The 72,089-nt window shown below is 35.6% G+C and overlaps 3 protein-coding genes and 1 long non-coding RNA gene across 5 annotated transcripts; 3 read left to right on the forward strand and 1 right to left on the reverse strand.

Annotated features, from left to right (window-relative positions):
- The first annotated feature begins 5,713 nt into the window (after positions 1 to 5,713).
- Positions 5,714 to 20,257, forward strand: LOC121420466. 2 transcript variants are annotated; one of them, XM_041615111.1, is made up of 5 exons: positions 5,714 to 5,972; positions 12,204 to 12,314; positions 13,483 to 13,544; positions 18,397 to 18,543; positions 18,978 to 20,257. In XM_041615111.1, exons 1-5 carry the CDS (start codon positions 5,918 to 5,920, stop codon positions 19,482 to 19,484), a joined length of 882 nt encoding a protein of 293 aa, XP_041471045.1. In that variant the 5' UTR covers positions 5,714 to 5,917; the 3' UTR covers positions 19,485 to 20,257. The 2 variants fall into 2 exon arrangements, with proteins under 2 accessions (XP_041471045.1, XP_041471046.1); XM_041615112.1 differs by having other exon boundaries at positions 18,981 to 20,257.
- Positions 20,258 to 22,903: 2,646 nt separating this feature from the next.
- Positions 22,904 to 36,175, forward strand: LOC121420858. The gene is made up of 4 exons (XM_041615477.1): positions 22,904 to 23,039; positions 29,210 to 29,423; positions 34,101 to 34,178; positions 35,807 to 36,175. Exons 2-4 carry the CDS (start codon positions 29,216 to 29,218, stop codon positions 35,824 to 35,826), a joined length of 306 nt encoding a protein of 101 aa, XP_041471411.1. The 5' UTR covers positions 22,904 to 23,039; positions 29,210 to 29,215; the 3' UTR covers positions 35,827 to 36,175.
- A 4,583-nt stretch (positions 36,176 to 40,758) lies between these two features.
- On the forward strand, positions 40,759 to 42,536 carry LOC121420859. The gene is made up of 3 exons (XR_005970857.1): positions 40,759 to 40,966; positions 41,846 to 41,911; positions 42,522 to 42,536. It is a non-coding gene; the product is annotated as an uncharacterized LOC121420859 (long non-coding RNA).
- Positions 42,537 to 47,414: 4,878 nt separating this feature from the next.
- LOC121420860 (brain-specific homeobox protein-like) lies at positions 47,415 to 62,545 on the reverse strand. Its single transcript, XM_041615478.1, has 4 exons — positions 61,826 to 62,545; positions 50,228 to 50,543; positions 49,093 to 49,213; positions 47,415 to 48,605 (listed from the first exon to the last, which is right to left on the reverse strand). Exons 1-4 carry the CDS (start codon positions 62,385 to 62,387, stop codon positions 48,324 to 48,326), a joined length of 1,281 nt encoding a protein of 426 aa, XP_041471412.1. The 5' UTR covers positions 62,388 to 62,545; the 3' UTR covers positions 47,415 to 48,323.
- Between the last annotated feature and the right edge of the window lie 9,544 nt (positions 62,546 to 72,089).

A 72,089-nucleotide genomic window follows, 5' to 3' on the forward strand; every position in this document is an offset into this window, starting at 1 on the left:
AAATAGACGAGTAAAAAAAAAAAAAAAAACATCCCAAAGAATCACCCATCCCAAAGGAAAACTTCATTTTCCCTCCCCCCAAATCACACATACACCCACCCTCACATACACACATACACCCTCACACACACCTACACAGTCACTTTCTCCCAAATCACACCTGGATATCGCCCTCAGTCCTGCCATTTCGGTACATTCTCTCCCATTTTAATAAATGCTTGTCTAACTTGTTCCTTTTAATAGCTATTGCTTTTTCTTCATTTCGATATTCTACGACTCTCTGAATACTCTCGTCTTGAGTAGGAACTCTACCTTCTGACCTTGATCTAAAAATGATATATTTCATTAAAAAGATTACCGTGTTACAAAATTTCACTTCAAGATCGGATCCATTAATTCCCACATGTATATCTTTCCACTCTGCATTTTGAAGCTTTATCAAACTAAGTTTTTCAATGACCCTCTGCCATAAAGTTTTAACATCATTACAAAGCCAGAATAAATGTTCATAAGATTCCGGGTTATGTTTACAGAATGAACAGATATTAGTATCCATAAAACCAAATTTGAACAAATGTTCGTTGGTGTATATTGCACCATGAAGTAATTTATATTGAAATTCTCTTACTTTTGGTAAGATTACTGGGATTCTAGGTCTTATAAATATTCCTGAGATTTCTTTTTTTGAGACATCAAAATTATTGTGGCCATCCCTTATTTGTAAAGTATAGAGATGTTGTAAATTTATTACAAAATTTTCATAAACCTGTCTAGAAGGTACATCTTTCAGTAAAATTATCTTTCCAAACATCTTCAAAGAGATATTGTACTTGTGTCCGTCATTCGAGCATAAATGGTGGAAATTCCCATTATATTTTCCGCTTTTCAAAATTACATCAGTTAACTTCCAAATTTCCATGATATTTTCAGCACTCAAACCTAAATTATGAAAATAATCGATTGTTCTCACCTGCTCTTCCTCGAAAATGTGACCTACTAGATAAATATTTTTCTTAAACAAGTCTTCATCAAAAATCATTTTACCTCTCAAAATATAATCTTTATTATTGAAAAAAATTGGATTAGCTTTTCCTGCACGAAAATTCCGATTTTCCTCCATATCTTGCCAAGCCCTTAACATCTCAAAATAAAACACTGGTGCTTTTAAATTTAATAATTTAACATCGTAATTACAGAGTGAAATAAACCTACCTCCCACTTTTCTAAAGCTATAGTCAAAATAACGCTTCCAGCCCATATTTCTTTCCCCATAAAGCAACCGTTTTAACCACATTACTCTTTGAGATTTCACAAATAAATCAAAATCTATCATCCTTAAGCCGCCATTTCCGTTGTCCTGGTAACAAATGTCTCTTTTAATTCTGTCTTTTCCTTTCCATATAAATTCAAAACAAATTTTCTCGATCTCTGTTACTACCCGCTTTGGAACAACTAATAATGACGAAACATAATTCAGTTTTGACAAGGCATATGTTTTAAGCAAATGTACTTTCCCCATTATTGTCACGTCTCTCTGTTTCCACCATCCCAGAATCCTTTTTATTTTACTCAAAATCTCCTTATAATTCAGGTTTTCCATCCTCTTTACATCCAAGGAAAAATATACGCCTAAAATTTTCATTTCCGTTACAATATTGCCAAATGGTAGTGTTCCCAGGTCATTCCTGTTTTTTCCTATCCTCATTATATTAGTTTTTTCTATGTTAACCTTTAAACCGCTTAAGTCATGGAAAGCTTGGAATATGTCCTGTATTCTTTTAATTGATGTTTCATCCCTAACAAACAAAGTCATGTCATCGGCATATAAAATTTGTCGAACTTCAGAATCACCAAATTCCACTCCTTTAATAACACTGTCATTCCTAAGTGCGTGAGCCATGGTTTCTATAACTACCAAAAAACAGATACGGTGAAAGTGGGTCACCCTGCCTTAACCTTTTTTTATTATCAAAATAACCAGTGGAGAGACCTCCATTCATAATACAACTACTGCATGTGTGACATGGTCATATCTATCTAACCGTCATCAAGTAGTTACCATGCAGACGGTTCTTTCTGATTCATTGCCTATTAAATGCGGAGTCCCTCAAGGAAGCATTTTAGGCCCCATTCTTTTTATGTCTTACATCAATGATATGTGTACTTGTATTAACGAATCTAAATTAATTTTATATGCTGATGATAGTGTTTTGCTATATTTGGATACAAATCCCAAGATATTTGATAAAAAACTTAGTGCATATTTGGCAAATTGCATTGAATGGATGTCTGACAACAAGCTTAGTTTACACGTTGGGAAAACAGAAAGCATTTTTTTTTTCGAAACGAAAGTTAAGTTATACACACGACTTTAAGGTTTCATATAATAATCAGGTAATTGACAGAAAAGATTCAGTGAAATATCTCGGAATTAATTTAACAAGTAACCTATCATGGACGGGTTTGGTAGACTCAATCGTCAAAAAGGCAAATTCGCGCTTGAAATTTTTGTATAGATATCAAACCTGTTTGAATATGAAGTCTAGACGTATTTTATGCTTTGCTTTGATACAATGTCTATTTGACTATGCTAATGCGGCTTGGTACGGTAGCCTGGGTATTACGGATAAGAAAAAGCTTAGAATAATCCAAAATAAAATTGTGAGATACATAAATGTTTTAGGACCAAGAGCACATGTCGGATGTAATGAACTTGAAAGGGCAGGATTACTTCATGTAGATCACAGATCACAACAATTAGTATTACACCATGTGCATAAAATATTCTATTCGGATACATTAGATCATTATATAGCAAATAATTTCACCCGTGTATCAAACATCCATAGGTACGGTACTCGAAATAGTAATTTCAATTTTATATTGCCAAAACGTGAAGGACATATAGGGAACACTTTTTATTTTAATGGCATCCAATCTTGGAATGCTCTTCCCGATAACGTAAAAGTAGTTAAAATATTTTCTCAGTTTAAGAGTGCATTAAAGAAGCACCTAAAACTGGAAGCTACTCGGGAGCAATATTACCATTAAAAATCACACATTTTGTACTGTTGGTTTCTACTATTTTAGATAATGTATACATTAGGGCATGTTAAAATATAATCTTGTTTCACATATTAGGAGGATTGTTGTTTGCTTCAGATGTTTTCATATTATTTGACTAATGTATTACATGTATGTATTTTATTATCTTTTTTACATATTCCAGTTTTGTTACAATATTTTAATGTTTTATACTAACTATAGGACCCCATTGGAAATAAGCCTTTCGGCTTTCATGGGCTATCCTGTCAAGGTATTCTTCAATTTCATTGTAATCTCTTGTGATATTCTTGACGAATAAAATCAATCAATCAATCAATCACTAATTCCGTTATACATGGTTTTAACCCAAGAACAAAAATACTGTCCAAACCCAAATATTTCTAATACTTTAAAAAGAAAGTTATGTGAGACAGAGTCAAAAGCCTTTTGGAAATCGACTGCTATAAGGAAAATCTCTTCCTCACAGTAATTGTTACAGTGAAAAATTACATCATCTATCAAACGTATAGCTTCACCAATGTGTCTGTCATTTATATAGCCAACTTGATCAGGAGAAATAATGTCATTCAAAACGTCCTTTATTCGTTTTGCCATTATCTTTGCGATTATCTTATAGTCAGTGTTTAACAATGTAATTGGTCTATAGTTTGTAGCATATAAAGGATTTTTGCCATCTTTTTCAATTAATGTTATAACACCTTGTTTTTGAGAGGTTGATAAACAACCCTTTTCAAATGCTTCATCTACCAGTAACCCTCCTAAAAGCGGCCAAAATGTAGGATAAAATTCTACAGTAAACCCGTCGTTTCCAGGAGATTTGTTAAGTTTCATACTTTGTAGCGCTTTATAACATTCTTCTTTGGTAATTTTTCCGTCACAAGTATTTATACTTTCAACACTTAGGTGCGGTAAGTCTTTACAAAATACATTGTTAGCTTTTAAGTCAGCCTCTATATTTAAATTTCCTGAATACAACTTTCCGTAAAACTCTCTAAGAATTGACTGTATTTCTTTCATTTCTTTCACTACTTCCCCAGTGTCATTGATCAATTCCCTTATTACAGTTTTCTTTTTATTGGAGCGAAGTAACTGTTCAAAGTATTCTTTATTATGTTCACCCTCTTCATACCAAACCGCTCTAGACCTTACCTTGAGCCCATCTACTGACTCATCATATAATTTCTTTAACTGACCTTTTTTAGTTTCTATATTTTTGATAACTGAAGGACTATTAGGAGATTGCCCTAGATCTTCCTCGAGTGATGTAATTTCTTTTTCAAGTTTTTGTATATTGAGTCTCCTCTCTTTCGATTTCTTTTTAGAAAAATTCGATGCATAATTTCTCATTTTCATTTTAAGAAAGTCCCAAAAGGAAGATTTGGTATTAAATTCCTTCAACCAATCCGTTTTTATCACTCTGATTTCCTCACACATACCTTGTACAAAAGCTTTATCTAAACATAAACTATTGTTAAATTTCCAATAAGATTTACCATACCTTTCATTAAATCGAAAAGGTTTCAGTTCTAAAAGAATTGCTGAATGATCAGGAGCTATTGAAGTAATAATGTCACATGCACTTATCTTACCCTCTAAAGTTTTTGAAATAAACCAGTAGTCAAGACGACTTTGCACAAGAGGAGTATTCTGTCTAAAGGTAAATTTCTTTGTTGTTGGATTCTGTTTCCTCCATATATCAATTAATTCAAGTTTACTTATAAAAATCTCTAGCTGTTTCACGAAGTATGTTTTAACATTCACACTAGTCCCCATGTAATCTAGGTCTTTATTAAATATTACGTTAAAATCTCCCCCTAAAATAAGCGAATAATTTTGAGAGTATAAGTTTGAGAGACACTTGTCCAAATTCTCCAAAAAATCAATTTGTTGATGTATTTTATCTCTAGTTGGAAGATAAACATTTCCTAACACCAATTTGTACCCTAATAAATCCCCTTTCAAAAGGACGAAACGTCCATCATCATCTTTGACTACCTGATCAATTTTAAAATTTATTCCTGGTTTAAAAAGAATAAGAACGCCTTTGCTATGAATTGACCCATGGCTAAAAATCATCTGCCCTTCCCATTCCCTTCGCCACTCCCTCTCAACGTCGTAGGTACTGTACGTACGCACCTTGGCATCCACCACTCACACACACGCGCGCACACACACACACGCACACAAATGGAGATGTGACATCATCAGCCCACCTAATGAATATTCATGACGACTGTTTTTATAAAATATTACTAAATTTAAAAGTCAATAACTTGTTGTTTGTTATCAAATTTTGATGAATTTTTTTGGGGCCTTTTGCTCAGTGAAGTCTACTTCATTTATTGAGCTATAAATACTTTCAGCCCGGACCATCCCTTTAATGTGATGGTTGGGAATATGTTCACAACCTAGTGTTACATCATCTGTAATTTTTGTGACAGCGTATGCTATGTTATGCACAAAAAAACATTGATAGATTATAACTGATTAATATTGTTTGGAGTTTGACATACCACAAGCGGTGCGTGATATGTGGACTTATAAAATTCACTTGAAAATGAATTTCCTCATTTTATGATCGAAAGCAAATCAACTTTTGATAACTGCCTCTTCGATGTAATTCCGAAAGTGATATGAAAATGATAAATGATAGAGTGAGTGTCAGACAGGCAGGAAACTCATCTCTCTTTTTTGCAATATCGAACGGCTTGTTACTGAACATGCTAAATGAAATCTTGATTGTGTTGAATGTGCTTCGCTCTGGAAAAAGCGAATAGGTTTCGCTAATCTTGTCTAATTCTAAAGAACATTGGAAATTTCATCATATTATGTTCCAAGAAAAATAAAAATCATGGCTATTCATGACATGCCAAGATTTGCGCTATGGCTGGCATTCCTGTTCTTTGGTAAGTCAATTCATTATTGATTTGAAGCTGATTTTTTCATTGATTCTGTGATGATAAAAATTATTGATACTTTTTTTATAATGTTTTTTCGTTGCCACACTATTTAAACACGACAGTAAGGAGCTACCGATCTAGTCCTTTGGGACACATATAATATACACTATAAATTACAGGGATTTAAAATAAGTCCAGATGGACTGTAGATAGGGAGCAATCGATTTCTGGATTGAGTTTTAATCCTAAAGACTTAAATCTAAATCTCAAATGATTTAAATTTAAATCTTTCGAGATTTAAAAATGAATCTTAAGGATTCAAACTAAATCCCGAATTAAGTCCGGAATTTGATTGGTCACTAATTACAGTCTATGTGGACTTATTTTAAATCCCTGTAATTTAGAGTGTAGACCCAAATGGACCCTCTTTGTGTAATTACTGACTAGCCCTGCCATGCCTGCATCTGGTCAGTAATTTCAACATGTTTACATCAATGTGATTTCCGTCTTTTAGTTAATTCACTGTAAAAAAAATATTGGGTGAAATTTAACCAGCAAGAGAATAATTATGTGTCCAACCAATTTGGGGCAGAATTTTATCCAATGTGGGAAGCATATTGTCCAGTAAGGGTTAAAAATACGCAGCAATCATCTTCACACTGTTAAATTAGAGCGTTTTAACATTGTGAATCACATCTTCACAGAGTCGACTATGTGAACACACTGTGGGACACTGTGTTCTTTCCAGCAGCAATATTACTTTAGAATGGGCGAAATTTCATCACACTGGATTCATTTGACACATAATTTCCCTCATAGAGCATTTTATCCAAAAGTTTTTAGAGTGTTCTCTCTTTCGTTTCCTGTATACGCATATTTTGATAAAGTCGATAATTTACGATTTTTTTCATTTCCAAGGGGGATCCACACATATTACAAGCATTGCTTTAAGTGGACCCCCTCATTTCAGTTGATGCTCAATTTTATACTTCTTTCCTTTTTATGAGATAGGAATGTTTATCTGTAAAATTGCATCCGTTTAATAGTACTTGTTCGAAAGGACATGAAATAAAAATTGAACTGAATTGAACTGGAAATGAAAATTGAAATTGGATATGATATGACCCCAAACTGACTGATTTCAGGGTCAAATCTGACCCGATTTTTTCCCCTCTCTTTTAGAGTAAAGACTTCGTGTAGGCCTAAAAAGTAAAATAAAAACCGACAATCTCACAAAAGTATGGCATTTTGTCTTTGACATTGAATTCGATTGATTTTCTTTATATCGCACACATATATGATACCGGGATTTTATTCTGTTTATTGAGGACATAAGCAAACAATACAACCGATACCGATTCAGGACTATCTTGATAAAAATTAAATTTTCTATCTTCTGTACGCAGATGAAAGTATATAAGAAAATGTCATGCACTAAGATGAAATGAACATTCATATTAACAGCATAATCATATGGAGTCGGGTTTAACTTAAATTCAGGTTTAAAGTCGTGGTTTAAGTATGGGAAGCCAAAAGTATCAAACATTTTATTAAGTTGTATGATTCTTATGTTTACTGTGCTCTTTCCTGATTCATCGATGGTGAAGACAATCATCTATTTATTCTTCCTACACAATTACGAATGATTTGAGAGTCGAATGAGCTGAAAGTAGATATCTCTACTGTTAACAATTGGCTATCCATACATATACCACAACTTTAAACCTGACTTCAGAATACGTGCCATAGAATTTCCCCTCAACTGACCTGTATCATATCGGTCTTGTGAGTATTTTCTGCTAAAAACCCCCACTACATTTAAGTTTTATTATTATTACTTTAGTTAAAGAAGGAATCATGTTCTTGCAGATTGAAGATCTGAAGATTAAAACTATTGAAGGAAAATACACTGTAGAAAATATTGGGTAAAATTTTAGCACGAGGGTAATTATATATGTCCAGCCAAATTCGGGCAGTATTTTACCCAATGCGGGAAGCATATTGTCCAGTAAAGTTTAAAATAAGCAGCAATTACTTTAGAATGGGCAAAATTTTCATCACACGGGATGTATGAAAATGCCTAAAAGAAATGCCCAATATTGGTTGGACACATAATTACCCTCATGGAGCATTTTTGCACAATATTTTATAAAGTGTACTTTCACAGTAAAAAGGAAGTTTGAAAATTCATACAGCGCCGTTTATTGTATTTTTTTGGTATGTTTTAACGTCCATGCTGAATTCAAATATTGAAAATTGAATTGTTATTTGATTTAAGACTTGATACACTTGCTTAAACTACACACTTAAAATTTTGGGCAACATACTGTCCACTGTTTTGGGTAATGTTGGCAATATATACATGTATATACACACACACACACACACACACACACATATATATATATATATACTAGTATATATATATGTGTGTGTGTGTGTGGGTGTGTGTGACCTGCCACCCGAAAACCAACAATAAGTCGACCAAAATGAATATTGAGACATTTTATTGAGCTTCAAAATTCATTTCCTAAGCTTTAAAATTATATAACATGATAGACTGACCAACAATAACCATTACAAGTATACTTGATTGAATTGAGGAAATTCAGCAAGAGCTTAAAACTTTAACAATAAGGAGAAAACAAGGCTTGAGGTTCAGGGTTCATTCAAGCATGAGATGTGCATACTGTGTAATCTCAGTGAAACTTCCAGGCAGTCTGAAAAAGTAGCGTCCAAGAAACTCTTGTATCTTTATTTTTATTCAACTTCACGACTTCAAAATTTCACAGTATGAAGAAGAATAATTGCTCTCTCAGATAACCATTTTCTCTTTTTTGTGGTGTTTGGAGACTGAATTACTATTTTGCCTATTTATGGAGAACCTTACCTATTGGTGTATGGTTTTGGGGTGGTAGTTCACATTCATTCTATGCAAATTATTATCAAATTGAGCAATTTTATTACCCAAATATTCATTTTTATAACCCAATTTAGGCAGATTTTAACCGATAGTTGTGTGGAGAGTACGTTGCCCAGGGTTGGTTTAAAGGTGGGCATTTTTTTTCCCAACTATTTTAAGAGTGTACTGTAAGGTACATCGAGTAAATAGTGTTAATTTCTAAAGAGCTTTTCAAAGTTGTAAGTCAAAATATATGGCCCTTATGAGAGACGACATTGCTTTCATTAATAGTAATATAAAAAATATATATATTATTTCGTAGATTGATTTGAGTTATTCATCGTATTTGCTCCGCTCGAGGTACATTCAAAGTCAACATACATTACACGGAAAATCGTAAAATGTTGCAAACATTATTGATCAAAATCTGGAAATCATTTGTACGTTTGTACGTTTGTAATAAGGAAATGGTCATGTATGCATCTCATTTCCTCTTAATCAATAATTCCATTAATTTCTTTTTATTTATCTGCAACATTAATACAACTTTAACAAGATGATTACACATTTATGTTGTTTACTCATTAATCAGTAATGAATCTTTCAATGCTTGGTCTATTATATTTTTGCTGACCTCCTGAATATGATTTCCTTCTGTTTTACCATTTTTTTTGTTTCGCTTTCTTCTGTCTATCTATGCAATATGTGGTTCTATGCGATTTATAATTTAACTTACACTTAGAACTCATTTATGTAATTAGATCCATCTTAATGAAAATATTTGTGTAATTTAATCTATTATATATTGAATGATTTTTTTTTTATTATGTACTTTTTGTAAAATATCTTTGTATGTTCTCATATTTTGTAAACATGTATATTTCAGCCACTGGCTGCCAAGCGTGTGTATTGACAATAAACCATTACAATACTATACTATACTATACAATACTATACTATACTATACTATACAATACTATACTATACTATAATATACTATACTATACAATACTATACTATACTATACAATACTATACTATACTATACTATACTAAAAGGTTACGAAGTTTTGAACTAGAAAGTCAAAGTCTAATAAATAATAATAATAATAGTACATTTCTTAAATACGCATAACACCTACAGGTCTCTATGCGCGAGTGACTAAATCAAACATTCTGAAAAAGGTGGGTTTTTAATTGAACTTTGAATTTCTCAAGCTGGGTAATATTTCTTAATGTCGATGGAAGAGAATTCCATTGTGCTGGTGCAGCTTTCTGGAAAGCCCGATCCCCATATGATTTGGTCTTGACAGTAATTTCAGAGAGAAGATTTTGTGAGCCAGAACGGAGATTACGCTTAGGTTTATGAATCTGTACAAGTTCTTGAAGATAAGCAGGTCTACTGCTGCCACCTTGGCAAAAGATAGATCGTCAGACTGAGAGTTATTTTTTCATAATTACGTTATAAAAAGGCACATATGATTCATCCGAGAGATATTCGTTATTTTCACTTTCACAGAGAGTTGTAATATGATCTTAATGATTACAAAGGAAGGACAATTTTTGTGAGAAGAGTAATCTTTTCATGAGAATGTACCACCAGCGCGTTGGCGTACTGGTTAATCATGTTAAAGGGGAATGAAACCTTTGGAACAAAGAGGCTTGTGTAGAAACAGAAAAATCAAAGAATAAGAATAAAGAAAGTTTGAGAAAAATCGGACAAATAATGAGAAAGTTATTTTGGTGGACTATAAAATACCCTCAAAATGTCTCTTTTTACTTTTTCGTATGATGATACAAACTCTTTATCCAAGATTTATTCTTAAGAAATATGTATTACATGCCCCCATGTAGAAAGAACACATGATCTATGGATAGATGTGATAAAAGAAGCAATTCAAGTGAAATATATACTAAAGTAATGGGGAGAGTTGTTCACAAATGACATCACACATCTTTGTCGCATTGCCAATTTGCTATCTCCATAGCATTAGTGATCGAAATATTAAAATGCTCATAACTTTCTCATTATTAGTCCGATTTTTCTTAAACTTTTGTTGATCTGTTTCTTTGATTTTTCTATTTTCACACAAGCTATCTTGTTCCAATGGTTTCATTCTCCTTTAATGGTGGATGCACTGTAAAAAATATTAGGTACAATATTTTACCAACACGAGGGAAATTATGTGTCCAGCCAATTTTGGGCAGTATTTTACCCAATGCGGGAAGCATATTGTGCATTAAGCTTGAAAATAAATAGCAATTACATTAGAATGGGCAAAATTTTCATCACACTAGCTGGATAGATAAAAAATGTCCCAAAGAAATGCCCAATGTCGGTTGGACAATTATTAACTACACGGAGCAATTGTACCCAATATTTTTAGAGTGTGGGGAGGGGTGCTTCTCTAAATCATTAAAAAATGTTACATTTTGGGTTGAATCATTGTATTATATTTTTGACATCAATACATTGTCATCAAATTTACATTTATTACTGACCGATTTGAATGTATCTAACCTAGCATTAATTGATAACAACACGGAGCGATTTGTTCCAGTGGATTAGTCTCCGAGCTTCGAAACAAACGGTTGTTGGTTCGAATCTCATCCATGACTTAAGGTGCAAGGTGGACTCAACCCGGGTTACGTAAATTGGTACCGGACAAACAAATTTTTCCTTGAATTAATGTGCTTGAAAGCTACGTCACATGCAGAACTTAAACGCAGAAACTTTTGAAATTATTATTTTGTTGTTGTTTTGTTTTAGATTTTGCATTCAGGAATTTCTTTAAGAGATCAAAAAGCTCGTGACGTAATTAATTACAAACCTGCGTTTGCTTCTTAGTCAAGGAAATCAGTTTTTCTTTTCAACAGATCATTGCATTATTAGAGTGACCATGCATTCGAAAATTATACGGATCGAAGAAATGAAAATAAAAAAGTAACTTAAAACATGTAAAAAATGAAATAAATAATGCTTCAGTCTCAACAATACTCTAAAAAACATCTTTACCCAATATTGGGTAAAATGGGAACATATATATTTGTTGGGTAAAAAGATAACAAATATTTTGTAAATTTTACGCAATGTTGCGTTGAAATGTATCCTTCAAACATACATTTTGCCCAATATTGGAGGGAAAATTACCCGCAAACATGCACGTTTCCTTTCTTCGCAGTATTGGGTATATTTTTACTTTCTGTTTTTCGAGTGAATGAAACCGACTAGCATGACTAGTGTCATGTCCAATTTGTATGGACGTAATAGTTTTCGTCGTCCTTGAGTCGCTTTCACGATAATGAATTATAAAAATGTTTTCTCTTTACTTGCAGAACATGTCTTGCAGTCCAAGGAATTTGCCATACTAATGGCTGTTTTTATCTTTTTGAGTGTAGTCATCTTTGTAGCCTTCGTCGTGTGGACATTAAGACCCAAAGCTCCAGGTAAGTCAAGTCAAAGACATGATGATGATGATGGCGGTGGTAGTAGTAGTGATCATGGCCGTACGCAGCGGGGGGAGGGGGCAGTTGCCTCCCCATGAAGTTTAGAAAGCCTCCATCTTTCACTGAAAATTTTCAAAAATATGCGTGGAATCTTTAATTTCTACAGAATCAAGAACAAGTCCCAATGACAAGCTCGGGAGCTTCGCTCCCTTGCTTTTGAGTTTCTTCTATTACTTTTTACGCGTCCTACCCCCGAATTAAAAATAGCTGTGTACGGCCATTTTGGTGATGACGATGGTGGTGATGATGATGTTGATGGTGATGATGATGATGGTGAAGATGGTGATGATGATGATGCTGATGGTGATGATAATAGTGATGATGATGATGATGATGATAATGATGCTGATGGTGATGATAACAGTGATGATGATGATGACGATGGTGATGATGATAATGATGATGATGATGGTGATGACAGTATTGATATTGATGATGGTGATGATGATGGTGATGACGACGGTGATGATGATAATGATGATGACGAAGGTGATGGTGATGATGATGACGATGGTGATGATGATGATGGTGATGATGATGATGATGGTGATGATAATAATGATGATGATGACGAAGGTGATGATGATGATGATGATGGTGATGATGATGATGGTGATGTTGATGATGATGATGATAATGAAGGTTGATGGTGATGATGCTGATGATGATGCTGATGGTGATGATAATAGTGATGATGATGATGATGATGATAATGATGGATATGGTGATGATAACAGTGATGATGATGATGATAATGATGGTGATGGTGATGACAGCAGTGATGATGATGATGATGGTGATGATGGTGATGATGATAGTATTGATATTGATAATGGTGATGATGACGATGGTGGTGATAGTGATGATGATGAAGGTGATGATGATGGTGATGACGATGAAGATGATGATTGAATTATTATTATTACTTTTTGACACAATGAAAATGTTGGCCTTCAACTGCATCATCCATGTCTGAATAATGAACGTCAAAATAAAACCATTGTCAATGAGGTCTAGTACACTAATGATACGGTAAATAATCTAAACGGCTTATCTATGTAATGTCACAAAACCCCCTTTTAAAATTTCATTTTCATTTTTTTTTCAGATTCATTTCATATCCCAAGGGTATCTTCGGGCATCAGGAAGATTGAGCGCTTACAGAGAGGAGTAAGTATCGTAAACAAATGAAGAGTTCAGTTGCAAAAGGGGGTTTGGTCCACTTTTGGACCATTCCGAGAAAAAACATGTTTTTTATTCTCACTTATTGCAATATCATGAGAAACTAAGTTGCCGTAATGTACTACCCTACCATGTGAACATAAAATTGGGTATGAAAGAAATCTACCTGCCTTCATATTTTTAAGATATTCTTAAAAAAAAAAATCTGTGTGGGCCTAACCCGTTTTGCAACTAAACTGAAATGGACCTATGTAACCCCTTTTGAAAAAAAGTGATTTTTCTTTGCCATTTTAGTTAACTTTTTAATAGGAATTTCATCTTTTCTTTGGTATCATCTTATAGAGCTACTAAAAATCGGTGCCAGGTAAAAATGACAAAGGTAATAATGGTAGAGGTAATAACGGCAGAGGTAAAAATGGCAGAGGTAATAATGGCAAAGGTAAAAATGGTAGAGGTAAAAATGGCAGAGGTAAAAATGGCAAAGGTAATAATGGCAGAGGTAAAAATGGCAAAGGTAAAAATGGCAAAGGTAATAATGGTAAAGGAAAAATGGCAAAGGTAAAAATGGCACAGGTAATAATGGCAGAGGTAATAACGGCAGAGGTAAAAATGGCAGAGGTAATAATGGCAGAGGTAAAAATGGCAGAGGTAAAAATGGCAGAGGTAATAATGGCAGAGGTAAAAATGGCATGCGTAATAATGGCAAAGGTAATAATGGCAGAGGTAATAATGGCAGAGGTAAAAATGGCAGAGGTAAAAATGGCAGAGGTAGTAATGGCAGAGGTAAAAATGGCAGTGGTAAAAATGGCAGAGGTAATAATGGCAGAGGTAATAATGGCAGAGGTAATAATGGCAGAGGTAATAATGGCAGAGGTAATATGGCAGAGGTAATAATGGCAGAGGTAAAAATGGCAGAGGTAAAAATGGCAGAGGTAATAATGTCAGAGGTAAAAATGGCAGAGGTAAATATGGCAGAGGAAAAATGGCAGAGTTAAAAATGACTGAGGTAAAAATGGCAGATGTAATAATGGCAGAGGTAAATCCAAGGTTATCCAAGTATTCCAAGTGGTTCGAAGAAATACCGTACTTGTCTATTTCAGTGTGTTTATGGTTAGCGCACATTTTGGTGTTAACATTAAAATTCGAGTGGTATGTATGTGACGAAGTGCTGTTCTACTCTATGAAATGGCCAAGATAAATCCTGTCATCACTCACTAATTGAAATCATTTTTGCATGAAAATGTTTGAGTTTAATATCAACGATAAAGTATAGAGCTGACCTAAAATGATTAAAAAATATAAATGATATCTTTTCAGTTCATAATGCTCATTCCGTCGGTATGATTCCATTCAAGGCCAATAATTATGACTGATATTAACTGGAAAGGCTCTGTCTTTTCCTTGTTGATGTAGCATGTCATGATCTTTACCTCAGTCATTTTTAACTCTGCCATTTTACCTTTGCCATCTTTACCTCTGCCATTTTTACCTCTGCCATTTTTACCTCTGCCATTTTTACCTCTGCCATTTTTACCTCTGCCATTTTTACCTCTGCCATTTTTACCTCTGCCATTTTTACCTCTGCCATTTTTACCTTTGCCATTTTTACCTCTGCCATTTTTACCCCTGCCATTTTTACACCGAGCCTAAAAATCTGTACATTAAGACATAAAAATCAGATTGGATGCAAAATGGACCTATCCCCTTTTGCAAGTAAGCTCTTCAAATGTGTGGCATCTTCATATTCTAAGGCACCAATTTTAAGAATCAACCGACCTGAAACAATTCTGTTTATAAGCGTCATTATTCCTTTACTCACTGGCTAAATCACGGGTGGATCGGGCGGGGAGGGGGGGGGGGTATATCCCCACACTTCTCAGAGATCGAGGGACACGCACAATCATGATTCCCCACCATTCAAGACAGGGGAAATTATTTTCTAAAATCATCGAATGGTTATGCGTGGATTCATCCTTAAATTCAGTCAACGTGCTTTATTTGGCAAAATTTTGCATTCCACGCGAAATTTCTCGCGCGATCCGTCTGCTCCAGACCCGCGCTCAGTCTGTTCTTACAGAATCAAATCAATCTTTTTTGTAAAAGATTGCCCAATTTGTACAAACAAAAATGTTGCCTATTGTATTTTTCCAAGTTAAGTGTAGTAGTGTAGGATAAGTTACTGATGACATTGATCAAATCAATGCCATTGATGAATCAATCATCTTTACAATTTTATCAACTTGGGACTGTAAATCACATTAATAAACACCACAATATAAAAACTATGAATTTTGATATAAATAAAAGAAATTGCTCAAAATTTGGAATGTTGTATCATCTCCAATATAATCTTAAAGATTATTTGAAATCTTAACTTTCCATATGCATCATTGTTCTATTTCCACGTTTTGCAAGTCTATATTGTGGCCTGTGATGGAGCTATGATCATTTTTGTTTTAACTTTCAATATTTATTGAATATAATGGCCTATGATCATTATATATAGCACTTTTATTCTAGATGATCATTTTATATAACACTTTTATTCTAGATGATCATGATCCATTTTTTTTAATTCTCATCTCACCATTGAACAAAATTTAGTTCAATCCCTATTTGCCCTTTCTATATATTTCTTTTCCTTTTCTTCTCAAGTTTACGCTATTGTTTATTGACGAATGCAAGGAATGCTCCCCATGCAGGGAGTGGAAATTGTGCACTTTTGGTGATTAATTGAAATGAATCCAATGACCGAGGTAATAATATGATGTAACCCGCTTTGGGCCATTCTGGGAAAAGCGCTTTATAAAAATTGGCTATTATTATTATTATTATTGCTAATTTACCTTTATCATCCTCAGAATGAGTTCCGCAGCTTTAAACTGTTATTTGCAAATTTGTTATTGTAACAAGTTTTTTTATAACGGGCTTCTGTTTTTTCTTTATAGAATTATCACCATGCCTGATACAAAGGCCATAGTGTTAAAAAACAAAAACGTAGCCAAAGGATTCCGTAATTCAACTATAGGCCTATTCATTCAGGCAATCTCGCCTGCTAATTAAAATATCATGTATATAGGCCATCGATACTCTAAACTTATCGATTTATTTGTATAAATTGAGGGTGGTGAGGAAATTGGTAATAACCACTCCCGTTTCGACATTTATGACAATACTGTACTGGGGCCCTTTGCAGAAAGAGTTGCAATCAAACGCAATTTTAAAAATCACGCGCAACTTGATTTTCAACCAATCAACAGCGCGCATTTTGGACTTGCGATTGATTTTTTGACTTACGTTTAAACGCAACTCTTTCTGCAACGGACCCCAGGCCAATCTGTTTCTGCCACACGCATGAAAAACTGATTTCAAACCGATCAATGTTTTTCAATTGAAAAATAACGTAATTGTTTTGATCGGTCAGGGGCCCATTGCAGAAAGAGTTGCAATCGATCGCAACTCTAACAATCATGCGCAACTTGATTTTTCAACTAATCAACAGCGCGCGTTTGGGACTTGCGATTGATTTTGTTACTTGCGTTTAAATGCAAATCTTTCTGCAACGGACCCCTGGAACCCGTTGCATAAATGTTACTATTATGGTAATTTTGCCATCCAATGGTAACTACCATGGTGACGCTGATCATCAGCCAATCAGAATCAAAGATTCCATGCAAATTACCATTAGATGGCTAAGTTACCGTGTTGGTAACTTCACTGCAACGGGGCCCTTGAGTCGCGTTCATTATTTAAGGTCTGGTCACACCGCCCGAGCGTTGTTGGAGCGGTTGTGGAGCGGAGAGAAAAAAATCATCACCGCTCGCTACCGTTCACCATTTTCGATTTCGATTGTTGTTTTTTTTGTTTTCGATTTTTTATTTCGATTTTTCTCCAATTTTGAGAGCGAAATTCGACCCTCTTTCCCTACCGCTCCACGACCGCTCCAACAACGCTCGGGCGGTGTGACCAGGCCTTCAGTGCGACTGTGGTCACAACGCCGAATTGGCTTATGTCATCATGGTCATCATACTGGCGGATTGTCGCGTAGGGCCAGGTAATCGTGAATCTAAAAAGGGCACCCCGAAAAAAACTTGGGGTCCAATTTACCAGACCATTCGAGAAAAATAGGCATCCTAAATTCCCGAAACCTCGGATCTAATTTCCCCGATGTTCTTTGAAAATGATAGCAAAATTGGGCGTATTGAATGGTCGGGTAAATTGGGCGTGGCCATTAGTCGGTTCAGGTTCGGTTTCGTTCGAAGACCGTGGCATAACACAGGGGCGGATCCAAGATTTTCCAAAGGGGGGGGGGGGAGGAATTGTGAAATATTTGACAAGCCCCCGCAAAAAAAGAAAAAAAGTTTTTCAACCAAAAATTGAGTACATTTCGTCCACATAAAAATTGACAAGCAGAAAAATTCGGGCAACACACGTGGCATTTTTACATTACAAATTTTCATCGCCCCTCTCAAAGGGGGAGGGGTGCCCCCCGTGGATCCGCCAGTGGCACAACCATTTAATTTTGCTCTATTCCCCTTCTTCATCTTCCCTTTATCAAGTTTAAACACTGTAAAAACTGTGGTGTTAAAACTGACACCAATTGGTGTTAATAGAGGTCCACACCTGAGGTGTTAAAATAACACCCTAGAGATTGAACATAACACCAAAGAGTGAAAATGTTACAACCATAGGTGTTGTAATGACACCTAGAGGTGTAAAATTAACACCACCAATTTAACACTGGTGTAAAATAACTGGTGTGGCCCTCTATGTACACCGGTTAACACCACAGTTTTTGCTGTGTAGTAGTGTAATTCTTGTTCACCTTTTCACTCACAAGTCAAGCAGAAAACAGCAGCAAGGTTCCAACAGCAACGCAACCAGACCAACAGAGGGCGACATTTCCAATTATGTAGAGTTTGATGATGAACCACCAGTGTCATCAAGGGGATACACAACTACCTCACGGCTTCAAAATATACCGGAGGTAAACCTGTATGATAAAAAGGAAAAACAAAGTCGTTACATTGATTAACTTTCATTTTCAAGAGAGCTCAGTAACTTATCAAGAACAGTTCTTTGTTAAGACCTAGAAGTGTTAATTTATACAATGAAATGTTTTGAACACGCGACAGTAATTCATTAGGTAGGCCTCTTATGTGGTGAGTGGACCTGCAACACACTTTGTTCAGGTGTGGGGGGGGGCGAAGCTGATTTTTTCCACTTAAACTCTAAATAGAATGACGTCACAAATTTCCATCTTTGTTTTAAAGAGATTATTGTTGTATCCTTTCCCGTCTGATTTTTACCTTTTCTTCTAATTTCACCTGTCCTTTCTGAACGTATGTTAATATTTATTCCATTTTTTTTTTCAATTTTATCAACATAACATTGAAAATCATCTAATTTCTTTTCTTGAAGCAGGAGCCTGCTGTTGTATGTAGAGGTATCGACTACCAAGGATCAACGAACCCGAATACGATGTCCCCAATGGTATGTGAGACCACGGCGGAGATAGAACCTAGCGGGAATATGGGAGATGTCAAGATCTGTCTCACCCTGAAATCATCGGATGTCAAATATTACCAGACGCCGGCCCAACCAAGAGAAGCGAACGTGAACCGTTCTCACTCCGACCGCCTGCCGATGCGTGAAAATGAGTATATGACCCCGGACGATGCCCGCAGTGGCAGCGCCGGTGCGGCCGGTGACAGGTCCATGCAGCGGAGTCGCACGCTGCCAAGATTGCACGTGACATCGCCAGCGGACCAATCAGGAGACGCGCAGAAAAATGACAAGATAGCGCAGAAGAATGGCAAGAAAGCGAATTACCTCGATCTTGCACACGAGTATATGCCAATGGGGAATGTCCCCGAGTACACCTATATGGACAGTGTGTTGGGCTTGAATGCTTTATATGAAAATTGACAAATTAATCAAGGACTGCATTATGTAGCAAAAGATAATTGTCGTTATGTATTGCACTCGTAAATAGGATTAATTTTTGAGCCGGAAGTATTTAGGACTCTGTACAAAACAATACCGAACAGCTCTACTGTATAAAATTATTAGAAGGAAAATGAATAAGAGTAAGATATAAATACGTATAGATCCAAATTTTGTTGATATACTGTTGAGTATTGCTACAAAAAGTACAAAAGGCTAATTGTACTCAAATGCCAATCCAACACGTATTTTAGTTCAAAGAAAGACTCGGTTTATCCTCAGTGTAAATAAAAGAAAATAGTTATATTATTCGTATCATAATCATTCATGAAGTTCTTATTAGAGTTTTTTTTATTATATTAACCATCTAACATGACATTTCCCTCAATTTGAGTTATTACCCCTTTTCAGAATTTGTTCAACTCTAAACGGAATTATGAAATTCTTTAATTATAGCCACGTTTCTTCAATGAACTAATCATCTATCATGTTATTCAAGGAAATAATGCTTCTAACATTTGGTTCCTACCATTGGCGGCGACCACGGGGGACGGGGGGGGGGGTATGGTATGGTGTGCTTGCACCCCCTCCGAATCAGAATTTCATAATATAGCGGCCTAAATAATATGGTACCCCCCATGCAAATTGCAATCAAATTAGTGTTTTCAACGTGGATATTATAATGCATTGTAAAAAATAGTAAAAATAATACACTTTATATTCCAAGGTTAATCTTGAAATCGAAACTTTTGATATTTTTGTACCGTAACAGAAAGAGTTAAGTCCATCGTAGAGTAGATGTGGAATCAAATTATATTATGCCAATTATATCTGAGCTCCTATCATATATCTCTCCATAAACATGTAAAATATATGACCGAAATTCCCTAATTACTATTCAACATTTTCAAGCAATCGGTCTATCACTTTCGTATCACATGCTAATTTCACAGAACATTCTCCATCGATTTGCAAAGTGTATTAACATACTCCGTTGAATACTGAATTCTGTCATTCTCATCGACTTTGTACAGGTATAAACCCGGTTCCAGTTGGCAACGAGTTAATAACCTAAGTGCCCATAATAATTTCTTATTTCACATTGTATGTAAAGATTGTACAATACACTGATAAAGCCTTACAGAAGAAACGACAAAAGGAAAAGCTTCATGTGTCTTTATATGTAAATTCTGTAGTGGGCATTATATCTCTGTGTACAGATAACAGAGGGTTCTCATCCACATGACGAGAGAGAGAGAGAGAGAGGGAGAGAGGGAGAGAATTCGAGATAGATAGACAAAGAGAGAGACAGATTACGAAAGAAGAGGAGACTTGTTTTTTATGTCTTCGTGGAAAATTATCTTGTCTATTATAAAGTAAAACAATCAAAGAGAAACTAAATCAAACACATAAGTGAAACCTTGTAGTTAGGAAAACAAATGAATAAAATGAATCTGCAGAATGAATAGGGAAACAATAATTGATAACATCATCTAGGTATAGTCACCTGACATGTGTTATAGATTATCAATAATCTATTTCACCCTTAAGTGCGATAGTAATTACTATTGCACGGATTTGACGCCTTCTCTGAAATGAGAATATCAGACACGTTGACTTCTGAAGGTCAAATTAGATTTTTCCCGCATTGAATATTGATTTCTGGCTCACGATGTGAAGAGCTATATTGCAGCACTATAAACATTTTGCCGTTTATATTTGTAGGAGTTTGATATCACAACATGACTGGATTCTATTGAATTGAAGAAGTTGTTGCTTGTTGGTCGTGGCACTAGAACTTCTGAACATTGATCATTGATTTGGGATTACCTTTGCTTTACTTTTGGGAGAAATGAGGATATTGGGTATGGTAACCATTAAATAGATCGTCTTTTAAATTAGGTTAAACTGTTAAATTGTACGTATGTTTTACGCATGACTGGTGATCTGCCGACGCCAGAGCGAAGGGGGCGGGGGCGGGGCATAATGCCATTTGACTTTTTATAAGTACAAAAATAAATAGAAGAAAATGAGTAAATGGAGGGAAAGGGGGAAAAAAGAGTGCCGGACGTTTTGGTTGTTTAATTCTGCAATAGCCCCATTTGTGAATGGGAAGAAAGGAGACAACCTCCCCATCCCCTAAATCAAAGTATGCTGGCGCCGCTCCTATAAAGGAGACATCCTAAATTTTCCTTGGAGCATGAGGAAATATTCTATAAACCTATGTATTTTTTTTAACTTTTAACATATTTGATCTGTACCTTTAGATTCTGGTTAACAAAGAAAATGCTTATCTAGAAACTTTATCAAAACAGAGACTGGGGATATCACTTAGCAACATAAGATGCTAAAGTTGAACACACATCTGGGTGCCGTTCCTTTCATTTGACGTCATGAGATAATATTGAATATGAAGTGCGGAAATAAAATGTATTTCTCATTTTTCTATTTACATTTTAAAAGTTGTTCCTATCTTGTGTCAATCGGGGCACGTGCTCACATTTAATTATTATTTTTTTGTTATTGTTCTTGTGAGCTCTACTTCTTCCCAGCTTGACACTTCTTCTTGATTCTTTATTTGATTCTAATTTAATATTTTTGTCATCTTCAACAAGTTGTATTTTACTATTTTGTATTACATGTATGTTATCTTTGTAAAGTCACATGGATTGGAAAGGAAGACCGTCGGGTAATAGTTATTTAGTTAATCTTTTTTCTTTCCCGGCATCCATGTGACTCTCCTTATCCTATTGTTTGTATATGTTGTTTATGTGTTTGATTATGCCGAATAAATAATAATATTGATAATAATATATATCTAAAACCATATGTGCGCACGTTGGTATCAATGATACGCGAGCTTTTTAAATTCGTTTAATGTAAGATATTAATTCAGCGATACATTTTTCACTAATTTATTTATTTATTTACTTATTTATTTATTTACTTTCTTATTTATTTATTCTCCACTCGTGGACTTGATAACACTCTTCAGCCACAGGCTGTTCTTCTGAGATGTCCAGTACACATACATTAATAAATACAAACATACAATAGTAAAAACAATTATAACAGAAAACAAAAATCAATAATAGTAATAGTAAAGAAATTGCCTTGCTCAAAGGCAGAGGTACCGTGACAGGAATCGAGCCCCGAACTTTCATTACGTGTGTAGTCGGGTGCCTTATACACCACACGGTCACGGCACTTCCATGCCACCTCCTTTATCGAATTTGTCATCGCGATATGAGATTCTAATCGATAGTGCCTATCTTATCAACGTTCCTTCTTCGATCGCGTTATTTCTTCGAGAAAGACACGCCCTAAAACCATGTCGCGCATCACTTTCCTGTTCAACTAATTAATGAATATGTAACTCGGTCAAGTTTGATTTCGCATTGCTCTTGGTGGATGATCCTTCTATTTGGATGCTATATAAACCGTCCATCATCAGGGATCAGCAAAAGGATAGTTTGAAGTCATCTGAGAAGGAACCACGCTTTCGACTCTGTCAAGATATCCTAATTTCGAACAAGTGTAAGTAATACCTTTTTCAAAAATTTCATTTGTATCTGTCTGATTTAACTTTTTTTGGTTTCTCTTCTCTTTCTCCATTATGGATGTAACGATTACCTATGTACTCGATCGCATACATTCGTAATTCCGAAGCTTCGTTATTCCGAAGGTTAGGTTATTCCGAAGGTTCGTTAATCCGTAAACGAAATGAGGTTCTTAATTCCGAAGGTTCGTTAATCCGCAAACGAAATGAGGTTCGTAATTCCGAAGGTTCGTTAGTCCGAAAACGAAATGACTAACGAACCTTATTTCGCTTTCGGATTAACGAACCTTATTTCGTTTTCAGATTAACGAAATTTTGGAACATCGAACCTTATTTCGTTTTTGGATTATCGTACCCTCTGAATAACGAACCTTCTGAATAACGCCACAAATGTTCGAATTAACGAACACTTTTACGTTTTCGGATTAACGAACATCGAGGTATAGGCAATTTACGTGTTTCGGAATTACAAACCTTCGGAATTGCGAAGTGTAACCGTAGTCGATTAAGTATCAGTGGCGTAGACAGGTCCTTAGACCTGGGGGGGATGATCCCTAGCTGGGTCATACTTTATATATATATATATATATATATATATATATATATATATATATATAATATATAAATATAAAGAATGAAGGAGATAATGTACTCGATAAAAACAAAATATCATGGGCCAAAGCAGACGAGTTAAAGATAACAAAATAACACGATCTGTCTCATGGATTATCTCGTGTGTCTTTTAATCACTTTGCTTTCAGCAATAAACAGGGCATCCAGTAATAAACAAACTTCCTTGCACATTTTTCATGGCAGTAATCTTTTGTTTGATTAATGACAATGAGTAAAGATGATCATAAGAGAAATGTCATTTGTCGGACGTCTAGTTATCATCTTGGTCATGACAGTCCTGCTAAACATGATCTAGAATAACTAGTATTCCTTATTTTACTAGTATAGTAGTATACTCTTTTAAAAGTAGCGATATTGTTAATGATCTAACAAATGAATCAACAACTAAAGGAATAAACAAATAAACAGCCAAATAACTAAAAAAATATCAATTACAATTATAGTACTAGGGGTAAAATAAAAAAAGCTCAACATTATATTTCTTATCCACGTGCAGATATGCGGACACTGAAATGATAAGCACACTCTGTTTAAAATTACCATGGTTACAAAGGCTTGATTGAATTAAGTATGGAAATGAAATAAACCTCACCGGGTTGTCGGAAGTAAACTGTATAGATAATTTTTATCGCGTAAATGCGCGAGATGATTATGTTTTTTGTCAAAGGTCCGACAATGAACACGCTGAGGGTCGAGTTAGGCTTGTTCTGTGATCTTAGACCATAAATTAATCTTATCCATGGATTGATTCAATCTGCCTTCGTGAATTAAGGCATGTCTACATATTGGATGATTCTACCTTCTTTGAAAAGCGCAAAGTACTCTAAAAAAAAATAGTGAAATAGTTCACTCTTTAAGGAGTGATATCACTGAGGCCATCCAAAATTTGCACTTTCATTCCAAAATCATTCATTTACTAATTCGCTCCTTAGAGACTGAAAATTTTCACCTTTCCTTTGCAAAGTAGGGGTTGAGGACATGGCCAGCAGGGAAAAGGGTCAGTGTATGTGTATAGGTAATTTCTTATTAATTCGTTTGAACAGTGTTAATGTGTTATGAAAGCAATTGCTCTGAAGGGAGTGATTAAGCGACACTTTCTTAAATCTGTAATGAAATATTTTGAACTTATCTCCTTTGCAAATACATAATTATTATAAGGAAATGTACTTGGTGAAACTCTGAATAACGATCCTTAAATGTATATGACGACGCAAGACAGTTGTTATTACTTAAAAATTGCTAGTTGTAAATGCATATAAGATGATTGACTCTGAATAAAAGTCCAATTTTGATCATGTTTGTCATTGCTGTACGTTATGATTATTACTGTTATTATTATTGATTGATTTTAACAAGCATTCATTTCTTTATTACTGTATAGTTTTGCTTCTTCCCCCACAGAAACCTGGGGGGGATGATTGTACACACCATCCCCCCCACCTAAAATTCTGGGGGATGCATCCCCCCATCCCCCCGCTATCTACGCCCCTGTTAAGTATTGTGTATTTACAGTGTTTTTTATTTTTCATAATATGTATTTACATTGCAAAGGACCCCATGGAAGAACAGCGGTATTATGTTAATACCGCTGAAATGGGCAATCCTCCATATTTTATTTGACGATTTTTCTTCTTTTTTTTTAATTTGATCATGTATATATTAGAAAATACCACGAGATATTTTAAAAAGAATTAATGATCCAACTTTCTACTATCATTCATGACCAAGGGGCAAATTTATTTATGTAAAATTATGAGGAAAGACCAGAATACGGGCAGTGGTATTGGTTTAGGACTTTAATACACAGTAAAAACAAAATTATACAATGCTGTTTACTATATGAACCTTACAGTAATTGTTTAAACAGTTTAAACAAGTTTTTAAATCATATGCAACAAAGTTTAATTTTCAATACCTAATCTTCAATAAATTAATCATGATTGTTTAAACGATTATACAAATACTGTAAGGTTCATGTAGTAAACAACGTTGCATAAAATCTTAAACAGCGTTTTTACTGTGTAAGAGATTCTTAATTTTATATAGGTCTATAGACCTATATAAAATTAAGAATCTCTTATGATTTCGGAAACTGTTGTTAACTGATGGAATACAGTAATGACGGGTGATATGTCTGTAGGCCCATTTTGCTATCACTAGATTCACTATTGTTTACAGTTTAACCTTCAATAGTTCCAATTTCATAAAATATATTTATATTATCAATATATTTCTTACGTACAGAAAGATTGAACATAAATTTGATTTGGAGAGCAGAAGACATCGTTTAAGTGTGATGTCAAACGTTAGAACGTGGCGATAGCAGAATTTATTTTTTTTAAATCATTTTTTCTACATTCAAAGGTTTTAACATTAGAAATCTGAACAAGACTACACAGCAAAGACTGTGGTGTTAACCGGTGTACATAGAGGACCACACCAGTTATTTTACACCGGTGTTAAATTGGTGGTGTTAGTTTTACACCTATAGGTGTTATTACAACACCTTTGGTTGTTACATTTACACTCTTTGGTGTTATTTTTAATCTCTAGGGTGCAATTTTAACACCTCAGGGTGTGGTCCTCTATTAACACCAATTGGTGTCAGTTTTAACACCGTAGTTTTTACAGTGTAGTAGTAAAAAGTCATTCATCCGCCATTATGCTTTTTTCCCCAGATTATGAAATATTATACTTTGAGTGTGGGAACATTCATTTCGAAAGTGAATGTTTATCGTACTTTCAAATCACAAGAATAAGGCTGTTTGATCTTAACAAACTGATATCGTTCATATCAACTTTATAAACTCCACAAAGCTGAAACTGTTGAGCCTGTACTTAAATCTGATGCAATGAATGCAGAAATGAAAGCAATCAATCAAATTGCAAGTCTAATCTTAGGGATAGATAATAATGATAATGATTGCTAAAAACGGCACTTTTCCAAAATGATAAAAATATCAACTATTGAATTTCAGTCCCCAATAATCGACCTTATGTATTGGCAAATTTGCAAGTAAGGAGTTTAAAGAAAGGAACTGTACAATGGGAATGTCATAGTAATGTTAGAAAGAATCTGAAAAATGTATCTCTCTTTCAGTCAAACTTCTATCATTCCAATTTTTTCTCGAATTTCCGTGAGTAGTGAGATAAATTTGTGTCCATGTTATATGCCTGTTTAGCTTGTTGTGTGGTGTTTATAATTGTGCTGGAGAAACACCTTCGATGCCCTCGGTCTGTATTGTGACGTCACGGATGAGGTGCTATCTTAGTGAGATGGCGAAGATTGACAAGCGTAGTAGACTAAATCTAGTTTAATTCCATGCACCACATGCTATTCCAATTATCATTGTCAATGGTGGTCACCTTCCCATGTTAAACACCCACCCTATATGTCTCTCATCAATTGGTCATATTTACAGATCGTCTGTAATTCAACCTAATAGGTAAAAAATGGTCAGATGTGGATCCAGATGGGGAGCATACCCGGCCCGTGCCCCCCCTCCTTTTAGACGTATAACAAATATTTTTTAGGGGAATATGTCATGCCTACCCAGAAGGCCTTTTTTTGCTCATCATTTTTTTTTCCGGACATAAATCAGTCAAAATGCCCCCCATTAGAATATCCTGGATCCGTCCAAGGTAATAATAATTAGAAAGGAAGGCTGCCCCGTCCCCCTCAAAAATGTAAAATCAATACAACTCAAAGAAACTGTAAGCGAAGGATAAAAGCAACCGAGCTTGTCATTGATCCGCTTTTGAGAGTGAAATTGAAGGATTTCGTTCATACTTTTGGTGAATGTCGTGAAATTGTCAGAAAAAGGTGCAAGTTTTCAAAATTGTGTGTGTGTGTGTGTGGGGGGGGGGGGTGGAGCGTAACTGCCTTGGCCCCTACCCCCCCCCTTTTTTGCGTAAGGCCGACCATGCTCTAAAAATAACTTCTTACGCAATCTGCAAAACATTTTTGAGTCGGTAACGTCTTGGAAAAACCATTCAAAATAATATGAAAAACCAAAAAGAGGAAATATATTGTATTCCTACAAGTTTGCATTATCCTCCATGAAAAATAATGATAATATTGTCTTTCTTTTCATTAATTCTATTGTATGATTGATGAAAGTACAAATCAGCAAATCTTTATTAAATCTCACATGAATTGTTAGAAATCATCTAATTGTTTATTATTGCTATATTTTTAACAGTTGAAAATTGTTATTTCAGAGAGGACAACAATTAAAATATTATTTTTTCATCAATCTTGCTCTTCTAAACCTTCACTTCATATTCGTTTTAAATGAGTTCTTTATTGGAATATTTACAAAGAAAATTATTTAACGTTTCTTGTCAGCATATCACTGATAATGTTCACTCTAAGTCTCTAATCGCCCAATAAACGTTGGTCATGACTTGCAGTTAACGCTATCTTGCTCGGCGGCTCTGAATCGCTTCATTTATCCGAATCCAACCAATTTACAGAGCCAATATTACTTCAAATGTCATCTTTTAAAAAGGAATCTTGTGTTTCTGAGAGTAATTATTGTAGATAAAATTGTTTGCCTGACGTATCGCAATGTAAATGAAGTCTTCTGCGTTCACGCTTGGTTACATATGAGACTGAAGGGCGTCTTTCTTGCCTCGTTAAGTTTTGGAGTTTCCAGTTATGAAAGATATTTTTCTGTTCTTTTATATTGTTTTCATATACATATACAAGGGTGAAGGCTGGTTTGAGCATGTGGAGGTGGAACTAAAGTGCTATGGGGGGTGCACATCTTGGGGAGTTTGAAAAAAAAAACCGTTTGGAAAATCAGCTGTTGAAAGCAGAAGAATGGGTACAAATTCCGTTTTGCTTGTTACTGTCGGAACTCCTCTGCACCTCGTCTGGGGCCAGTCCCCCTCTAGCGGTCGGAGGGGCACGTGCACCCAGCATAGCCCTTGTTATATTGTTTCTTTAAAATAGTTATTCATTTGTATTTCTTCATTTTATTTCTGGTAATTTGTTTATGAAATTAATAATTTATTTATGAATATATGGTGGCATGTTTCATACGCATATTTGGAGCGTTATCTTGTAATAGACCACTATTTATTCTTTATTTACAATATATTTATTTGTATAGAACCCAAATTACATTCTTATCATTTATGTATATATTGATATTTTATGTTTACAGGACCATGCTGAAAAACAGTCAATCTGAGCTTGTTATCCTGTATTAAGATGTTTTGATAAAATTTTTTTTACATAATTTGAAAATAATTAGGTGTGGGAAATTATATGTACCACAGAAAGAGTTTTCTAGCGTGGATACTTCTAGTGGACAAGAATCAAACCTTGACAAAGCTAACTGACATCCCAAAGTTGATTGAAAAAATAGATAAATTAATAAATAATTACATAATTAAATTGATAAATGAATAATTAAATAAGTTCATAAATAAATAAATAAAACATCTATTTAAGGTGATGTTTGAAATCTTGTTTCATTATTAATCGTCACATGCTCTATTATTTCAGTCAACCATGGCTTCAAAGCTACTCGCAGTCGCCCTCGTTGTTCTCCTCGTTGGGTCTGTATGCGCTTTCTTCGACCTCGACGAGGATGATGGCGGCATGGCCAATGGTTATGCGGACGATGGGTATTCTTTAGATGAGTTCATTGACAGTCTCCAACCCTCGCTCGCAGTCAAGAGAGATACTAACAGAGCCAAGGCTAACAGACGATACTTCAGTAAGTAAAATGGCTTTTTCATTGTTATCATTTTTTTTTCAAAATATTTCCTTCGTTTCGTTTTTTTCTCTTCAGAAGCTTACTACAGAAGTTTTATTCATTAATTTCGTTAATATGTTGTTTTGCTGATTAACAATGCAATGATAAGAACACTATGATTTCAAGTTTAAAGCAACTGTAAAAAGGGTACCGGTAATATTTTTTTGTATTTACTATGATTACTTTCATAATTATTTGTCCTCTATAATTGCTTTTCAATAAGAATCATTTGATGTCATTCACAACTTTTGTTTTAACTTGTATCAGGGCGGATCCAGGATTTCCCAAAAAGGGATGGCATATTTTTCGGAGGAAAATTTTGACAAGCCCCACCCCCCTAAAAAAGTTTTCAAACACAAATTAATTCAATTTCTAAAGAGGGGCACACCCCTGTTCTAATGGCATTTTACATTAAATGTTTTTATTTGCTTCTCAGAGGCGGGGGGGGGGGGGGGGGGGGGGGGGGGGCACGTGCCTCCTGTGCCTCCTGAATCCACGACTAGCTTATATATATAATGTCAACATGGAAACGGTTATATGCCGACCATTCTGAATGAGAAATAGAATGTAATTAAAATTTAATCTGTATCCCTGTCTTCAATGGAAAATTAGGTGCAAAAAGGTACACTGAAAAGCAGATCTATCAGGAGCCCCGAGGAGACGTAATTTGTTTGTTTTTTCCAAACCAATTGCCATGAATTCTCTCGACATATAACTCGTTCTCATAAGGTAACCTCGGGGTAACTTTACCTCTTATCTCTTTTAAACTAGTTTAAAAAAAAATCATGCCATGTATTCTCTTTTGGGGGACCTTGCTTTGACAAGTTCAGCTTCTTGAGGATGTCTCCTCTTTCGTGACATACATGTATAATATTCATGCAGGGATGCAGGAGGGGGAGGGTGCATGCATACCCCGTAAAATTTGAAAATGCCGCATGATTTAGCCGAGTTGTTGGAGCGAGTTATAGGTCTAGGGAACATGTCGAGAGAACGAGGCGGTATTTAATTGGAACGAGTTATCCAGGACAATGTGTGTTACGTCAATATGTTACCTATAGGGACTCCGTACAGCCCATTTAGGCATGATTATCTTTAACAAATGAACTTTCTGACTTTATTGCTTATCGTTTTATACCAAACGCAATCGATAGACGAAATGGAGAAAAGGAAAAAGAAGGATAAAAATAAAAGAAAGAAAGGAAAAAAAGAAAAAGAACAGAAACAGAAGGAGAAAAAAGAAAAAGAAACAGAAATCGAAACAATCAAACAACCGGCAAGATAACCGAATGTTAGCCAACGCCAGTACATCAGTAAGTAGTTCATGATTCATAATATATTTACACATCATTCATCATGTTCTCATTACCACTTTGTGATATTTCATCCAAGAGAGTCGGCTTTATTCCCACCATCTTTTTTCATGTTTGTGTTTTTCAATGTGCAAAGTCCGTAAATTCGTGTTCACGTATCCTTCGCATCTCTCCCCGTTGCACCTTTGTCATCATTCATGTCGATTTTACATTTTTAAATGTGCACACCATCGTATAGCATTTCATTTATTGAAAGCAGGATAAAAGAGCTTTTAGAATAAATGCCTTATTGCTCACGGGCATAGGTGCCGCGGCCGGGGATCGAACCCGGACTTTCCATGTATAGCCAGGTGCATTAGACCACTCGGCCACGGCACCTTTCATTAGCATGTTAGCTGCGATCATCGTACGATGGATTCGTCTACGACTTGTAGGGGATCGTAGGTCGTCACGTTCATGTGCAAAGTCCTTAAATCACCGTTCACTTATATCGCACCTTACTCCAATTGCACCCCATGTCACCATTCATGCGATTTTACATTAGCATGTTAGCTGCGATCATCGCACGATGGATTTGTCTGCGACTTGTAGGGGATCGTAGGTCGTACGGGTTATGGCAAAGTCCTTAAATTCACCGTATTACTCTTTTTGCACGCTAGTCATCATTCATGCGATTTTACATTAGCTGTTAGCTGCGATCACGCACGATGAATTCGTCTGCGATTTTTGTAGGGGCATCGTATTTTTCGCCACTGCGGCAAACAGTACGATTTCATGTGTTGGAAGTCGTAAAGGACGAGAGAAAAAGTCATATACAGAGGCCGTTCCGAGAGCTACAAATATCGTACGATGTCCATACGGTGAAAGGGCGATGACTCTATGTTTATCGTACGATGTGTGCGTATTATGTCGATATACGGTACCCCTGCAACGGGTGCAATTTTGTGCAACATGTATTGTGACTAAATGATCGCACGAGTAATTGTGAAAGCCCCTTTAACGGTCCCTACATGTATAAAAGGAAACGAATCTTACGTTTTTGATTTTTTTTATACCTCATCGACTTACAGTTAACCGTAGGGAAATCGCATGATCATCTTACGCCACTATTACCAATTTCCTTTAATTGGAGCCATGTATTTTATTAGAAGTTGCATCAATTGTGGTAACAGAGTTAGACAGTTTAGTTTTAAATTTTTAAACAAGATTTTACCATCAAGAGACAATTTATTTAAGTGGCATGTATTAGAAAGCAACGATTAACATTTTTGGAGAAGTTGATACCACTTTCATTTCATATGTATTGTTAATATGTTTGATTATTTTGGAAAGTCATAGAAAGGTTGGTATTTATATTTTCAAGATTACTATTTCTATAGATGAAAAAACATTAATTATAGGTTATGATCTGCAAAATGCCAGCAATATTATGAATATCTATTTTGTGTTATTACTCAATATGTTTATTTATCGAAATTATATAAAGAGCTATTTAAGGAAAAAGATTGATGCGAATTCTTTATGGATTGAATTCAAATTACTATTATTATTTATTTAGAAAGTTTATGTAACAAAAAACCAAGTCGGAATTTTGAAAAAAAATGTGATATCAAAAAATCATTGCATTATTGAATTGAATTGGTTTTTTTTATTGTTTGTATATAAATGTACATGTTATGTGAATAAATACTTCGATTAAGAGGATAAAAGAAAAGAAAAAAAAAATCTTACGCCACTATAAGGAGATAATGCGAGTACAATAATACAGATAATGTTACTTCTAATTTGATTGAAAATTGGAGTATCATACTGTTTTAGGTATGTCTAATCATTTAAATCAAGTTTGGTTGGAGTGAAAATTGACCTTCAGGACTTCGGTATCATACTGGTCGAATTTTGGACGAACACTGGGCTAAATTATTTTAAGTTCATACACGCGTATTAACATAACATAATTATTATGTCACTCTTTACATCGATTTTGCTGATCATTTCCATAAAACCATTTCATTAGCATGATTAGTCATTTTATCATGTTATAACCATGTATATTCATTGGCGGTGGAAGCCAAAAAAATTAGGGGGGACCACCAAAATATTTTGACAAGCAAAAAAAAAAAAAAAAAAAAGAAAAAAAAATTATCAACGTAAATTTTTTTTTTTTGGGGGGGGGACGCAGGAAACAAAATTGACAAGCCAAAAAAGAAAGAAAAAAAAGTTTATAAACAAAAAATCTAGGGTGGGGGGGAATCGTCCCCCACCTCAAATTTAGGGGGGACAGTCCCCCACCCCGCTTCAGCCGCCGATGTGTTATTGTATAAATGATGCCGATCACAGATGGAATACGTGAGGTACTTTGAAAAGTTCTAGGCAAAGCCGATGAAGTTTGGACTGTATTCAGATACTCAAACTTTATTACATCATTGATTCCTTATGCTTTGTATGTAACGAGTAATCCATAGAACTGTTTATTCAGTTAAAATTTTGGTAAACTTTGACATGCCCGAACTTCTTATTTTACATCTGATTTTGATGAAATTTTCAGCGCTATGCTAGTTTAATATTTCTCTATTATTCAAATCAACATTCTTCTTGGATGGACTTGAGCTTTAAGGCACAAATAAGATGATGATGAAAATGATAATAGTACTACTGCTGCTACTACTACTACTATACTACTACTACTACTACTACTACTACTACTACTACTATACTACTACTACTATTATTATTATTACTACTACTACTTTACTACTACTACTATACTTACTACTACTTTACTACTATACTACTACTACTACTACTACTACTATTACACTACCACTACACTACTACTACTACTACTACTACTACTATCCTCCTTCCTCTACTACTACCGTTACCACTATACTATTACTACTTCCACTACTACTACTATACTACTACTATACTATACTACTACTACTATTACTATTACTACTACCAGTACTACTACTACTACTACTACTACTACTACTACTACTACTACTATATACTACTATTACTACTACTACTACTACTACTACTACTACTACTACTACTACTTCCACTACTATACTTCTACTATTACTACTACCACTACTACTACTCCTCTTCCTCCTACTACTACCACTTCTACTACTACTACTATTACTACTACTACTACTACTACTACTACTACTACTACTACTACTACTACTACTACTACTACTATTACTACCACTACTACTACTACTACTACTACTACTACTTCCACTACTACTACTTCTACTATTACTACTACTACTAGTAGTTATAATGATAATAATAAATTCTCTTTATCATATTCCAGTGTGTCCTCCGATTACGGGATCTTCCCAAGAGTGTTGGTGCCACAAGAAACCGCCACAGAGAATATTCCATTGCTTCGGTGAGATACACGAGTTTGAGTATTCAATTATATGCTTTTAGGGTTTAGTAAAAACCTGGGGGTGTTTCACAAAGATTTAAGTATGACTTAGAGTCGCACTTAAATGCCTAGTTGCGCGCAGTATAAAAGGCATGACAGCATTGGTCAGATCTTGCCAAGAGGACGCGCACTACTGCGTATTGATCAATAAGATTGCGCGTTGCATAATAATGTACGCGTCGACATATAAGTGCGACCTAAGTCATACTTAAATCTTTGTGAAACACCCCATGTCATGTTATTAGGGTGTTTCACTTCCAGGGGGGCGTTTCACGAAAGGACTTGTTGGACGTTTTATCCGACAAGTTCCATTTTATCCGACAGTTACCATAGGAACAGTGCCTCTCAGCCAATCAAAATCATGGAAAGATGTCAGATCTGACAACTTGTCGGATATAAAAATATTGATGAAACGCTCCCCTGGACTCACGACGGATTCAAGAACATAGGAAATATATTGACAAATTCCCTTCGTGACAAAGCACAGCCAAGAAGTCTTTGTCGAAACTTTGTGAATCAAAAGAGCATTTTCGTCTTTGAACCAATAGTTGTAAAAGATCTTTCTCTTACCAAGCTGCCTCTGAATCCAACAGAATCCCTTTGTACGTGCGTAATGTCACCACTTTTAATTCTTTTAAAAATACATTTTTGAAATATATCTGTGCTAAATGAAATTAAATCACTGATTTGTACCGGGGGAGGGAGGGGGGGGGGAGTAGGTGTAGGCTATATGTTTTTTTCTTTTCTAATGAGTTCACTTTAATGTCTGAAGGTCAACTTCCTTTTCATTATGGTAATCATATCCTTATTGCAAATAAACTGGCTCCATGGAAGACCAGCAGCAATGCATTATTGCAGCTGAATATGGATTACCAGCCGTATAATTAACTTTATTGCCTTACCTTTTATTCTTGTATCTTAACATTGACCTCATCATCTCATGTTATGTATATATGTACTCTGTATTTGTTATTTTATATACGGAAATAAACAAACAAACTCGGGACCAGCGACATAATTGCAATTTCTCGTCAGCTCCGAAACTTAGGACGAAACTATTGTTCCGGTTCATCAGTTTTCGACAAAGACCTCCCAGCTGTTCGTTGTCATTTGCCAATCATTTTCAGAACATTTACTGTATTTTTGAATACGTCGTGCGTCATGGGAACGGAAGCAATTCTAATAATTGATTTTTAATGACCACAGTTTGCTTGTGTAAATGAAGATCTAACTCCACGATGTCATTGTAACAATTAAACATGATATCAAAGGCTTTTCATCACTTTTTGCGGTAACTAGCATTAGTTGCCATGACATTGGCACATATGTAAACATGTGAATATATGAATTTTATTGATGTCATATAATCTAAAATCTTTTTCATCAAGTACTTTATGATTTCGTTCATATAATAGTTATCGTGATTTCGAACAAAAATCTGCAGCAACAACAAACGTTCATTCACCCATATGAACGATTCGTGTGTAAAATGGGACAATATATATTTATGGCAAGTGAGAATAAAGTTACCGTTTACCGTTTGATATCATTCACAATAGTAATAGTTACTTCTTTTTTATTTAATGTAGGGAGATCCAATGGAAAATAATCACCCTGTGACATCATGAAGGAAGGTATCCACGACATACACTGCTGGAATTCACTTATCGATACTTATTTCCCTAAAGCAGTTACTTCTATTATAAGATGTTCTGCTCTTCTGGTATATGCCGAAGAGCAATAGAGACACCCTCTTCAAACCGTACCTCAGTAAAATTGTATTTCTTATGATGGATATATCTGTATTTAAGTTAGCCCATGTTGGAAATATTAGTATGAACTCGCATGCATAGCGCCATGCTTTTGGATTTTATCATCGAGGCTTTCTGTAAACTTTCTTTAAACTTTTCATCGTAGAGGGGGCTGTATTACCTGAAGGTTACTGAAGGGCAGTGTTATAATAATGCCACAGGTTTAGTGTACAATGCCGGTTGATTCACTATCTTTAAAAAGGTAATAAGTGGGATGTGCTAATTTTGGAAGTATAAAAACATAATGGATTAGATGTAATAATGGACATTTCATTATAAATTTAATGTAGAAAATGTAAATCAAACTGATCAATTCGAATAAATACATCACCTGCAGAGCAACATTGCATATCGTTCTGGTGTCGTCTGATGATTGTAACGATTTTTGTTTTACACCACATTGGGCAGTTGAGTATTTATTTAGATGGATGCACCAAACTTTGATTTTCTTTATTTAATATTTTATCCTCTATTTATAGGATTCATTACATTTTTTTTCAATCACATTAAGATTACACAGTGATTTCTTTTTTATTCCAAAACAAAACTGACTATTGTAAAATGATGATTACATAATTTTGCAATTAGCAGGAGAAGGATTTTCATCATTCGCAGACTACACCTGAATGAAATGGCATCTCCAGACAGAATTAATCAAGAAACAGGGCTGGGATTTTTCTTAGATTAACAACAACATATGTTTCATCTTTATTAATCAAAAGAAATTATACATTCAATAATAATATCATAATTTTGGTAATGAAGATGTCTTGAAGATGAAAAAGATGTAATGATGATGATGATGATGATGTGATGATGATGGTGAAGATGACGACGATGATGTTGATGATGATGATGTTGGTGAAGATGACGACGATGATGTTGTTGATGATGATGATGATGATGGTGAGAATGACGATGATGACGATGATGGTGGTGGTGGTGATGATGATGATGGTGATGATGATGATGGTGAGAATGACGATGATGACGATGATGGTGGTGGTGATGATGTTGATGATGATGGTAATGATGATGGTGAAGATGACGACGATGATGTTAATGATGATGATGATGGTGGGAATGACGATGATGATGGTGGTGATGATGATGATGATGATTGTGATTGATTCTAATATCACATTGGGACTGTCGAGCGGAATTCTATGAATTCCCTTCGGCACCAGAAGACCGCCATCATCGTCTCGTCCGCGACAGGTTCCTGCCTTAAAACTAATTGCCTGTACTTATCATATCATGTGTTCAACAAATTCGATTAAAAATAGAGGGCAATTGGAATAATGAATTCCCCGGGGGGGGGGGGGGCTGACATTAGATAGTGGATAGCATCCGAGAGAAAGAGAGAAACCCACACATGCTTGTAGGCGCGGAACGCAAGTAGAGTGTACAAAATGCCCCCCAATAAAAAAATGAAAATAAACTAGATAAATCTAGATGGTCTCACTCAAATGGAGTACGGAATTTTCAAATTATCTAGTAAGAAAAAAATCGTCATCAAGAGTGTAATAGTGTCCTGCCCTTGAATTCTCCTTCAGGATGCTATTTTCAATTCGATTCCTAGGGATACTGTCCACTCTTCAAATAATGTTAGTGACCCCCCCCCCCTGATTTATTCACAATCCCTATGAAAGCCTAGTGAAAGAAATGAAAAAAAGACATATGGGCATTTATGTGTTGTTGCATGAAATTCAGAGAAAGATTTTAAAAGAAAATATCAAACCTAAAAAAGAAAGAAAGAAAAAACACCAGTAAAATAAAACCATAAAAGCGAGGAGAGAAATACATGTGGAGTGTGTGGCCAGGGTGGATGAACCTAGTCTGCAGGCACAGACCCCGATTGGAATTTGATCAACAAGTGTGCCTACACGCAAAGACTAGCACATACAAAACTTGAGCGAGAGAGCCTTCAGTACACAAGGCATGAGTAGGCTGCACATTCAGACCCTTAACTCGAGTGAAGGGTTTGCCTAGCAGACTAGGATCAACCTACATGTGTGTCTGTGTGTTGAGGTGCATGTTTGTGATGATTTCGTGATGGTTGTGTGCGTCTACATAAGGAGAGTGAAATTGTGTGTGTGAGGGTGTGTGTGTGGGTGCATGTGTAAGGGAGATTCTAGGTGTGTGCGAGAGCGAGAGAGAGAGAAAAAAACCCAGAAAGATTCAGACAGACAGGGATACACTCTAAAAATATTGTGTAAAAGTGCTCCATGATGGTCGAATGTAATTATGTGTCAAACCAACATTGGGCATTTCCTTTGGGCATTTTGATTTATCCAGTGTGATGAAAATGTTGCCCATTCTAAAGTAATTGCTGCTTATTTTTGTTTATCTTACTGGGAAATATGCTTCCCACACTGGGTAAAATACTGCCCCAAATTGGACATTTAAATCATCCTCGTGGTGGTAAAAAATATTTTTTACAGTGCAGAAAAAGAAAGAGAGATAGATCATAGAGTTAGTATTTGTGAACAATGTTTATCATTGTGTATGATTCCACCTCTTCAAAAAGTTGGGGGTAGGGACCAGGGGGCGTTTCATGAAAGGACTTGTCGGACATTTTATCCGACAAGTACCAGTTTATCCGACAGATACCATAGGAACAGTGCCTCTCAGCCAATCAGAATCAAGGAAATATGTCAGATCTGACAACATTTTGGATGAAAATATTGATGAAACGCTCCCCAGGTCAGCTGTTTTGCTTTCGTTTATTAATTGCAAATATTTCTGTGACTGCATGAAAAAAAATCAAGATATTTCGTATTAAATTGCTTGGAATTATTTTCCTCTTTGCCATCTTAATTTCTCCATCAGGTGCAATTGCGTCCATGGTATGAGGGGAGGAGTGCGCATGGCCGCATCCAGCTGCCAAAAGATGGGCGTGGTCACAGCAGTGATTTACCAAATATCATGTTACTGATTTTCTAGATGTTTTAGCTTATGTACATTGCATTGCCCTTATTATTATTCTAAAGTTCACTATATAATAAAACAGTAAGACGTTGACATTGTTCAACACATAGGCTATTGATATATATTTTTTTTCTTCAAAAGGTCAATGGCATTAATTCAACGAGTGACTTTTAATCAAAACATCACACCTGATTCTGGCCATATTTTAGACATATCGGACAGCTAGGGGGTCAATTGCGAAGTGGCGTGCGATGTTTATAACCCCCTTGACAATATGAAGTGATATTATTAGATTCTTCCCACCTTTGAATTTCACCGTTATAAATCTACCGTGACTGACCCGAATCGGTAATGGTATAGGGTATTACGTAATCGATCAAAATGAGATTGACATTCTCTGTCATTAAAAACCTTGAAGAGGTGTCTTCCAAAATCCTTTTGTTTTGATTGGTACTGGGTTAATGTTGTAATCGGATCCTCCCAGAGGTAGGATGCTACGTCAGGCATGGCGAAGCTGACGGTTTAACTGACAGTTGATACAGTTTTGAAGGCTATAAAGTGTTAGGAGACACGGTGGCATCACACAGACAGACTCCTGCGCTACCTTGGATAATACATCGTCATCTTTAAGTCAGAGTAAGTACTTGTTTGTTTTTATATAATTTTTTACATCTAATGCATCGTCATTAGGTGGATATATCGATTTTGCATGTGTTTGAATTTTTAAGAAAGAATTCTGTTATTATTTTGTTACTAATAATTCAATTCAATTCAAATTATTTAAATTTAAATTCAAATTTATTTTCTTCCATTTCATCACATATTTTTCTTGTAAACATAAGTTCATTCATAAATCAAGTTGTTAGGAAAATATAAATATATACATGCAATAATAGTATTATTATAACTTATACTGCGCTTTCCCATCAAGTCCAAAGCTCTTACGATGAATTATTTAAATTGAATTATGTAACCTTGAAACTTCAAAAAGAGATGGGGCTTTTAATGCCTTGTTACAGTTTTTGGTTCTTGTTTCCTTACGATCGTAACCGGATTTACAAGTGGAAAGGCGAGTTGACATCAATATATTTCTTCTTATATGAATTATTGTTCGCCAAGGTCTTGTACATGTATACATACTGGTGGCCAAATTGGATTGATTGGGCATCATTTTTGTTTACAAGGTTGTTAAAGGAGAATTTTACACAAAATTATTGTAAAAATAGAAAAAATATATATATGGGCGAAGGTTTGAGGAAAATCAATCACAGAATACAAAAAATATTAGAATTTTAATAATTTGATCTGTGACGTCATATGCGAGCTACTTTCGTACATATCATATCCTACACTGTAAAAAATGAAGTGCTAATTTAGCACTTACAGTGCTTGTATAGTTTAAATTTGATCTAGAAAATCAGTCACTATACAAGCACTGTAAGTGCTAAATTAGCACTTCATTTTTACAGTGTAACTTTTGCCTTGAATATAAGATTTGGAAAAGGTTGTCATCGAGACTCCTCCAACATTTCAGTTTTTAGAGTGTGTTTGATAACAGGTGTTTTAAGGTGTTTTGTCAGCTATAGTTCCACCCCTCCTTCCCCCAAATATAATAAAATAAAGATAGCCATATTATTTATTTAAAAATATACCAAAAATTTAATTTTAGTCATAAGTATTCGAACACATTACTTATTATCTCAAAATTCCATTTGAAGGGTATTATTTCATGAAATGATATTTTTCAAGTGAACTTCATTGTTGTCATTTATCAATTTTATTTACATATTTTTGTCAGTTTAAAGTCCTTATAATTCTCGGAATCATGGCATCCAAGCTCTTACTCGTCCTCGCCTTCGCTTCCATCGCTCTCATTCTGGTGGCATCAGCTGCTGATGAGTTCGACGTCGAGGTGGTGAATGATGACGGGTATAAGCGAGATCCCGACCTCATCATCGGAATGGAGGATATGTCAAAGAGGGGAAAGAGTAAGGGAGGACGCCCATTGTAAGTCAAAAGATTTTTTCGACTACTGTATTTCATTATTTAATTCGATAGGGCCTATAATTTCATTTCATTTATGGTGTTCATTAATAGATAATTGCCTTCTCGCAAAATCTAACGTCTATTTTTTTTCATTTCGTTTATTCCATTATATAGCGTATAATTCCATTCCATCTTTCATGTCTATTGTGTTCCGTAATAGATAATTGCCTGTCTTGCAAAATCAAACGCAAAGTACGAGCTAAAATTTTGAATCCACGGACCTTGAAAGAAACCTGTCTAGGACCGTTTGCCATGTTTGCAGTGACTAATTCAGATGATATCTCGCCGAATGAATAATGCGAGCACTGATTTAGGTCACTTTATAAACTCTTCAATAGTTTTTTTTATCATGTTGGTATGCAGAGAAATAATTTTGTATAATTTGAATGCCATTGGAAATGTTCAATGTATGTTTATTAAAACATATATGTGGAAGGAGAATAAGAGAGTGATTTTATAATTATTCATGGTGGGAAAAAAATAAAGTGCGATAGAATTAGTTTATACTTTCCTAAAATTTGATTGAAATTTTGTTTTTTTCAAGGTAAATAGTGTTTTCTTTCAACTCACAATGATGCAACCAAGTGTGATTAAATTGAATATCCAATTATGCACGTCGATGATTTTTTTTTCGGATGGCGGGGGGGGGGGGGGGGCAAAAGTGACAAAAATGTCCGAAAGTTTCGGGGAGCTATGCGTGTCAAATTTAATAAACTGCCAGGGTAAATGGTTTGATAGTACTTTGCGAAGCCTAAAAAATAAATTTGCACTGCGTATTATGAAATGTTTTATTATAAATTTTTTAGATAAGATATCTGAATATTTTGTTTTATATCTCAGCGTTTTCCCTTACGGATGGAGATACAGTGGGAAGAAGTAATATCATAAAACACGCAAATGCATATGGTGAGTTATACTTTCATCTTATACCATGTACATAGTCATATTGAATTTAGGTGACAATACGTAATTACATATTGTCACCTATGTTTTCGAAACGCTTTTTTCTTCAAAATCATTAGCAAAATTGTAGTTTTCTAATATATCATTTTAATCAATCTCTAGAGAGTGGGGGGGGGGGGGGGGAGAAAATTGTCCATATTTTAGTGGAGATGTGATGTAGTGGTTTATTCACTTTACTCTTAGACCAAGGGTGGAGGGCTCGAATCCCATCCGACGAAAATGTCCTTTCGCAAGGCACTCATCCATTTGTCACTCTCCACCCGGTAGGCGGTAGGCGGCACACGTCAATGTGATTAGATTGACACGTGTGCACCGATAAGCGGTTGCCTGGCCAGGATACTCCCCAGGGAGTGGAGATGGTTCACTTTATGTGTGGAACAATGATGGATCCTATGACCAGGATAAAAAGAAATAATTACAATGTAAAGGTCTTATAAACCACTGTATGAAGCGCTATAGACACGATAGAAATGTAACTATTTCTATACATATGATGCACGAGTAACTGCCCATTATTAATCGGATTAACTATTTCTATATTTCTCCTGTATAGATCGTATCAGCACATGATTTATTAATTTCCCGATGCCGTTGACCAAACACTTTGCTTTGGACGCCATTCACCAACCTTCATTTTATTTTCATCTTGTCATGTTCACATTTATTCCAATGTAAGGCCAAATACACATTTTAGTGTACTGTATCAATACCGACTTTTCGCAATCGCGACGGGGACGTATTTTACAACATAGAAGATCTATTGTCAAAAGCCCTTTATGACAAAGCAGTCATTGTCGACAATCGGTGTATCAAAACAGCAGTCTCATCTTGGAATCTGGACAAATGATACACTGTAAAAACTGCGGTGTTAAAACTGGCACCAATTGGTGTTAATAGAGGACCACACCCTGAGGTGTTGAAACTACAGCCTAGAGATTAAACATAACACCAAAGAGTGTAAATGTTACAACCAAAGGTGTTGTAATAACACCTATAGGTGTACAACTATCACCACCAATTTAACACCGGTGTAAAATAACTGGTGTGGTCCTCTATGTACACCGGTTAACACCACAGTTTTTGCTGTGTATTTTATGTAACGATTGGTATTATTGTTACAGACAATACCATTCTCTTGGCTTTCAGATTTTGCCTTAAACATGTCGAGAGAAAAGGAAATAAAGAGGTAAAAGTTATCTGTAACCATGGTTACATGACTGAAGAAATGGTTTTATTGATGTTTACATTGCGAGTTCAATCATGCAATTTAGATAATGTGTTTATTAGTCACCTAATATGGGGTATTAGTTAAGATGTTTATTTCTTTAAGTTGAATCCGAATTAAAATTTAATAAATCCCTTATTTTGTTAATGCGTTGTTTTACTTTGCCAATGTTAAATGTATATGCATAATGTATGTTGTGGAATATCATCTTGATTGTCATGATAAGCCCTAATATTTTGGGGTTGCTTTTTCAAAAACTATATTAGGGTTTAAGAGAGAGAGATAGATAGATTGCTGGATTTGTTAATTGCTTGATTGATAGATAGATTAATCGGTGGATTGATAGAATGATTAATTGATCGATAGATGGATTGGTTGATTAATAAATTGATTGATTGATTGCTTGATTGATAGATAGATAGATAGATTGATTGATTGAGTGATTGATTGAGTGAGTGAGTGATTGTTTCATTGATTGATTGATTTGATTGATTTGATTGCTTGATTGATTGCTTGATTGATTGCTTGATTGATTGCTTGATTGATTGCTTGCTTGATTGCTTGATTGATAGATAGATAGATATATAGATAGATAGATTGATTAATTGCTTAACTGATTGATAGATAGATTGATTGATATAGCTTCATGATAACAAGAATCCCCAATTACCGCTGGTACATGGTGTTAAGATGTGGTATTTTCATCCTTGGTTGTGTGTGTATTTTGAGTGTGTGCGCGCTCATTGTGCTTTGGTTCTAGTTGTGCGTGTGCACTACTAGAGTGCGTGTGTGTGTGTGCGTGCATGTTTGTGTGATTTAAATGAGTGCGCGTGTGTGAGAGTGTGTGGAGATGTGTGAGCGTCTATGTGAGCGACAAAGTGACATACACACACAGAGTAAGCAAGAGAAAATTTGGGATCTGTGAATGATTTCTATCTGTTAATCATTAATGATATAGATAGTCAAAGTTAATTTGCATTAATTCTCATTGATAAATTGATGTACTTTAAACTTGACAAGTGCCAAAATGAATAAAATCTAATCTAAATGTAAGATTCAACTGGTCCAAAAGTAACATTTTCTAAAATGGTCCACTAATTAAAACTTTTGATCCAAATGCAAAATGAAAATCGGTAAAAAATTATTTGCCTCCATATTTTCTGTTGCACACGTCAGTCTTCGTCATTATTCGTCTGCATTTTTAGTGCCCGCGCGTGTTGTGATTTGGTTTTCGATGGAGGTTCCGTGGCCGAGTGGTCTAAGGCGCCTGGCTATACATGTAAAGTCCGAGGTTCGATCCCGGCCGCGGCACCTATGCCCGCGAGCAAGGCATTTAATCTATACTTATATTGCTCTTTTACCCTGCTTTCAAATAAATGGAAATGCTATGTGCATTATTGGTAACTAGGTGTGCACTTGTTTAAAAAAAAAGTGAGAGAGCGAGATAGAGACAGAGAGAGTTGGGATCTGTGAAAAATCTTTATCTGTTTTATCTTTTTTCTGTACGGTTCAACCAGAACAAAGAGGTTACTGCGTTATATTTCATGATATGACAATTATTTTGTAAATTGTAAAGGGAATGAAATAAAAGAACATTTACACAGTCATGTTAGTTTTAGTAATGCTACAGTAACGCCCCGGGTAACGCCAGTAAAGCCGACTCCAGGCCGACAAAATCCATTAGCATGAGAGACCATCGGTCGGTTTTGAGTCTCATTTAACACTAAACATGAACATGTATGTTATCAGAGTTGTAGCACCACCCGCTCAGATGAAGATTTGAGGGTAAGAAAGGTCTTTTTTTCCTAACAGTCCCATATATCCGGTTTGTTTGGGGTGCATGTTACGAATAAATGTGATAAGCGACAAATAATGGTTGTTCTATCCCGCGGTGGCCGGGTGAGTTATAAATTGATGATTGCTGCGTCTCCTCGTGCTCTATGAGTTATGATGTGTGCACCTGTTGCCGCCGGCTCTGAATTAAATTCCAATTTTCTTGTCATATTATCCCCCACTTTTATTGTCCAAACAAACTGTTTTGACATTTTAACATTTCTTTTGTGTAAGCGAGACTTTTATCAAAAAGTAGATTTATTCAGGGGCATGGGTTAGTTGCAAAAGGTGTTATTTTTTTACTCCGTTACATTTTGGGAAGGATGTTAAGAAGTAACTTCTGGTTCTTTCAGATTTTTGGATTTGATAAGTTTGATCGAATAGTTAATCGATGTAGGCCCATTGCATTTATCATTAAATGATATTTTTAATTTTTTTTTACAATTCATTTATTTCTTTCGTATCCATTTTTATTGAATACATTTCGTCTTTATTCGTCTCCATTTCCCCCCAAATGTTATACAATTATGATTGAAAATCATTCGAACTACAATTTTTCGTGAATTTTTTGCCTTACACTTTATTGATTAGTTTATCTACGGAATCACGGATGAATGATATTAAAAACATCTTGGCCCAAGAGGAATGTGGAACCGCCAGTGTGATCATTAGGCCTACCTTAAACAATACCAATCTCAAATAAACTCACCAAAACACCGAAAATATCAATTTTGGAAATACACCCTTTCGAATCTCTATATCGTCTTTCTTTTAAACCGTTTACTTAGGGGGTCTCCTGACGGCGAATGGAAGTCTTCAAATTTTCACCGCCCAGGGGGTCCACCACTTGCCCGCCTTGCTGCCGAGAAGGGATGATGTAGCCTCGCGTTGTTTAACTTTGTTCAATTTGTGATTCAAATTTGTTCTTCCTCCTTCGTCTTGTTTTTTTTTTTAGGAAGAAAGTGTTGTTAGCGGGACTCCAATGGTTATCCTCACTATGCCGGCGCGAACCTGGAGGGGGCACATGGGGGCAATTAATGCCCCCCTTTCTGTTTATCTGTTAAATCGCATTCTGCATTGAGCATTCCCTTCTTTTAATTCCCTTTATGAGGTGAGAAAGGACCTATGCCACTTGTATTTTTTTTCTATAAGAAATGTGTCGAGGATGATCATTTCCTGCTATTTACATGATTTAGTAGCGACTACATAAAACAAATAAAAATCACTTACATTATTATAATCATTATTATTTTAGCTTGAATTTTTTGTCAAGAAAATGGGTCTTTTGTAGCAGCGAAGAGTTTTCTCGATGATATTTCAAAACACTTTTTTTTTAAATAATTGATTAATATTCTGTACTCATGACATCCACCCCACAAATCTAAAATATTGGGTCCGCCCCTGTCGCATGCCGATCGCACAGACTGTAGCGTGATAATGGTAGGATGTCTTGCGGTGCTGCAGACCTGGAGCATTTGGGAAAAAAATTATCATGATTATGAAAATTTCCTACGAAGCTAGATTGGCTAAGGTTCGAATGTCAGGGTCAAAGGTTGGGTCAGGGGACAAATATTGATATTACTCATAGCGTTATTTTTTTATTTTTGTTAGTATGTGTCTTTTTTATAAACGTTATTTAAGATCAGTCAATCTTCGCTCATGACGGAATAGCAAAAAAAAAAAAAAAAAATTGAGCTATATATTTTAGGGCATATTGCATTGATCATTCAAAATTAATTTTGTTAATATAAACAGGGCAAAAGAAAGAAATCCATTAATTACATTATCAAAATAAACAAGTCAATTTGTTTTTGCTAGTAGTTGATTTCAATTATCTTATTAAATTAATATTGATAAAAAGTAAGTTGGTTTCCAGATCCTATATTTTCAACCTATACTTTAACTTCAGATTATCCTCTCCCTCATACCCTTCTTACCCCCTACCCCCTCTCTCTTCCTTTCTATCATTATATTTCTCTTCGCTTGTATATCTAGGGAAGGGGCGCGAACCCGGGACTACCCCCCCCCCTCTTCAAGAGTTCTTAGCGATTAACATACAATATCGAATGCTGCAGTAAACTGCCACATTCGCAGTCATAACTAATTTTAAATGTTATTGAACTCAATCAATACAGAACCCTACGTTACTTTTTTATCTATTATGTATATATTGTTATTTTTATGTTAACAGGACCAGGCTGAAAAACAGTTAATCTGAGCCTGCTATCCTGTATTAAGATATTTTAATAAATAAATAAATACATAAATAAATAAACCAATACTACAGCTCCTAGACTACACAATGATAACTATTCTAATCTCATTTTTTGTCAAAAGTCATTTATTACAAATATACAAAGAAAACACACATACACCTTTGTACCATAGAGCTATAGCAGCTATAGCTCCGTGTTAATATAACTTACATAAATGCACACATGGCCATATACGCAGTAAGGAAGAGGGGACACAGATGGGGGCGTCGCAACCTCATAATTGTCAAAACCTTCATTTTACTTTGTTATAAAATAACAAAAATTCTCGAAAGTTGAAGTAAGTCTTTACATTTATATTCAAAGACGCATAGAATATTCTCGTGGGCAAAGCCCATCTTCGCTTTCTCGCTTGAGCATGGAAGAAACACTAATTTGCCTCCAGTAACATGGATGTGCAACAAATCAATTTTAGATATTCAAAGATACATCAATGGTATAAAGCACACACATAATGATATCATGAAGCATTGATAGATTTTTCGTTGTGAATAAATAAGGTTATAGATCAGAAGTTAGGCCTGTAATTTTCTCGAATTTACGATTGAGCTCAATGATACATGGATGACCTTCACCAACCGCTTCCGGGTCAAATCCACTACAAAATATGGTTAGTCCTGACGTTGAGGTCGCTAGGCATAATGGCCCGAATTCTCGAAGATGGGCTAACTTGGCCCATGGGCGAAAGCGCGTCATTTGACGGAGGCTAAATTTTGCCTTTCTTGAAGTTGGACTTAAAGGGCTTTCACAATCGCTCTTGCGATCGTTTGCGATCATTTGGTCAAAATATGTGTTGCACACAATCGCAACGGTTGTGAGCAGTCGTGTGAAAGGGGATCAAGTTAGGTAACCTTTGAGAATTCGGGCCTATGGGAGAAAGGGGGTTTGCTGTCCTGTTCTTATGAATAACAATAAAAAATGCTTATATATCGAAATAATTGCGAAGTACCTATTTGCATTATACAGAGGCTCTATTCAGAAAGTCAATATGGTCATAAATAAAGTAATTGTTCTTTATTAAAACTTATGAACTCATAGACGAAGAATGAAAGGACGATGACGACGTAGCATATGCAAATGAGGTCACAGGTTGATGCGTTGGGGTCAAGTTCTGCTGACGTACACATGAGTTCATAGTCACACTGGAGACTGTCATCTCTTCTTCATCCGATATATCTGATAACCCATCGTGGTCAATGCCTGGTGAGCATACTGGAGAAATGGTACCATTCTCCTCTATTAGGTCGGTTTTCTTTGGTCGGCCTTTGGGTTTTGTTGGGGGCTCTTGTCGACCGCTTTGCATTACCTATAGAGGGAAAAATATGGAGAAAGAAAAAAATACTGAGTAAAAAGTCTCTCTAATTAATTCCTCAAGATCTTCTTTTGAAGGGGAAATTAGATTTCGCTCCAGTGTACAAGACCAAGATACAATTTTCGAAAAAACCCTTTTCTTCTATTTTATTCTCACTTTCGTACAACATGCCATGTAGGCCTATGCTATGGATGAACAATAATACAGTGTGTACGTATACATTAAAGCTAATCGAACATGAATAATGGCAACATGGAATTTGACCTACCAATCAAATACAACATGTTACTTTAAATCTGTGTCTTCGATTTCATTATTCTATTCTCGTACCAGGTTTTGGCTTCTAGTTGGTTCAAACCTCGAGCCGTACAGTATCAAGACTGAGAATGAGGGATTCGCCTTGACGTCACAATGCAAAGTCACGATCGTGAAAAAGAATTCGTCCCAACATAAAATTGAATGATTCAATGTTTAAACTGACCTGTTTCTTCCATTTCATCCTTCTATTCTGATACCAGGTCTTGACTTGTAGTTGACTCAATCCTAATGTCTCAGCCAGCTCCAATCGATCAGGAGTAGAAAGATACTTCTGTTTATCAAATCTATTACAAGAAAGACAAAGTAAAGAGAGTTTAACTATCACTAGTTTTTTTTCTAGCTAGAATCTATCAATACTTCATATGATTGACATATCAGTATCAATAATGCATATACCATTGTAATTTATTTCAAAGGGTTTAATTTAGGATGAAAGAACACTGTTGGGTTAATGTTTTGCCCGAGGACAAAGGTGCCTTTTGTTGGGGATTGAACCCTGCATGGACTTGGCTTCTCAGGCGCATTAGACCACCCGACCACGGCACCTCCAAAATAATGATGATCGTTAACATCGCAACAAAGCAACGATTTTAATCATCGTCACCCTCATCATCACTGCACACATTGATGAAATTTGCGATTCTTATAACTTTTGTCATTATAAAAAAAAAAATCATTCATTTTTAACTTTATGATCAGCATTATAATTGTTAGTTTTCATTTCGAAATCATTTCATATCCATTTCAAAATAATGATGATAATGACATTGCTAACCGCATATTGATTGATTGGCCGATATGGCCTTTTATTTGTATCCAAAATAAAATCATATTTAACATGATAAAACAATATTTAAAAATATTCTAAAGAGGCAAGGGAAAATAAAGCAAAACAAAATTTTAAATATAACAATTACAATAAATGGAAGCACAACATACATGTACCGGATGACTAATATGACTAATATCATTTATGTTATCCTTGTATGCTGTATCCAGATTGTTTAAGTAACAAAAGTTATCTCAGCATTTATTTTACACCCGGAAATACTATACCTTTACAATCTTGAATACAGATGTATGCATTTCCTTTGTCTTAATCGTGACGTTGGGTTCACACATGAGTAAAATATTACATTCGTGGCATTGAAAAAAAAATATGTTCAAAATTATAGTGCGCACATCATAACTTTTATTAAGGCCAACAGTTGAAGGTCCGTTAAACACATTAGGATTATTCAGCATATGATTTGGGGCATTTTCTAAAATATTTTCAAATTCAAGTTCACAAATCATACCTCTTTTCAAGTCCTAACAGTTGAAGCTCCGTGAAAACCGTCCTGCTCCGCCGGCACTTCTTGGCCGCCCTGGCTGCTTCTGCAGGCGATACCGCCGGGGTCTTACCCCTCAGATAGACAGGCACCGGTATGGGTACACTGAGGGAGGGGTGTGTCCCTGGGTGGGGGTAGAGATGAGCTGGATGGGGGCTGTAGTGCGGATGATGCTGGTTGCTAGGTGATAAGGAGGATGGATGGTGACGGTGGTGTGGATGGAGGGTGGGGTAGTAGGGCGTGGCTGCTGGATGGGTCGTGGTGTAGAGTTGAGCTAATCCATCTGAATATGAGAAATAAAAAAAAAAATGTCTAAACTCATTAGAACTCATTCGGAAATTTAGCTTCTGATTCATGAAATCTGAATTTCAAATTGATTTTTAAGCTCAATTATTGAAACAAAAACACAAATCATTAAGGCTGTTTGAAGTTTCTATCAATTTTACGTTTCCTTAGGAACATCGCGGTTCTGTGTAACTTTTCAAGAGTCTGAGATGCTGTAGTTTTCGTTCATTTTCATTTTGCAATGACATTTGCTATGAATTTGCAGATAAAATACTTCCTTGATTACTATGATCTACTGAGTGACCTTTACCTTCTACTATTACAAATTTGAAGAGACGAATGGTGTCGATAGTGCATTTTACAAAGGTGATTGATAATCAAACTGTTCCAGGTTCCAGAGTCTGCTCTGATTCGTTTGTATTTCCTTTCCATGTCTCCCTCTCTTTATTTGGCAATTATATTGGTATATTTTTGTATTTTGTTTCCTAGTATATTTCTGTTTCCTACATTCTTGATAGCGTATCGAGAACATCACGTCAGAAGAGGGATGGGGCACCGCCCCCCGTCTCCCCACCCCGTAGCTTAGTTACTGATTATGATTATATCGTCAGCTAGATACTGTCTTTATTTTTCATATCCCTTTACTTTGTTCTAACCTAGAGTAGACTTCTGTACATAGATCAATTGTTAAGACTTCCAACATGGGGGTTAATATCAGCCCAAACATATCTTCAACAGATATAGACAGTATAATTGTTTAATTGCTTCAAATTTGTGGTGACATTTAATGCGATCGGGATGAATTAGGCAAAGTAAATTAAAAGCGAGGGGACGAGACAGGTGCGCTGGTGGTGGGCCAGCGGGGTCGTAATTGCGATAAATGATACCTTGCAATTAAATGCATTATTTGTGATAATGATGCTATTCAGGGCGCACGGGTGGCTGCCTTGTGCGTGGGCACAACTACGCATGCGCAGACGTACGAGCACTGCCTTTCTGACGTCATTGTGCGTTCGTATAGCATGCCTATGAGGGCCTGTTTAGCTTAGCTTATATTTTATTTTTGTAAACGCTTTTATTTGCAATGAGAACTTTTTCTTGTAAACCCTAAACTGTTGCAAATTTTTGTTAGAATCATACATATAAAACGGAAGAGTGAGCATTTTTTCTCCATTTTTTATATAAATTTTTGATTGTACAACTGGAAGTAGAAAGCTCGTGCCTAAACGCAACATAGCTACAGAAAACGATTGATTTATATATACATTTCATGTAACTAAAAAAAAAACGATATTAATAGAACTGAATAATTGTCGATCTTATAAAGAACGTTTAAAAGTTGTATACTCTTAGCATGCTTAGGGGAGAGAATTATATCAATAAAATCATGAGCTATGGCGAAACGCGGCGCGATGCCTGAATATAATATCAGGGGGTTAAAGTAACAATGTTGAACATCCTAAGATGTGATTACTTGAAAGGAAACATGATAAATGGCAAGATTATTATTGGTATAGCTTGTCCGAGGCATCTCCATAACTGAATCGGAGACATGCCAACAGTGACAAGATAAAAGGCGGGTTCCTCTCGGCTTGGTCTCAGCGGGACACCGCTCGACTCTCCAGTACCAGCCGCGCGATGCAATTCAAAAATGACGTTGGGCTGGAGGGAGGTACGCTTATAGAAAAATCATTTCCAACACTAACAAAACTATTTACCCCTTTGTGGGGTCCAAACATTCTTTAAGTATCCTCGTCTGTACTTATATATCTATCTCCCTCTCTCCCTCACTCACTCACTCTCACATACTCACCCACTCCCTTACACTCCATCTCTCTCTCTCTCTCTGACTTCAAAACACCAAATTAAAGTTCCCTTGAAAATAACACTCTTCTTTCCTCTTTGTAAAAATGGAAGTGAAGTAGAGTATATTCTCTTCCGACTCGACCCCATTTTTTTTTTTTTTTGCCATGTTCCTCTAAAAAACTGTTAGTAATTGGCGCAATATGAAACAAGTTTGCCTTTCGACAAGCAAGTGAGCTATAATGGGTTGATAGATTTGAGTGTGAGCGCAACATGGCGTGTCTTGCAACATTGCGTTTTAAAATTCCCGAACGAGTGAAGCGAGCGTGCCCAAATTTTGACCTTTTTGAAAAAAAAATGAAAGTAATTTTGTTTTAGCCTGTGACAAAATATTCAGAAAATAACATCGGATCTTTTCATTTTACTTTTCTGTTCTGCCTTCTCCTCCCTCTTGTTTCTTTTTTAAAAAAACTTTTCCCCTTTTTAGCAAGCTAGGTGCATGGAGGGGTAGTTGGTTCGAATAAAAAAAAAATCTGAAGGAAAAAATAAGTTGGGCTCTCGTTCATCAGTTGAAAGCTCTTTTTCCAACTGAGCTAGCATGCCCATTAAGTCTACTCTTTGGAATAGCTTGCCATTTTCCAAGAAAATCTTACTACAAACTAAGAAAAAAAAAACACACACGCCATACGTTATAAATGTCGAAGGAGACTCTTAGGCGCTACCTACTGGTATTTTTCAATTAACGTGTCACCGTTAATTACCGTCATGCACTTGGAGAAGTAAATCACATCCGGGGTAAGATACCGGCACAAAACGGGTCAGAGTGAAGGGTTGATCTCGATTATAACAAACAAAGAATGAGAGAGAGAGAGAGAGAGAAAGTAAGAGACCACCCCTAAAAAATAATAATGATAAAAAATAAATGAAACAAATAAACAAATAAATAAAGATAATAATAATAACGATCCCGACAGACAGAGAGGGAGTTGGAGGGATGTAAAAGAAACATGAAATAAGATACACCAAACAGAGAGAGAGAGAGAGGGGGGGGGGGGGTGGTAAAAGATACAGTAAAATAAATACCATCCAAACACCTATAAAGAGAAAGAGAAAGGGAGAGAGAGAGAAAAATGAAAAGATAGGCATGTAGGCAGGTAGAGAGGGAGAGAGATCAAGCTGAGGTCTTACAGTACTTAAACCAGAAATTTGATAACGTCAAAGCTATAGCGATTGATAGTCACTGTGGATATGAAAAAATAGTAAACATATATATAATATCAAGTAATAATTGCAAGACAAACGGATCAGAGTGAAAATATGATATACGATGTCGTTTTAAAGAAAAATATGCAAATTCATTTGTTAAATATTAGTATTAGTGTCGTGTACAGGATGAAGTTTTTAGTAATTTTCTAATTTATGATGACGCTCTTTATTTCATTTTTGTAAATCGATTTTATTCAGATTTTAATTCACCGACTGAGGGCGTATTGTTTTTTTACAGTCATGGGAAGCGTTTCGCTTGTCCGTTATTGTTAAATTTCTTTAATTTTGTGATCCGAGCCCAATGACGTAAGTATTATTTGTTTATTTTGAAGTTTATTAGTTATAATATCAGATAAGCCAAGTGGCATGCTGAAATATGGTTTTAAGTGATGAAATTAATGTGTGCAAGTTATGTAGGCCGAGTGAATGTGTCCAAATGAAAACGCCGTATACGTGTACGTGCATGCATTACGTAATAGAAAGCGAACGTGGCGGTAGTTGTGTATGGAAGGCGAACAACTTGAATTTGGCGCCTTTGTGTACGTCATGGATGCATTGGCGTTGTCATAAGCCATGTAAACATAAAGAAGTAAACAAAAACGCATTTAAAGTAGTAGTTGATTTCTTTTATTATGAAAAATGTTTTACATAAAAGGTGAATTTTAGGGTTCATTCATCAATACATGATATTCACAGTATGCTTATACTTGATGTGACCTTGAAACATGCCAAGGTCATTCTTGGTTGTTGAATAATTTAAGTTGGAATGCAAGTCGACGTTATTTGCCTGTTTCGAAATCTGTAGACATTATTTATATGTGTCATGACATGTTGTCATTTCAGCTTATACAAGTATTGTTTATTCTGTTATTAAATTGCAGATTGAATAATGTCAACACATCAACACTATAGACTCGGTCTGATTCTTGTGTTTGTTTAGTTTCGACGTATCACACGCCACGATTAGCATACTAGGAAAAAGGAATATTTGTTTATATACCCCTATTCCAGCAAATCATTAACTAAATAATGTGGTAATCGTTTTTTAAAAACCCACCCCAATTCACTACAAAATATACTCCAACTACAAATTATTTCAAGACCCTTTTTCAGGGCACGTTGATTGGCAAACTAATTACCTTATGATTGGCAAACTAATTGACTTCAACTTTTTTCTTAGTTCTTTGAATAACCGACCAACATTAGAAACGATATTCGTAAATGCTTACAAAATTCTTAGCGGCGCGCGTCTTTTATTTCTAGCACCGGGCGACAAGCGTGCGGCTCTCACCCCATGAGCTCGGCGCGTTTTACTCGTCAGCCCGCTGAGGGTTCGACGTGTTCGTTGAGGGACAAATAAGTAAATTTAAAGTGTGCCATTACTTCCTAACCTGCTCACCATATGCACAAAAAATTGTTGTTTCAGTTCAACCGCTTTTCAAAGAATTGTTTGTCTCTTCTATCTTTCTTTTCTCCCGCTCTCATTGTTGGTGTTAATCAGTTACGTTAAACGGCCTAGTGACGAAATATTTATTGAGTGTGTGCGTCATGTGCGTGAATATAACTCGGAAGGTGGGTGTGGGCCATAGGGGTGGCATTAGCGATGTTGGTGCAATATACACCAACGAACATTTGTTCAATTTGTTTTAAAGATACTAATATCTGTTCATTCTGTAAACATAACCCGGAATCTTATGAACATTATTCTGGCTTTGTAATGATGTTAAAGCTTTATGGCAGAGGGTCATTGAAAACTTGTTTGATAAAGCTTCAAAATGCAGAGTGGAAAGATATACATGTGGGAATTAATGGATCCGATCTTGAAGTGAAATTTTGTAACACGGTAATCTTTTTAATGAAATATATCATTTTTAGATCAAGGTCAGAAGGTAGAGTTCCTACTCAAGAAGAGTATTCAGAGAGTCGTAGAATATCGAAATGAAGAAAAGCAATTAGCTATTAAAAGGAACAAGTTAGACAAGCATTTATTAAAATGGAGAGAATGTACCGAAATGGCAGGACTGAGGGCGATATCCAGGTGTGATTTGGGAGAAAGTGACTGTGTAGGTGTGTGTGAGGGTGTGTGTATGTGTGTTTTGGGGGGAGGGATAATGAAGTTTTCCTTTGGGATGGGTGATTCTTTGGGATGTTTTTTTTTTATTTATTTATTTTTTTTTTTTTACTTGTCGATTTTTTTTTTGATTTGCTTTGTCTTTGATGAGTGCAAGCCAAGTAATCTCATATAGTTTTAAATCATTGTTGAATATTTGATACATGAAAGGAAAAGTGTTAGGCATATTATATGTATTTTTTTAAGGGGATCCTAGTGTCAGTATATCTATTTGTTAATTGGTTTGTTTTGGATTTGGGTCTACTTTGTTTTGTTCTTTCTTTGTATTCCATGTATAAAAGCCCTCCACAAATGTGCAAGGGAAGACTTTGATTGGGGCGGGGGGGGGGGGGAGGAGTGGTGTTTCAAACATTTTATAATGATTTCATTGTTTCTCTTTAAGTTATATATGATTTATGCTGGTATTAAGTTAGTGAAAAATGTCCAAATATGAAATGTAAAATATTATGTGTTTTGAAATGTTAATTTGAAATGTTATGTTTTTGTTCATGGAATCAGAATAAACAATATGAAAAAAAAAAAAAAAAAAAAAAAAAGATGTTCTAGACAGTAATACGCTTGGTTTTTTTTCAATACAGGCAACGATGTTCATGAGCTTTACAGGAGGTGTTTAAACACGTGTGTAAAATCTTACACACTAAAGTTTCTTATTATTAAATATTCAACTGATTAACAATTCTTGTTTACAATTTTAAACAACCATTCACAATTTTAATCATGTAAAGTTGAGGTAATAATCAACGTTGTTGAAGGAAAAAACAGCAACGTTTTCTTTCAAATTTAGCGTTCATTTTCCAAATATATGTTTTTATTAATTAATCACAAAGTAGACTTATCATATTCTACTGCGAAAGAGCCTATTAAAGAATTTCTGACCTGTGTAGCAGCGTCTCGGCAGCGTAAGGATCCACAAATCTTGATTAGTAAAACCTGGCGTTTGGGCCAAATTGCTTTTAAAAAGTAATGAGGGAGCAAAGCGAGCAAGAAAACTTAATCTTTTACGAATTGAAAGCTAATTTTCTGATAGATTTTAACAGAATATTCAGAAAAATATAATTCTCCCTCCCCCCGTTTATTTTGTTTCTTTACCTCCTTTCTTGTTCATGGTACCGTTTCTTGGAGGTCGGGGGTGGGGATGGTTTGGATGCAAAGCCCAAGATCCCCCCTCCCCAAACACTATCTATACATCAGTGTATCTCGGGCAATTTATTCAGATGAGAAGTCTTTCTCCATTCGGTCAGTAACTGTTGGTCTATTTGTCATGTTTGTCAAAATCGTTTACCTCTCGAAAGTTGATGATCAAAGGATTTTTAAGCCCTTTTATTCGACCAATCTTACTTTATTTAGGTCTGGCCGGAGCACCTGTGTTTATACTTCCGAAGCCAGGAATTGTTTCCAATTACTTAGCTATCTTTAGGCCAATGCCTCGGGCAAGTTTGGAATAATAGACCGGACAGGTGCCATATTTTGAAATATGAAAATTCACCCAGCGTAAGATCGCTGATTGGAATAATGCATCTATAAGTGCGCGCGTGAATCTCTCTAATTTGTGTCTATTATCATTCTTCGGATTTTGATCGGTGAACGTCATGTATTTTGCTGAATGACCATTGGTCAGTGATTTCGTGACGTATAATGCGTGAAATGGGATGAGGGAAAAGGAATGCAATTTATACATATGTAATTGTATGCATGTATTCATTTTTTTTAATAAAAAAGAGCAATTTAGCTAATAGACAAATATTAGAGAGAATTATATAATTTTGTTTACACTCCTCCTGAATACAAATTTTAGATCATGTTCTGCGTCTACTTTGCATTCTTTATCTTGCTCTTCAGCTGATTGTCTACGAGCCTCATATTACTCCGCATTTCGTCTATTTTTCATTTCTTTATCCTTTGTTTGTCCTCTTCCAACAGGTAAATCCAGCCCATATTATATTTTATCCACTTGTCTCCTTCATTCCCTTTCTTCTACTCTTTTTTGTCTCTTTTTGTTCTCTCCCTCTTCTTCTTCTCCTTCATCTCCCCTGTATTAAAAAATAATAATTCCTTCTCCCTATCATAGACAATCTTGCTAATGTAGACTTTTCCTATCTTCTATAACGTCAATTCCCTTCCACCTTCGGCTATACAAACTCATATTTTTTTTATATAAGATCTCGGTTGCATTTAAAGCGATACAAAATTAGATCACTTAACTTAAAGCGAATGTCATTTCCGATGTTCCCGCCCAAGAAAAAGCGCAAGAAAATTATCTTTGCATTTTCTAGGTTTAATCAATTATCATCATATACATGATATACGTGACTCTAAATATTTGTTTTGATAAGATAGAAAAATGTCATTCAAAAAAAAACGAATGCAATATCGACAAGAAACAAAAATGAAAATGCATTACCGTTAGGCCTAATGAGTTCTTGTTTTAGAAACAAACAAACAAACTATTACAGTCCTGTTTTCTAGTAATATAAATCATCTACATGAATTGCCGGAACGGATAAAAAAACAATCGAATTATAGTAATGGGCTAAAATTGTTGATCGTTCCATCTTCCAGCGATGCATCGGATTGTTCGCCGTCAGAATTCGGTCGATATAAGATGCTATTGCCCGCCCATCCCGTCAGAGTTCATTACCTCTGCTATTCTGACAACACAATATGGCTGGGAGGGAGAGGGCTATATTATTACTATCCTTCGATTAAGTAGGTCCGGCCAATTTCCTAACCCAGTCAATTATCCAATTACATTGCTAATGGTTTGATAATGAGGAAGGATGATTATATCAGTAATAACTGAAAATGGGTGGTATTATTTTAGAAGGGGGTAAGATGTCTTGTCAGACACTCCAAGCGATGTTAAGAGTCATGACAGTCTTAACAGCAAACTTCATCACCTATCCTAGAGCGCTGTTGAAGGTACCAAGTGACGAAAACGTTTCAAAATTTGAAGAACTGTCACAAATTATCAAGCTTAAAAAGTATTTTTTTTTATTTTGTGTCGGAAAGGTGAAAACAATATGCATTAACTGGTTTTGTCCATTCGATGATAATGATTAAAAGATACAAGTACTAAAAATGTATATACTCTACTGCAGCATATGCAGTGTGATGTAATCTTGGTACTGTATAAATACGCATATTCGTACACAACACACATACACCCGCACTCCTACGATCAAAGAAAATCATTTTTTGTTCAATTAATTTTTTTTTTCATTTTGCTATCAATTTATTTATCTATGCATAACTTAACTAATTTAGTTATTCTCCACACTTTGCCAGAATAAACCTCATTTAGCCAACGTCTCTGTCTTCTGACGTAGGGTCCGAGAAAGAAGGCAAAAGTCACAAAGACTCTCTCTCCAACGTGGGTGTTGTTATTTTTCAATTGCATTTGATAGAAATGAACCCCTGAAAAACCTTACTGCTTATTCACTTGTACTTTTAATCTCATTTACTTGATTTTTTTATCCTTTTTTAATATTTATCTTTTATTTTATCATATTTGGGGCTAACCATTTTCCCAAAAATAGTGAGGAACGTTTCCACTGTTTAAGCAACCTATTTTTAAATTGTTTCATCGAACATCTGCTGAATTGTTATCGTTTTCATAAGGTATAATCAAAGATTTTATATTTTCTAAGGGGAGAAATGCAAAGTATTCTTGTTTCCCTCTTATCACGTGGCCTTGTCTGAAGCGTTCTCACTTACATCCGTTTTTTTTAAAGATTTTTGTTTCTTTTTATTTCATTTTTTATCTTGTAAGTTTCATTTATTTCTCGTTTCCCTCTCTTCTATCTTACATCATTCACATAGTAGTAATGAAATAATAAAATAACCCATTACCAATAAAATTACAATCACTCAGTGAAATAGGCTTTATATTGTCTACCTATAGGAGCGCCTTGAGCACCTAACAAGGTGGATATGTGCGCAAAATAAATACCCCATATTATTATATTATTATACCTGTCTATCTTTTAACCTAATATTTAACTCAACATATCTTCTTACACTTTTAAGTTGCGGATTTAGTGGGTGTTATAAAAAACAATTCAACATTGTCGACATCAATTATTTGAAATACAAATAGGAGGCCTATTGCGACAGCAATTAGATACATGTTCCAAATGTTTGGATGTATTTGGATGAAGTTGTGTGAAATCATATTTTCTTCGATCATGTCGATCAAGTAGAAATATTGGGATACAACATTGTTATATTTAAATGTTACTGCTTTGGCTATTGGGACCGTTACACTGTAAAAAATGAAGTGCTAATTTAGCACTTACAGTGCTTGTATAGTGACTGCACTACAAGTGCTGATTTTCTGGTTTAAATTTGAACTAGAAAATCAGCACTCGTAGTGCAGTAACTATGCAAGTACTGTAAGTGCTGAATTAGCACTTCATTTTTACGGTGTAAATTACTTTATTTTTTCTACGACGACCAAATCATATAACAGAATATTCAAAATAGAAAATATACTAACATGATTAAGTTGATAGATATTTCTTTAAAAAAATCACCCCCTTTCGCATTTCGTTGAAAGCGGGTGAGGCCTTCCTTTGTTTTTACTGAAATTATGAACTATAGTTCGAGTGGATTCTTGCTTTTTAAACCCAATTACATGTTGAAGTTTCGTGTGAAAGGGCGGTTAGTCACACTAACGAAACTCCAAACTTACCGATGATACGATATGGCATTCAAAATAACTTTGTAGAATTGACCGGACTGAAGTCTTTATCTTTGATGTGACTAGGGTATATGTGTTATGCTATCATGAAATCTATGTTGCATTTATGTGTAGCTTATATCGTTTTTATATCATGCTTATGTATTCATTACCTACTAAATGCCTACTTCATGTATTTCATGTTGTATATTTTTCATAAGTGGAATGATTTTGAATATGGATGTCGATTGATAATTGAGGTGATATCACTTAATTTTACAATGTTTTAAAAGGCTTCGCATTTTTTGTTAGTATGTGGGAGATTTCATTGCAATTGTGTTGCAAGATCCTTGGCTGCAACATACTTGTTAAATAATGTAATTTAGATTGAAATGTGTGTTTTTTTTAATATCGTTTAAACATGTTTTTCTAATCACATATGTAAAGTTATATCGCTTGGAAACGAAATCGATTGATTTAAAGCAATAGAAGTGTTATACTAATTTATTAATGTTTTGATTATTGATTTAGACATGAATGCTTAACTGCATATTTCATCATTCCTTTATTGTTTAAACAATTTAATGATGATATGATTTTCAAATCTTTATTAAACATGTCAACAAACATTAATGTCATGAATTTTATAGACGGTATTCAAAACTAAACTAACAACAAACAAAGGAAAAAAACCCAGTGAATTGATACATTGTCTAATCGGATATAAAGGAAGAGACGAACAAAAACACAACTCAAATATTCAAATAATGCACTGGATAAAAGCAATTATAAACCATTATGCTTAATCATAATTAACCATCAATTAGATCTACTTCCCTGAATGGTAAGCATGAATCCCATACGACGACAAAAGTACTACTTCTACATTAAAACTACCAACTATTGACGCTGACGACAACGAATTCGATGGCGATGACGAGCAAACGTTGGTAATGATGTTTATAAGTAAGATCAGGAAGTTGGTTGTGATTGTAATGACGAACACGGTGTTCGTAGTTTCAATGTCACTGGGCTTTTGTGAATCATGATGACGACGATGACGATTACGACGATGATAGCAGTATAGGCTGTATTCGCTAATCTTTATGCAAGTTTTAGTTCACATCAGTATGAGCCTTGTGCTTTTTAGTAGTCAAATGAAGAAGATAAAAATGATGACGAGGATGATGATGAGGATGATGATGACGATAATGATAATGATGATAATAAGTATGATTATAATAATGATGATGATAATGATGAAAACGGCGATGATGTTGATTGTGATGATTATTTTGGTGGTGGTAGTGGTGATGATAATAATTATGATAAATAATACATAAACAATAATATCCAACAACATATTTTCTACTGCGCTACAAGAAATTAAGTATATACTTACCAGATAAAGAAAAGAGATTGACATTTGAAGATGACCTCAAAGATGACAATTGAAGTCCATTCAATTTTAAATCTTGATAAAACTTATTTTGAAGTCTTGAGATAAATTTAATGCTTGCATCATGACCTCTTGGCGTTATCGCATCACCGGCAAGACTTTCCCGCCGAAGCTCCGGCGAAGGGGAACATCTCTGTTGCGGTGGTGACGAAGATTTCATGGATTGCCGAGATGACGAATGCAAAATATCATCAATTGAAAATCCGCACTTTTTCATGGCTGTTGCTTCGGCACTTGGCTTTGCCTGCGAAATAAATGAGTTCGTGAATTTTGCACTTTTTGGTGTTTTTAAAGTCGAGTTTGGCAACAAAATAGCTAGGTTGTTTATCCGTTGGATGTCCGCAAGAGGCAACTCGGCAACGTTTCCTGCGGCAGGTGAGTGACGAATTGCGTCTAAGCCCGGACGCGGCACGTCCCCGCCCGCTAGGCTCGGGTAGCGAAGGAGTGAGGTGCCGATGGCGAGAGCAGGCGCACCTGGTTGAACGTTTGAACCACTAAATTGCATGGCTGTAAAACAGTTTGCAGTCAGATAAATATTGTTGACTTCAAATCGAAAATCGATTTTGATACGAAAATATAATTCTTCCAATGAGATAACCGTCTTAAGGATTCATGCCCGCCTTGAAATAGCAGAAAACATTTGGTTTTACTTGCAGTTTATGATGATTTGTTAGGCAAAATACCAAGCTCGTTTCGCTTCTTCAAAAGTTAAAAAATAAAAAAAAAGCACTGATGAGAAAATGGCAATAGCTGTTGGATAAACGGAGTCAAAATATTCAGATCAATCAAGTCACGGAGGAAGACAAAAGTGTCGGAATCCTACCTAGAGGTCTCCTAAAGAAAGTCAACAGCTATTTCCGCACCCCATTTCCGAGTTAAGACCAAAAGTGTAATTGGCCCCGCCCACTTTATGATGGGGGTACGCACTCGGCGGTCTATTTTTGATCTGATTTTTAAAAAGGCTATAGATGCAGATGTCTTAGAACTTCATCCTCTCTTCGTATCTCCAAGTTCTCTCCGTTCTCTTTGCATCTTGTGACCCACCCCCTTTAGTAGTTTCTCCATTCCACTCATTAATACTCCATTTTTAGGTCATCGCTCCCTTTCAGTTTTTACCGTTCATTTGTATGAAGAATTTGAGAGAGATACGTATAACACATTCAGATGAACATAATGAATAGACAGTTTAGATAGAATGATAATGCTACAGCCTTTGGAGAGGTACACATATTCAATACTCGATTATAGTAAGAAAATAAGATATGGGTGCACTGCGATCTAGAAACGCTAAAATAAAATAATACAGTTTTTGCTTGATATACACAGATAGAAGCCTTAAATATTGATGCCACTAAATTATTCTACGGAAAAGGGAAATTTTTAGATCTAAAGTTTACATCATTGGATATGAAATACTCATCAGATATTGAAAAGATTGAAAGTGTATAAAAGTAATATATATATATATATATATATATATTATATCAGAAATGCGAAACAAATTCACGAGTAATGCAGATTTTGCAATGCCAACAATTAAGTTCTTTTATCAAAGAACTTAAAGTTGAAGTTCTTTACGTTTTAAGTTTAAATTTTTATGTTCTTTTATTCAACTTAACTGTTGGCATTGCAAAAACTGCATTACTCATAAATTTGTTTCGCATTTCAGTTGTCTTATTAATGCCAATAAGTGGAAAACCATATATATATATATATGTATATATATATATATATATTTATATATATATATATATATATATATATATATATATATATATATATATATATATATATATATATATATAACGTATGACCGCTTGTGACATTTAAAAAATCAGTCAGGATTTGGCGTCATTAATGTCTTAGGGAAAAAAAACCTGACATCATATTACTTTAAAAGAAATGAAATCATGGTTTATTTGTGACCAGGGAAAGAAGCCCCAAAGTATTATGACAAGGTAAGAAGATTGGATGAATGTACTTTGGCTATTTGATGAAGAAGAAAAGTACACCGGTGAGAAGAAGGTAATCGCACGGATAATACATGATACCTCGCTCGACTGAGAGTGAGGCCTGTTAGCACAGCGGGTTGGCTAGAAAACCGCGGGGTTTCCGCCAAATAGCAAAGCGGGACGAATTACAGATTGAAACTTTATTGCTCACTAATAAGGCAAAGGACTGTCTGTTTTGAGTAGCCAGGTAGATATGATCAGAGATTGTTTGTGTTTGTTTTACAGGGAGGGTTATTTTCTGAATCGAAAGGGAAGTTTTTCATTGCTATACCATGTATACAACGCGGAACTGGGGTAGATAGAGTTTGAACGGAGCGAAGGTCATTCCAATATAAAAAGGGAATAAAGAAGATACTGATGATCATAGGAACCATAATTCTTAGTAAAGGGCGAACTATTTTAAAGAATCGTTGCAATTTCTCGAATAACAGAGTCCATATTCATTTAACTTTCCGGCATAAAGCTGGCCTCCTGAGATACACACTGATTTTCCGCATCCCACACTTAGCGTTAACACAGCCCTTTTTCGATATCAAATAAATGCAAAGAGAATTAAAAATAAAGAGGAAAAAAGTAGGTAAAACTAAGTTCAACTAAACCTCGCATTCCAAGTAACACAATTATATTACCGCGACTCTGCCGACACAGCTTCATTATAGAAATCCACGGCCCACGGTATCATCTTCATTATCACAACCATCACCACCATCGGCTATGCACTTATCATCATTATGATCAATATCATTCTGTAATACCAAGGATACCATCATAAAATCGCACCATCATCATGATTATCATGACAATCTGTATCGTGGCCGAGTGGTCTAAGGCGCCCGACTAAACACTGAAAGTCCGGGGTTCGATTCCCGTATTTCTATACACTGCTCTTTTATCTTGCATCAAATAAAAAACAATGCTTTGTGCATTATTGATACCAACGTGTTTGTTAAAAAATATTACAATTACCATGATAATCAACATTATCAATCATCATCGATTCTGATAATCATCATCGTCGTCATCGGTGTCGACATCACAAGTAGACTTACCACCACCATCTTGCCTGCATCCCATCATCGTCAGGATCATCATAATCATCTTACCACTATATCTACCATCGTTCATTATATTTCCATAAGTGCACTGCAAAACCTCCGGTGTTGATTTAACACCAGCCCGGAATCTATATGTCCACACCAGAAAAGTATTGAAACAACACCAGTTGGAATCAAACCGATGATGTTTTAATACTAAACACCTATCTGGTGTTAGACCAAACGAAACTGGTGTTGTTTAACACTTCTCCATGTTCTCTGGTGTGAACATGTGTAGATTCCGGGCTGATGTTGCAGTGTGTCTTTACGATCACCGCCATCATCATCGACCACCACCACCACCACCGACACCCCCCCCCTCGTCACCCCTCCCTTCCACTCCTCGTACCCTCCTTCATACCTCCCAGGCCTCGCCCGCAGGTTACTGTGGTTCGAATCACAGCACGGAGACCAGCCTACCACCGGTCCTCTTGACCCGTCTACCTGGGTGGCTCCCTCATGTTTGTTCCAATTTTTCATATTTTTCCTCCTCATTTTTAACGGGGCAGGGCTCCAGTATGATGCTTATTGAAAGTGACATGATGTCTATTCGCCATTAATAATTTATATCGTGTTTTTATGCTGAGATAATCGCTCGAAAGATGCTCCGTTCTCACTGCGCCGAAGTTTATCTCTACAAAGTCAGTAACCAATGAATGTCCTAAAAGAAAACCTAAGTAAAAATTATATAGAAGGGATTTTATTTACTTAATTAAAGTGCAGTAAAAAGGAATTTCAAAATGATTTTTTTTCACGCCCTTTCAGCAATGGTCGCTGATTGTCGGGAATTATGTCGATGCACATTATTGGAGGATTTTAATTATAATTATAAAACAGTGTTTTCCTTTGTTTTAGTATCAACACCCTATCGCAAGATAAATTCCACTATCTAGTAAAATGATTTTATGTAAAATATGAAAATCAGAGCTTGTCAGATAGGTCAGGACTGTCCAAGTATGAAACAAAATTTGAAAGAATTCGCTGATGTAAGAATTAAATATTTTAGTAAGGAAAGGGTTTTATATTGTATGGGAAATCCTAAGGCGAGTGTGTAACGATCGAGCGAAAAATCATTCCGTTTTCTTCAGATAAAACTTTTAAAAACAAACATCCCACCGAAAATAAAACAAATAAGTAGGCTTAACGATTCATGATGAAATTACATTGACTGAAAAGTTTTTGATGACAAAATATTTGTATTGTATAATATGGTTTTAGAAGCACGTGCAGATGAAATTTATATTTTGGATAGCTGAATTCATCATGTTCATGGGTATGTGCTTCGGATAGTTTTCGAGGTCGCGGCAGAGAACTTGTTTATGCCACCTTTGTTAACCTTCGCCACACACTACCACTTACCTCCCTACAGTGTAAAACGGTCTCTTCCGTTTCAAACCCAGCCATTATATCCTTCTCATAATTCCTCTCAAACTCTCATTTTTTTCATGACCAATTCGCCGGGAACACACAGTTAGCCCAAAGAAAACCCGAAGTTTTCATATCAAATTTATACAAATATTTTTATAACCCCTGTGATGGCAGAAGATGCGGTGGGTGTGCCGAGCCGTTATGAATGAATGGCTAAGCATGCTAAGTCAAGCTCACGAATGCGATGAGCCCACACACACGCGCACTCGGAGTTCAGCAAGCCTATGGTCTTGGTTTATCAGGTTTATGTGATTCGCAAATAATAATAATGATAGTTGTATTTATAAAGCGCTTTTTGCCAGAGGATACAAAGCGCTGCTATTATTACCCTGGCTTTAGCTCGAGCTACCATCACCGGTGCTCAGTGCCTAGACAAAACAAAGACTAGATAAAACAAACAAAAACAATGATAGATAATTCCATGTTTATTATTGATTCCGATTGACGTTCCGTTTTCTAGCAGATCACGTGTCGGTTTAAAAGTCAAACTCAAGACGCTGATTAACCTACTTGCAATCGCCTTTGGTCCTGATTTGTTGAATTTTATTTCGACATAAGAAAAGTAAAAACAAGAATATTGATGACTTCATATTACATCTTTTATTTTCAACTAAGACATATGATTCACTTTCGAAGCAGGTCACATGATCAAATGACCCATAATTAAGTCAAGCTCTAGAAGTTTAGCTAGTAATTAACCAGAGCCAACTAGATAGTCATCAGTGAGAGGTCTCGCATTATTACATACAATTATTTTTTGCAGATGAAGAAAATGCAATACAATAGCCCCAAAACATATAAACTTGAAGCTGCATCTTCTTAAAATCAATCCTCATGTGCATCATTGTTTAAGGAGAATGATTACTGGGCTTGTCGACATGCGCCTGTAATCATGATAATCAAATCTTCTTGGGGGAAGTAACCATTAAAACCAGGGTTCGAGGTTCGAGTCATAGTTATGTCTTGCGGATGGTGACTTTTCAGGACGTTCCCAGACTTCAGTAGTCATACATGCATGTACGTGATTAGCATGTGTCTTTATACCTCTATGCAAGGCCCAGAGCCATTTGAATTTAGGACTATTATGAAGAAATCGAATCAAAGTATTCCAGGAAAAGCGGTCGATTAAGGATTTTTAAAAAGGTGAGGGCATTTTGTAAAAGAAAAAATCTGACAAGGAGAAACAATCTTCACTTGCGTATGTCCGACATTTCAGACTATAAATATCTTAAAGGCTCTCGGAAGCCGAGGGGAGGGGGGGGGGGGGGACCACGGGTCGGACGTGAATCCCCAGATCCTCCAATAAACAAAGTAGAACACAACAAAAACACCTGGGTACAGACGAGCCAGTTTATTTTTCGCAAGGATTGAAAGATATAATTAGTCTGCCCTGCGAAAATAAGAAAATCTTCCATTCATTACTTTGTCATTAATCGTTAATTTTCTGATTCACTCACTATCATTTCCATCATGGGGAGTTTATCTGCGTATACGTCAAAAGATGGAGGTTTTAAGATTTTGTAAGTGTAACTTATCACTTTACTGCAAATGTAGAAGTAAAAGCCATGTAATGATGGCTACGGAAAAGTTAATTATTGAACAGAAACGGTTATTATAAGTAAAAGATAGAATAAATCTGAGAGAATTCGGGATTATGTCTGGGTATTTCTCATTAGCAACTCGTTGCGCGCACACCTGCGTTTTAGACAAACATCACCACCAATGTCATAAGATAGCAAGGCGGTACAGCCTGTCAAAACTTCAAAATTAAGGTTACGCCATCTGACTTCCCCAAACTAGCGTTTGAAATATAGCTGTTTCCTGTCGAGTGTCAAAATACCATCTCAAAGGAGTGCTGTGCTAATAGAGATCGGATTATCTCACTCTCCGATTGAATTATGACGTTGATATGACACTAATTACATGATGATTTTAGAGCTGTGTTATTATTGGATCGATGTAGACTTCCCAAAATTGACCCCCCCCCCTCCTCCTCTTGATCCCCTCTTTCATTTGCCGCCTTTCGGTACCCCTTAAGGGGTTTTGCAAGAAAACTATTTACAATCAATCATTCTAATGACAATTGATGGATCATTGACAATTGATAGATCAATTGTAACTAGAACATAATATATATTTTTACCTGTTAGTGCAAGAGGTAGACTTCACATCAATTTTGATTACCAGACTTATGAATGGTTTTTAGGACCAAGCAATTGATTGCAAGTTTCTTGCAACACCTAATTAGTATATATACCCCTCTCCCTCATACACACACACACATCAACACGCACCATCACGTATGATATAAAACCCACACACTCACACGCGCATTATCCCCTCCACACACGCACAAACACACACAAATGCAAATATGACTGATAATAAATTAGTATATTCTTTTGCATTGTTATTTGCATTTTTATCAAAGTGAAGCGCAGCAAATCTTAATGTATCGAACGAAAATGATAACATGTAGTTCCCTAATCGTGGTCAATCGCAATCTACAATTTAACACTAATATATAAAAACTCTCATAATCAGTTTGCGTACCTATCGAATCAAAATCTAGTAGGACTGTTTCTCACTAGCTCCAAAGATATTCTAGTAACCATGGTAACGTATCCTTGTCCTTCTGTCAGTGGTCTACCATTCTACTACTAATGAGGTATTTCAGGTGTATCTACCTGGTGCGGTTGACTTCAAAAGACCAGACGTATATTACAATAAGTGGTAAACCAAGCTTTAACATGCTGTGTGTAATAAGAGTCTTGTTTGATCATGTACCTTGGTCCATGATCTGATCATGGTCATTGGTTGATTGATAGATATAAGTGGCCTTACTGGGTACATTCGCAGCGTCTCTCTACGTATCACCCGCACACTCACTCCCCTACCCTGTCTCACCCCCCCCCCCTCTTTCTCACATTTTCTACTACTTGTTCACCGCTTCCTTAACACACATCCTCCTTTACATAACTCCTTATGTGGGTGCGTTGTGGTCTAGTGGATCTGACTCTCGCCTTTCAAACAGAGGGTCGTGGGTTCGAATCCTAGCTATGGCGCGTTTTCCTTCAGCAAGAAATTGATCCACACTGTGCTGCACTCGACCCAGGTGAGGTGAATGGGTACCCGGCAGGAGTAATTCCTTGCATGTACTGAGCGCCGGTGATGGTAGCTTGAGCTAAAGCCGGGGTAATAGCAGCGCTGTGTATGCTCTGGCAAAAAGCTCTTTATAAATCCAGCTATTATTATCATTATTATTTTTATAATTATTACTTGCCCCCATTCTCTCTCTCTCTCTCCTCTCACTCTTAGCTATTTTCTACTCCTTTTTTCTCTCTCCTTTTATGTCTCTCGATCTTTTTTTTTAAATTTCCACCCTCTTCTTCATGTGTTTGATTGAGGTTGACCGTTTTATATTCCTGACATGGGAAATAATATAGTTTTTGAAATGCAAGCATTCACGGCTCTTGAAGAAAAAAAGTGGGACATCTACTTTCAAGCAGCAAAGTTAGACAATCTGTCTTTGAACTTAGGAAAAGTTCTAGAAAAAGTCTCGATTCGAACTGTTAATTGGAAGGGAAAAAATCATGCCTATATTCACGGCCACTCCCGGAGTGTGAATCAACTCAAATTGCCACCTGATGAAACATGCCATCGCTTAAACCCCGCCTTCAAATTGGCAATAATCGCAGATATCATGTACGAATTATCCTTCCTTGTCAATCAGGTTGATTTGGTTACCGACAAATGAGATCATCTCAACTTTTTGACGGGTGGTTGACTTTTGTTGCATTATTTTGACATCCTTCAAAGTTAGGAGGCGAAGATGGTGGTGAAACTTACCTGCATAAAAGTTTTTTTATATAGAGACATTGACTGTTCAGACATGTTTTACATATAAATGTAAATAGTTTTTGTTGTTCTGCTCTGAAGCGCCTTGAGCATCTAATCAAGATAGAAAGTGCGCTATATAAATCTTATGTATTATTTTTATTATAATGATGATGTATAGTGGTTGTAGTGGTGATGATGATGATGCTAGTGATAATGATGATGATGCTAGTGATGATGATGGTAATGATGATGATGATTATGGTCATTATAATTGCCATTGTAATTTTTATGATGATGACGATGGTGGTGATGAACATAATGGTGATGAATATGTTGACAACCATAACGATATTAATGATGGTCACGTATGAAAATGATAATGAAATTACGATGATGAAATTATCAAATACGTATATGCTATGAATGTGTATGTATAATATAATATCTGTAAAGCGCTTAGGCATGTTAGGGACGTCGTTCGATGTGTTAAACGCTATATAAATGCGGATTATTTTTTTATGATTATCATCATCATAGCATTTTTATCTAAATTTTACCTTTTTGTCCGAGTAGAAAAAAACATTCATTTATTAACTTTCTGATGAATTGTAAAATGTATCCTACGATTGCATCATTTTAACGTATCCAAGAGCACCTTTCTTTGAACTTTAGACCTCCAGCACTCTTTAGGATGTCAAAACGGACTATAATCATGTACACCCCTGTATCGTGTCTCCACGATCAAAGCGTTGACCCTTGTGGTACTTGATTTTTTATTAATTTTTCTGCAATCAATTATGAAATGAGCACGCGCCCGCCTCGTTTTCGGCCTACTCCGACCGCATTACGGAAACAACGTCGTCGACCGCAGGAATATACAGCTCTTGTTTTTTTGTGTGTCTTAATCTAAACTTTTGAAAACTGAATTTCTCTAGAAAATATGGATCAATTTTCATTACTATCATGTAGGATGTTACCAGAGTACCGTGCAGGCAGTATTACATATATTTCATATTGATGATATTTAATAATAATTATGCATGTACACTGTAAAAAATATTGGGTAAAATTTTACCCCACGAGCACTGTTAGAAAAAATAAAAGAAGTTCCTGCAGCAGAGTCTCGAGAACACCTGTAATCTTACCGAATTGCGTAATCTTACAGGAAATTGGTATTTGATGTATGGAATCTTACAAATTTCCTTGAATAAAACACCCTTTTCCCCTTTTTAAACAGACCTGTTCTGTTAAATTGCAGAAAAATTCTTGTTTTATGAATTTACAGAATGATTATTACGCAATTCGGTAAGATTACAGGTGTTCTCGAGACTCTGCTGCAGGAACTTCTTTTATTTTTTCTAACAGTGAGGTTAATCATGCGCATGTCCAACCAATGTTGGGCAGTATTTTACCCATTGCGAGAAGCATATTTTCCAGTATAAGGTTACAATAAGCAACAATTACTTTAAAATGGGCAAAAGTTTCATCACACTCGATAAATGAAAATGCCCCAAAGAAATTCCAAATGTTGGTTGGACACATAATTACCCTCATGGAGTTTTTTACCCAATATTTCTTTAGAGTGAACAATGTATACAGAATGAAAGAAAGTGGATAGGCTTAACCGTCGCCTATCTCTGTTTTCACAGCTCACCTCCCCTGTCTTCCTCCCTGTCGCTCTTCTCCCCCCCTCTCTCTCTCTCCCTTTGTTTTCCCTTCTCAAATTTTCTTCTTTTAAATACCATTATTCGAAAGCAGTCATTTTTGAATCTTTCCAGATCAATGGTTCTTTGAAATTGTGATGGAACATTTAATTTGCCAAAAACTGTATAA

Source organism: Lytechinus variegatus, chromosome 8 (assembly GCF_018143015.1).
Source record: "Lytechinus variegatus isolate NC3 chromosome 8, Lvar_3.0, whole genome shotgun sequence".
Taxonomy (NCBI): domain Eukaryota; kingdom Metazoa; phylum Echinodermata; class Echinoidea; order Temnopleuroida; family Toxopneustidae; genus Lytechinus; species Lytechinus variegatus.

Excerpts from the sequence above, each read along its gene's own strand:
- LOC121420466 (XM_041615111.1), top strand. The coding sequence starts at position 5,918 with ATGGCTATTCATGACATGCCAAGATTTGCGCTATGGCTGGCATTCCTG. Across the intron at positions 12,315-13,482 it reads ATTAAGACCCAAAGCTCCAG|ATTCATTTCATATCCCAAGG; the intron begins GTAAGTCAAGTC and ends TTTTTTTTTCAG. Across the intron at positions 18,544-18,977 it reads GGCTTCAAAATATACCGGAG|CAGGAGCCTGCTGTTGTATG; the intron begins GTAAACCTGTAT and ends CTTTTCTTGAAG.
- LOC121420858 (XM_041615477.1), top strand. The coding sequence starts at position 29,216 with ATGGCTTCAAAGCTACTCGCAGTCGCCCTCGTTGTTCTCCTCGTTGGG. Across the intron at positions 29,424-34,100 it reads GGCTAACAGACGATACTTCA|TGTGTCCTCCGATTACGGGA; the intron begins GTAAGTAAAATG and ends ATCATATTCCAG. Across the intron at positions 34,179-35,806 it reads GAGAATATTCCATTGCTTCG|GGAGATCCAATGGAAAATAA; the intron begins GTGAGATACACG and ends TATTTAATGTAG.
- LOC121420860 (XM_041615478.1), bottom strand. The coding sequence starts at position 62,387 with ATGCAATTTAGTGGTTCAAACGTTCAACCAGGTGCGCCTGCTCTCGCC. Across the intron at positions 50,544-61,825 it reads CAATCTCTTTTCTTTATCTG|ATGGATTAGCTCAACTCTAC; the intron begins GTAAGTATATAC and ends TCTCATATTCAG. Across the intron at positions 49,214-50,227 it reads CTGTTAGGACTTGAAAAGAG|ATTTGATAAACAGAAGTATC; the intron begins GTATGATTTGTG and ends TTCTTGTAATAG.